Source organism: Eucyclogobius newberryi, unplaced genomic scaffold (genome assembly GCF_026437365.1).
Source record: "Eucyclogobius newberryi isolate DKJ021-1_F unplaced genomic scaffold, fEucNew1.0.hap1 SCAF_4, whole genome shotgun sequence".
NCBI lineage: Eukaryota > Metazoa > Chordata > Actinopteri > Gobiiformes > Gobiidae > Eucyclogobius > Eucyclogobius newberryi.
Genome location: NW_027316056.1, coordinates 18,653,640 through 18,724,450, shown reverse-complemented (window position 1 = coordinate 18,724,450; position 70,811 = coordinate 18,653,640). Strand labels below are relative to the sequence as shown.

The 70,811-nt window shown below is 41.2% G+C and overlaps 6 protein-coding genes across 6 annotated transcripts in view; 1 reads left to right on the top strand and 5 right to left on the bottom strand.

Annotated features, from left to right (window-relative positions):
• Positions 1-12,140: 12,140 nt before the first annotated feature.
• On the bottom strand, positions 12,141-14,145 carry LOC140377119 (keratin, type I cytoskeletal 13-like). Its single transcript, XM_072462429.1, has 7 exons — positions 13,575-14,145; positions 13,409-13,491; positions 13,185-13,341; positions 12,871-13,032; positions 12,668-12,793; positions 12,379-12,596; positions 12,141-12,296 (listed from the first exon to the last, which is right to left on the bottom strand). Exons 1-7 carry the CDS (start codon positions 14,103-14,105, stop codon positions 12,191-12,193), a joined length of 1,383 nt encoding a protein of 460 aa, XP_072318530.1. The 5' UTR covers positions 14,106-14,145; the 3' UTR covers positions 12,141-12,190.
• Positions 14,146-21,968: 7,823 nt separating this feature from the next.
• Positions 21,969-25,827, bottom strand: LOC140377126 (keratin, type I cytoskeletal 50 kDa-like). Its single transcript, XM_072462437.1, has 8 exons — positions 25,396-25,827; positions 25,109-25,191; positions 24,812-24,968; positions 24,254-24,415; positions 24,028-24,153; positions 23,452-23,672; positions 23,347-23,357; positions 21,969-22,108 (listed from the first exon to the last, which is right to left on the bottom strand). The coding sequence occupies exons 1-8, from the start codon at positions 25,756-25,758 to the stop codon at positions 22,011-22,013; spliced, it is 1,221 nt and encodes a 406-aa protein (XP_072318538.1). The 5' UTR covers positions 25,759-25,827; the 3' UTR covers positions 21,969-22,010.
• Positions 25,828-46,724: 20,897 nt separating this feature from the next.
• On the top strand, positions 46,725-49,313 carry krt94 (keratin 94). The gene is made up of 7 exons (XM_072462435.1): positions 46,725-47,230; positions 47,461-47,543; positions 47,623-47,779; positions 47,855-48,016; positions 48,123-48,248; positions 48,865-49,099; positions 49,176-49,313. Exons 1-7 carry the CDS (start codon positions 46,808-46,810, stop codon positions 49,220-49,222), a joined length of 1,233 nt encoding a protein of 410 aa, XP_072318536.1. The 5' UTR covers positions 46,725-46,807; the 3' UTR covers positions 49,223-49,313.
• An 8,272-nt stretch (positions 49,314-57,585) lies between these two features.
• Positions 57,586-64,041, bottom strand: smap1 (small ArfGAP 1). The gene is made up of 10 exons (XM_072462431.1): positions 63,762-64,041; positions 63,244-63,377; positions 62,997-63,082; positions 62,207-62,282; positions 62,066-62,125; positions 61,914-61,986; positions 61,181-61,308; positions 59,572-59,779; positions 58,583-58,920; positions 57,586-58,225 (listed from the first exon to the last, which is right to left on the bottom strand). Exons 1-10 carry the CDS (start codon positions 63,877-63,879, stop codon positions 58,091-58,093), a joined length of 1,356 nt encoding a protein of 451 aa, XP_072318532.1. The 5' UTR covers positions 63,880-64,041; the 3' UTR covers positions 57,586-58,090.
• Positions 64,042-64,432: 391 nt separating this feature from the next.
• cenpk (centromere protein K) lies at positions 64,433-66,781 on the bottom strand. The gene is made up of 10 exons (XM_072463021.1): positions 66,708-66,781; positions 66,418-66,507; positions 65,806-65,862; positions 65,636-65,699; positions 65,437-65,483; positions 65,272-65,354; positions 65,104-65,202; positions 64,892-65,015; positions 64,776-64,829; positions 64,433-64,646 (listed from the first exon to the last, which is right to left on the bottom strand). The coding sequence occupies exons 1-10, from the start codon at positions 66,708-66,710 to the stop codon at positions 64,491-64,493; spliced, it is 777 nt and encodes a 258-aa protein (XP_072319122.1). The 5' UTR covers positions 66,711-66,781; the 3' UTR covers positions 64,433-64,490.
• Positions 66,782-70,447: 3,666 nt separating this feature from the next.
• The window catches only part of LOC140378195 (transcription factor LBX1-like), a 1,994-nt gene continuing 1,630 nt past the window's right edge, over positions 70,448-70,811 (bottom strand). The window contains exon 2 of the mRNA XM_072463919.1: positions 70,448-70,811. This exon is cut by the window's right edge and continues 690 nt beyond it. The gene's annotated coding sequence lies outside the window, so the exon portion shown is untranslated.

Here is a 70,811-nt window from a genome sequence, read left to right as displayed (position 1 = left end):
TAACCACTCGACCAGTGGGCAGCACTCATATTAACAGTATTCAACTTATTAGTATTAGTATTACATTTTATTATTACATTTAGGCAAAAGAATAAAAAGTGGTTGTGAGCTCAGTCCCACACATTTGCCCTGTGGCTGTAGTCGTGGCTTCATGCATGTCTTTCTGTGAGACACGCCCTACAAAGTGCAACCTCACTCTTCCAGTAGATACATAAAATAAGGCTACAAGGCTGCAAGTAACAATTGTGATTTTTTTAAATTTTGAGATTAAAAAAAAAATCTCAACTTGGGTCAAACTGATTTATACATTTTTTTAAGCCTCAAATGCAAGAGTACACAAACATGTATAATCAATCAGAAAGCAACTTCTGTAAGCTAATGAGGGAATACAGCTTGGTTTAAAGCAATACACTTTTGCATGTCACACTGTCCCCTTTAACTAACATGAATTCGCATGTATTCATCTTCTCACTATGACTGAATAACTGATCAATCCAATTAGTTAAGGGTTAGTTTATATGAGTTACAAAAATATGAAATATCTTAATTCATTGTTTACCTGAAGTAGGCAACATGGTATTAATTGACCTTGGATTAAACATGGTAAAAAGCACCAATGTGCAGCTGAGAAGACAAACGGTATAAATAATTAAGGATTCATGTTTGTCTGTTTTCATGGATCAAATGGTAACTTTCTTTTGTTTCTTTTGTTTGTAATCTCACTTTCACTTGAAGGGAGTGGCCCAGCAGTGGAATGGGAAGTTTAACAGGAATTTACGACACTCACTCAGCCAAGCTGCTTGTCGCACCTTGGCTTCACATACCACTCTGGAGGTTTTAGGTCATAAACTCCATGCAATATACTTTGTGAATATTTAAAGGCCTCAAAATCTCAATTATTCTGTGTAATTTATTATACTTGAAATAAAATAAGACATTTCAGATCAACCTGGTAAGTAAGTCACACACACAAATATGTTTGGTATCAAGGTGTGACTGTAGTATCATTGCAGTAATATGCACCTGCAGTGGCTTGTAAAAATGTCCCTGGAACCTTTCCACATTTTGTCACGTCACACCCACAAACTTACATACATTATATTGGCTTTTTATTGGTGAAAGAGCAACACAAAGCAAAACACAATTGTGGAGTGGAAGGAAAGCTATACATGATTTCCATTAAAAACTGAAAAGTGAAGTTTGCAGAAGTATTGAGGCCTTTCTCTGCTATTACAGCTACAGGTCTTTTGGAGTGTGTCTCTCATACATACAAGAAGAGTCAGAGTCGGCTCTACCTCCTGAGGAGACTCAGGTCTGTTGGAGTGACTCTGTGGTGGCATCAGCCCTCCTGTAGGTGTGGCCTGCTGGAGCAGCAGCATCACAGAGAGGGAGAGGAGGAGGCTGGACAAAGTCATCAAGAAGTCCAGCTCCGTCCTGGGCTGTGCTCTGGACTCGGTGCAGGAGGTGGGGGACAGAAGGGTCCTGGCTAAACTCACGTCTATGCTGGACCATGAGTGTCACCCCCTGCAGGACACTCTGTCCACTCTGGAGAGCAGCTTCAGTGAGAGACTGATCCACCCTCGCTGTGTGAAGGAGAGATTTTACAGGTCTTTCCTTCCTGCTGCTGTCAGACTCTACAATAAACACTGTTAGTCCTGAACATGTGTAATTCATGTCTGTAAAATTCATGTGCAATACTGTGACATAATTTCAATCATCCCTGGTGCAATATTTTCTGTCCATATAAAGTTTTTATCTCATTGTGGGACATGCCTACAGACCTACAGACTGACATTTTGCCCATTCTTCTTTGCAAAACAGCTCAAGTTCAATCAGATTTAATGGAGAGCATTAGTGAACCGCAGTTTTCAGGTTCAGCCACGGATTCTCAATTGGATTTAGGTCTGAACTTTGACTGGGCCATTCTGACATTGTAACTAATGAAAATGTTTTGTTTTAAACCATTCAATTGTAGCTCTGGCTTTATGTCAGGGGTCATTGTCCTGCTGAAGGTGAGCTTCCGCCTCAGTCTCAGGTCTTTTTCAGACGCCAGCAGGTTTTCTTCAAAGGTTGCCCAGTATTTGGCTCCATCTTCCCATCAGCTCTGAGCAGCTTTTCTGTCCCTGCTGAAGAAAAGCAGCCCCACAGCATGAGGTTTTGCTTTTAGCCCAAAAGGTTGAATGTTAGACCAGAGCACCTTCTTCCACAGGTTTGCTGTGTCCCTCACATGGCTTCTGGCAAACTGCAAACAGGACTACTTCTTCTTGCCGCTCTTCCATAAAGGCCAGAGATTAGATTACACACAGATGAACTCTATTTAATCATTAGGTCAACATTAAATTTTTCCGCAATCATCAGAAAACTTCTGACAACAATATGCTGTACTCAGGGAAAAGAGACTGAATATGTTTGCATGCTGTACTTTTCAATTTCACTTTTTTTATTTAATCTGGAAATTATGTGTACATTTCTTTCCACTTCACAATTGTGTGCCGCTTTGTGTTGCTCTTTCATACAACAATAAACCATTTATTTAAGTTTGTGGTTGTGATGTGACAAAATGTGGAAAGGTTCCAGGGGTACAAATACTTTTTCAAGCCACTGGTGTGCACGTACAAAACACGCTTACCAGTGCACTGCAAGTTTTTATTATTTTTCAAATAACTGTTTTTATACTGCAGGCTTATATTTATTATTTTGCGTATTTTAAATAAACTATTTTGATACTATCTTGTGTGGACAGTATCCCTCACATCTGTAAACTCTATGTCAGGTGGAATATTTAGTTTAGTTTGTTTTTGACAGATCTATATTGCTGCACAACAGTATTAGATTGCTTATGAAACTAAACCTTATTATAATGCTCATGCTTTTATGTTTGGGCTTTCCTTCAGTTCTTCGCATGTTCCAGTTCATTCTTATGACTGCTAATGCTTTGCAGAAATCTGTTGTGCCACATGCAACATCTCAATTTGCTGAGCCTTTGCCAAATCACTATCTATAAATCCCCCTGACAGCTTTACAGTGTCACACACACTATCTACTTTTCATTTGCAGTAGAGCACTTTCAGGCCTAAGTACGAAGTGTCCCGAGGCTCTAAATCAGGCAGAGTGTATTGTACAGCAGGACGGTCCTGCTTGAAAAATGTCCCCTGGGTGTAGCAGCTCAGTATCTGCTCAGGTTGAGACAATGCATTCTCTTCTTGTAAAGAATTAATGAGAGAGTATCCTGGTGTGACTCACTGGTGCACAGCATTTTTGGGAAAGTGCCAACTTCTTTGTGTTCCTTAATTCAAGCCCAAACTGGTTTCTTTATGTAGCTGTTATAGCCTGCGGATACTGGCTACACCCTGTAACACAGCGCTCCGGAGAATTTTCCACTTCCCCTAAAAGAAAATGTCATTTATTTGGTTGTTTTCCTGTTAAAAGGTTGTGTTTGTTTAATAGTCCTGGATGGCAAATAACAGTATTTTCCTCAGAGATATTTGGATAATTGCTTGTCCTAAGTTGATAACAATAATTATTACTGTCAGTTGATGGTAAAGGCTATTATGATGCATATTGTAAAATGTCATTAGCTTTAGAGCAACAACAAGCAGAGCCACTTAAACATGATAATGATTTATGATCTTTACAAACAAAACGAGTTTGACACAAGAATATAGTTTCATGTTAAAGTGATCTTGCGCTCTAAGCAAAATAATACTATAAAGTGATCTTTGATGGATATGAATGAAACTCAAGCTTCATGTCAGATCATGCACAATTATTTTACATTGTAAATTGTGGTAATCTTTGATTCATAAAATACAGCTGTTACCTGGATACTATAATCCTGTGAGCTGGAATGAAAGGTGTGCCTCAAATGTTGGTTTATCTTGGGTCAAAAAGTGGTTTGACAAGTTACTGTATCCTTTTATGTATACTATTGTGAATATTTAGTTTTCAGTTCTTAAACTTTGAGGTAAAATTTGAAAAATACAAACTTCCAAATTAAATATAAACTTTCTTGCAATAAGACAAGTGGTCTGCCACGATGATGCCAGTGAAGGGAATGTGCGTCATCTCTTTTAAAAAAAGATTTAGTATATCAGAGTATTGTGTTCCTAACCCTAACCCTAACCCATGTTATAAAATGTATTATAGATCTGCAGTACATTCACAATTACTGCGTTTCAAATCTCATTTGTTTCATCTGATTCAAGTTTCTACTAAGCTTAGTCCAAGCACGGTTTATTACTTCCACTAGAAGTTCAAAGCAACAGCGACACTTAGAGGCCATCTTGTGCAACTCCAATGTGTGTCATGCAGAAAATGTACTACATCAAGAGGTGAGTAGGGTAGATAAGAATTCCACTCAGGGTTAAAGTAGAGTTAGTTTAAAATGTAGAAACAAGAAGCTATAAATATATATATGTATATATATATATATATATATATATATATATATATATATATATATATATATATATATATATATATATATATATATATATATATATATATATATATATATATATATATATATATATATATATATATATATATATCGGACTCTGAGGACCTCAGGGACCGGGCTCCTGCTGGTGCCCAGAGTCAGGACAAAACATGGGGAATCTGCGTTTCAGTTTTATGCAGCTAAAATCTGGAACAGTCTTCCTGAAGATGTGAGACAGGCTTCTACTCTGACAATGTTCAAATCTAAGCTAAAAACAGTTTTGTTTAGCTGCGCATATGACTGGAGGGATTTTATTTTATTTTTTTATTTTTTTTTGCACTCTTCTCTTTTGTTTGTGATTTTATTAGTTTAGAAAATCAGTTGGATTGATAATTTTTAATTTAGTTAATTTTATTGTATTTCTGTAATTTCTTTGTGATTTGAATGCATTTTTCCTGCTGTGAAGCACTTTGAATTGCCTTGTGTATGAAATGTGCTCTACAAATAAACTTGCCTTGCCTTGCCTTGCCTATATATATTGCATGTTCTGCATTGCATTGGTGTACAGGCCTTTCTAACCACCACCAGTCACTCACATACCACATTCACATGACAAGGAAGTGAAGTGTCTTACCAAGTACACAACAACAATTATGATTGTGATTATCATTATTGTCATAATAGAACATGCTACTACTAACTACAGTATATGATGCGTTAGTTTAGCTAAATTTGTTTTAATAATGGCAATTTAATTCCATATATACATAATTCCAGATTTTTTACACCTGTTTGGGTGTAAGAAACTGTGCTATTGTTTATCATATAATAATTATGATATAATAATTATGATAAGCCTCTTTGCCAAACTAGCTGTGCAGAATGTGTGTTATGTCTCCACCTGCAGCCATAAAGGAGTAAAAAAAAGTGTCCCTTTCACCAGCTCCTATGGCCACATGTCCTTTCTCTTTATATGACATACATCTTGTTTAGTTGTGTCCTTGCCTAAGACATTGAGTATTTGTCCAAAGTGCAAAACAGACATTGGAGATTTTGAGATTAACTGCTGTACTGTTCTTATTGTGGGCACCTTCAATTGTAGTGACACTGGCTGCAAAGGTTTCACCTTTCCAGTTTAGGATTTGTGGATGTCTTTGATTGGTTGGAGTTGGTTGGCAGCAGCAATATTTCCAAACAGTGAATCTGAGTTGATTTTGACTTGATTTTCAATCAAGTTTACAAGATCCACATAAACTGTTCTACTTCCTGTTTGTTTCAGTATATCATAGTTTCATTATGATGGCCCAGAGATTTGTCAACTCTTTCATGTAATTGATGTGATGTATCAGATTGGAGCAAACCCGGATGAACAGAGAACTTATTTTGTGCAGAAAATTAGTGCAGAAAATGTACATATTCAAGTTAATTTGATGGCTTATTATTAAGTTAATTTGAGGGTTATTAATCTTGCCCATGTAAGATGTGGAGATGACGTGTTCACTGCCAAAGTGCTCAACCAGAAGTGCATTTGCCCAAAGGGGAGATGCTGACCCAGTGTCTCTTGACTGCTCCCTGGCATCTTGTGTCTTGTAGAAGTAGGCTAGGCTACAGGCTGTCACATTACAGGCAAAACTTGTGTCCCTTTTTTTGGGCAGTTTGCTGTCTCGACATACACACTTTCACCCAAAAAACCAAAACAAAACATAACATTGTCCACTCCGCACCTAAAAAGTGTTATTATTTCATTTAATCAACTTGCATCCACAGATTTATAGACATTGTGATTTCAAGGATGATTTTACCAACATGGATTGTTCTGCCACAATAACAAAAAGACCAGCCCTTATAGTAGCACCACACACCAAAATATAGAATCTTGTCCTGAAGGTGATGAAGAAATAATAACTAATTAAAGCCGCAAGCGGCAATGATCGGCCCTCGCCACGCCGCCGCCGCCACGCCGCAAGAGGAGGGGGCGCCCCAATGGTCCTTTTATTACACCTACTGCTGAATCTGTGACGCTGTCACATCTTCTCCCCTTTGTTTTACCATCAAAAAGCAATTTTATTTAGAATTCTTGGCAAAATGTGCGGCTTTCCTGCGACGAGTTGGCCACTGTCCAGGCTGTACCCCGCCTAAGGCCCGAAGTCACTGGGATAGGCTCCAGTCACCCGCGACCCCGAAAGGGAACAAGCGGTAGAAAATGGATGGATGGATGGATGTGCGGCTTTGCCGCACAGAGACCGTGACTTTTTGAATAAAAATGTGGATAACCTTTGATGGTCCACCCCTGAAGATGAGTCTCACCAAATTTCAGGTTAATAGGGCTAAAGTCCTGGGAGGAGTTTGTGAAAGTCTAAAGTGTAAACATGTTCTGGCGATTTCCCCATTGGAATAACATGGGAAGTTTTGGTCATCGCTACGGCAAAACCATAACAATTATGACATGGGTCTCATTGACTTTTTTGATGGGGAGGCCAAAATTGAGTTGTGTGTCAAATTTCATATCATTTCGCAAAACTAAACATTTAACCTCCATATAAAATCTGTAGGGGGCGCTGTGGTGCCAAATTAATTTATTTCACTTCAAGTAGGTTTAGGGCAAAGAGTTTAACAACTGATTCTAATTTGACGCAATTCGGACTTTATCTGCGCAAACGGCAGAAATGTTAAATTTGGGAGATTTCTGAAATTCTAGCTACAGAGACCGTGACAGGTATCAATGTAATTTGAATAACTTTTGATGTCCCACTCCTCAGTAGCATTTTCACCAAATTTCAGCTTTTTAGGGCCAACGCCCTGGGAGGAGTTCATAAAAGTACGACATTTGGAAAAACTCCCGAGTCATGCTTAGCCATTTTTGAACCAATATGGCCGGCATTTGGTTGGGCGGACGGCGTTGCCGTAATAATATTTTTTACTTCTCTTGTCACCATCTACCTCTGCGCCAAATTTCATGATTCTACGATCAGATATTTTTGGGGTCATTTCCCATCTCTCAATGCATTTTTGGTACATTTGGGGGCGCTGACGCGCCAATTTTTTTTATTTTAGAAAAGGGAAATAGCCAGAATGTAGAGAGGCACGATTTTTAGAGGTGTGCTAATTTTTGTGACTTTTCGTCAATGTTCACTGGGTGAAAAATTGACTTTATTGTCCATGTGGGACAATAAAGGAATATCTTATCTTATCTTATCTTATCTTAAATAGGGGGGTTCGTCCCGAGAAGAAAGAAAGAAAGAAAGAAAGAAGAAGAAAGAATAATATTCCGATGCGAAAACAATGTTTCCCATTTTTCAAATATCATAAACTATACATTTCCTACCTCATGGTGTGGGTCCCTGGTCACTGACGGGTACTTTCGTTAATTTTGAGTGGGCTCCGCCCACTTTGTGTTTTTGGCCCTCTATACAGTAATAATGTTCAATTTTTGCATTACATGCTTATATGCACAGAACATGCAAGAGATGGGGAACGTATTCGTGAGCTACTTAGCGCAAATGAGTGCTTTATATGGGGATGACGTAAAGTCCCAATGTAAAGTGCTCGTTTAGTGCGCACTTTTGCACGGGCTTCGCCCGTTTACAACGGTAATGTTCCATTTTCCTTCTACTAATTAGAATGCACGGGGCGTGCATGAGTGGAGGAGTGCGTTAGTGAGTGTTTGGAAGTGGGCGAGCGCAAAGCGCTCGATTTCGTGCGCATTACGTGCGCACTTTCGCATCCGTGCTTTGCACGGCCTTACGAGACTAATAGGCCTCTCACCAGCTTGTGGCGCTCGGGCCTAATAAATTAGGGCACACAAAGTTGGAAAGTTTCCATGGGAATTATTGGGAATTTGTAAGAATCAACCGGAATTAATGGGAATTGATGGTAATTAAATTGACAGTTCTGTTTACTCTTTAGTCGGTGTATTGTACAAAAGAATAACACTAATATTTATATATTTTTTATTTTTATTTTTTTATTATTATTTATTTATTTTTTAATTTAATTAAATTTTTTTTTAATTTATTTATTTATTTAATTTATTTTTATTTTTTCCAGGGATCTGCTGTAGCCAGTGTAGGATATGCAGATGTCCTCCCCCTGTTGCCATGGTGACAGGAATGCGGGCTAGGTGTTATCTACTGCCCGTGTGGAGTTTTACACCCCTCAAAAGAAAGAGGACGTGATAGCGACAACAGAGACGCTCTGAACTTTGAAAATAACTTTTCATCAAATGACTCCTTTTGGATTACAGAGAGTAACAATCTCTCCAAGACAAACGCTAAAACGCTGAAAGACTATGCGGTTTTAGTGGTTTTTCATCATCAGATTGCAAAAATGTGTCCACCAGATGACTTTACAAGTACATATTGTGATATCGTGTTCTACATGTCATTTTAATTGTTTCATAACATGTTTTGTGGACAATTTTCCCTTTTGTGTAACTCTTGTGGCCTAAAGCCAGATCTCGTCTCCTTATCAGCTCTGACCCCAGCGTGCATGCTGATTGGCTGAAGCCACGGCGCCAAAACCCCCGCGGGGAAAGACAAAGGGAAAGAGCAGGGAGTTACAGACCAGTACCATCCGAGCTCCAGAGCGAGTTCCATCCGAGTTTCTTTCGAAGCTCGACCCTCCATCCAGGGTCCCACCAGCAAGGTCCATGAGGCCTTGGGAGCAGGCCTCGGGCCTAGTTAGCGTGAGCGATGCTACGCTACGGGACAAAGACTTTTCCAAGAGAAGCTAATGTTCCCTCCCGAAACTAAGAAACCTGTGCCCGTTTTTAAAAACGTGATTGATGCTGCATCACGCAAAATCAAGCAAGGACCTTTTGCAACTTTTCAAGTCCACAGCCTTTAGACCAGCCACATTTCATTCATTCATTCATGCCTTTTCATTCGGGAACGCTGCAGAGCCAAGGAGAACGCAGATCGCAGAACCGATCCAGTCCTTCTTTGGCCAGACAACGTCAGAGCCGAGCTCCAGAACAGGCCATTGGACCCCACGCAGGCCCTTGGACCCCAAGCAGGCCCTTGGACCCCACGCAGGCCCTTGGACTCCGCGCAGGCCCTTGGACCCCAAGCAGGCCCTTGGACCCCAAGCAGGCCCTTGGACCCCACGCAGGCCCTTGGACTCCGCGCAGGCCCTTGGACCCCAAGCAGGCCCTTGGACCCCACGCAGGCCCTTGGACTCCACGCAGGCCCTTGGACCCCAAGCAGGCCCTTGGACCCCACGCAGGCCCTTGGACTCCGCGCAGGCCCTTGGACCCCAAGCAGGCCCTTGGACCCCAAGCAGGCCCTTGGACTCCGCGCAGGCCCTTGGACCCCAAGCAGGCCCTTGGACCCCAAGCAGGCCCTTGGACCCCAAGCAGGCCCTTGGACCCCACGCAGGCCCGTCTCCTCAGGATCACAGCTTCTGGTTCCGTTCATATGAATGCACTTCACAGGCTGGCTGAATTTCATCTTAGACTTAACTCTAACACACACCTAGATAGATCTAGAACCATCATGTCTAGTGTATTCCATCTGTTATCGACTCATTTGCATATTCCTGATTCATATTTATCTGTTTAATTCTTTGGTCATTAAATCTTCACAACCCACATTTGGTTAAGTGTTCCTTCATTTCAGAAAAGGGGTCAATGTCACGGTTACGTTCTCATACCTTTAGATCAACGAGGAAATTAACTTCTAATTAATTAATTAATCTAGATATCTGATTATAGAGTTGTTAAATTGCCGATTATCCGGCTGGTGCCCCATTCTACTCTTAAAAATACGATTCAAACTTACCCACACTTATGCAGTGTGTCATGTTTGAATTCTTGAACAATCCTTTAATCAATATCAAACCTGAATGCCCCCCCTCCTCCACAAGTGGGTGGACATTCATAACCTTACAGTACTTGTACTAGTATGTTACCCTACACCAGTTTGGATGTCACTCCCCTGAATATTCTTCTCCAGCTCTTCTCTGAGTTCTTGGTATTTCTCCTGTTTCTGGTGTTCCTTTTTGCTGATGTTGCTATCACTTGGTATTGCCACATCAACCACAAATGCTTTCCTCTGCTGTTTATCCACCACCACATTGTCTGGTTGGTTTGCCATTACCATTCTGTCAGTCTGTATCTGAAAGTCCCACAGGATCTTGGCTCGGTCATTCTCTACCATCTTTGGAGGTGTTTCTATCTTTGACCTTGGGGTTTCCGGGTCATACTCTTCCTATACACTATGGCAAGGCAAGTTTATTTGTCGAGCACAATGCACACACAAGGCAATTTAAAGTGCTTCACACAACAGGAAAAATGCATTAAAATCACGGAGACATGACAGAAATCACAAAACAGTTTAAGACAGTTTCATAATATGAAACTGTCTGTATAGAAGAGTGCAAATAGAATCATTTTCGTCGTATGCACAGCTAAATAAAAAATGTTTTGGCTTGGATTTGAACATTGTCATAGTAGCGTATTTAATCACATGGAAACTCTACATCTATCAGTCTACAATTCTTAAATATTAAATAACAGTACAGTGTAAGAATAAGTAAAACAAAAATAAGTAGGCCTGCCTCACTGCATAGTCAAACTTTTCGTAAAAGAAAAACAGCAACAACAACAACACTGCTCTAAACGAGAACAAATGGTCTTCAATTCAATTCCATGCAGTTCCCGCAGCTTTCAGTACCAGAAGAGGTTTTCTCCCTGTCTTGTACATCCAGTAGTACTCTTCCATCATGTGTATTAGGCCACACCTCGACAACGCTCCAAACACCATCCCAGACACAACTCCACTGCATCAGTAAAATCTCAGCTACATCCGCCATCACCACCACAACTCAACATTTGCCACGGCATTCCCTGGACCAATGATCTTCATGTACCTGCTTGCTTCTCAGGAGAGCAGGAGCCTGAGGATTTTACCTATGGTGCATGTTTTTTGGGTTGATGGGAGAAACTGGAGTGCCTGGAGGAAACCCATCGAGACACAAACAGAAACATGCAAACTCCACACAAATGGGAGTTGAACCCACGACCCTCTTGCTAGCCTCGCCCTCGCCGTGCCTGCCAATCAGCGCCGTGCCTGCCAATCAGCGTTGCTTTAGAAGGATTTGTTATCAGCTCATGACTACTTTTAATTTCAATATGGCTGCAGTGCAGATACATGCTTAACACTCCTGCTGGTGCTTTTTATAACTATATTTGAGGATTGACTGATTCTATATATATATATTCTACGGAAATCATTCAAAGTTGTGCTAAAATAAATACCAAGGCTCTGGTGTACAAAGTTATATGAACATTATTGGGTCCCTTAAAATGTCAAAAAGCTCTATCTCACCCTCTATCACTCTCATACTGTCTCTCTCAAGGGAATATGAAGCATGAAGTAGCTCACTCTCTATGAGACGTCACTCACCAGTGCAACCACCAAAGCTAAACCTCCATAGTCTTTTTGAACAGACAAGGCAAAGACGTGAGCAACTGAACTAATGCGCAGCATCAGTGAAGTAGACAAGACGCTGAACACTGACATTAAATACGGTCAGCCTGAGTCAAAACTTTATCACCACTTCTGTCCATATCATCTAGTATTTTAACAATATTGTACGTTAGCAAACAAATAAATACATACATCATCATAGTTATATTTACTATGATATCATACAAACATGTAATTCATTCTGATGAGAAATAAGACACGGGACAGAGAATCCGTACAGCACTCAACTTTATTTCCTTTTTGCATGTGCTGCTAGAACTGGATTTCAGTTTGCAGTTGTGCTTGAAGACACCACTTTGCCATCCACAGTTTCTTCCGTGACCACAACGATCTTGGTCTTTGTGGAAGAAGAAGAAGAAGAAGAGCCACCGCTGCAAAAAGGAAAGGAGATATGTGTTTACCATAAATATAAAGATGCACTCAAAAATGTCCTCAAATTTAAATGAGTCTCACCCTCCCTCTCCATCCAACAGCCTTCTGTACTCTGCGATCTCCATCTCCAGCCTTGTCTTGATGTCCAGCAGCATGTTGTACTCCTGGGTCTGCCCCTCTATGCTAGCGCGCAGGTTTGTGAGCTGTTCTTCCAGGTTGGACACCTTCATCTGCATACCTTGGAGTTGCATGGCATACCGCCCCTCTGTCTCTGCTAAAGTTCCCTCAAGAGACCCTTTCTGAAGATAAAAAGAAAAAAAATCAGGGTAAAATATCAAGTTTTAGCCACTAAGGTATTTGTGATGCTTACCATGCTTAGTTGTGACTGAAGCTCAATTTGCAGGCTTTGTAGACTGTTTCGGAGATCAGTCATTTCAGTTTTGACACTTTGCATACTTGCTTCAGTGGTTGCTACTTCTTGTTTCAATGGTTCTGTCTATGGTAAAGAAATATGTTTATATATTTAATACAAAAACAGCAGTTACACAAATGTGTTTAATGTTAAAATCTTACTTTTGTGTTGAACCAAGCTTCCAGTTCTTTCTTATTTTTGGCAGCCACACCCTCGTACTGTTCACGGATTTCAGCCATAATGGCGCTGAGGTCAACCTGGGGCTTAGCATCCACCTCCACGTTAACCTGTCCACCCACTTGGGTCCTCATGGATAACATTTCCTGAAGTGAGAATAGAGAGTTGATGACAATCTTGTAAAAAAAAATGCAATACTGGCCAAACTATTTAAAGAAAAAAATAAAACATAATTAAAGCTAATAATAATAATAATAATAATAATTAAAGAAACACAAAATATGTTTTGTCCTCACACCTCCTCATGGTTCTTCTTGAGGAAGATCAGCTCCTCCTTGAGACCCTCGATCTGCATTTCCAGGTCGGATCTGGCTAAGGTCAGTTCATCCAGCATCCTCTTCAGGCCTGCGATGTCTGCCTCCACGGACTGGCGCATGGCAAGCTCGTTCTCATATCTGGGAAATTAATCCGTTACTTGTTTTATAACTATAGTTTAATGCTGAGAAAATAGTTACTGCTTACTTAGTTCTGAAGTCATCTGCAGCCAGTTTTGCATTATCAATTGCTAAGTAGATGCCACCGTTGACACTTGTAGCATCCAGGATCTGTGTAAATTATTTTAAATATATAAATGTATATTTAAAAAAAAAATCTGTATGTATTTTCCTATTTGCCTGTCATCACCTACCTTTCCTTGCAATTCAGCGATGGTCACATAGAATGCTGAGTAGTCTCGTGCAGAAGGAGAGGTTTTACCATCCAAGAACTGGCGGATCTGGAGCTCCAATTCAGCATTGGCCGTCTCTAGTTTGCGTACTTTGTCCAGATAGGTGGCCAGACGGTCGTTCAGGTTCTGCATAGTGGCTTTCTCATTGGCACTGATTTGAAGGTCGTCGCCGCCTCCAAACCCACTTCCAAATCCACCACCACCCATGACAAATCCACCACCACCAGAGCTGTATCCACCACCACCAGAGCTGTATCCACCACCACCAGAGCTGTATCCACCACCACCAGAGCTGTATCCACCACCACCAGAGCCGTATCCACCACCAGAGCCGTATCCACCACCACCAGAGCTGAAGGTGCGGGAGGCTGAGGACATTCTCAAGCCACCAGCCCCTCCACTGACACTGTGGGAATACTGGCGTCCCCCGGACCGGCTACCACCACCACCACCGCCGAAGGACTGTCTGGAGTAGGAGGAGAAGGATGACATTGTTGAAGGTTGCTCAGAGATCCGCCTGTCTTGGAGAGTTGCTGATGACTGATACAATGCTCTCACTGCTGATTTTATATCCTGCTCATCTGAAATCCCCACCCACCGTACCCATAGGGCTGTGTCCCAGCATCACCTCTCAGTCATGTGAGAACCCTCAAAATTAAAGCCAAGGAATGTGCTGAGCTTTTTATTAAAACATGCCTGCAGCAAAATCCCATCTGATTATACACCCTGTCAACACCAAGTTAAAACACACATATAGATTACCTTTTGTACGAGTCAGATCCTCTCAAAATACCTTTTGTTATCTTAATGCATGTTGAATTCAGTCAATAAGCCTGAAGTCAATATGCCCTTCACCTGACCTTTCATATAACATAGAACACTTTTGCAGAAATCAGCATGTCTATTGGTTACTCTTTCTTAGCAACACATATTATTTGAAGGTTTTGCATTTAATTTATTGCATATTTTCTTCTGGTTCATTTGAGCTTTGTCTTTAACTGTAGAGGTTGCAATGCATTACTGGAGGCACTATGAAGTCACTTGAAACTTCTCATGCACAGGATTAGTAGAATGTTTTGTTCTGTTGGCAATCTAATCTGTATCAAGCCAGAACAAGAACAACATGCATTTACTTGTGTTTTTCCAAAAGCCCTTTTTTTTTTTGCTTATTGGAAGGCTGTGTGACTTTGCCACAGATGATATGCAGTTGTTTTTAATCACTGTGAATTTATACTGTTAACTTTTAACAAAGGTTTAAAGAGAAAGGTCTGAAACTGCTTTATGGCCTAAGAGGCAATCAGTTCACCTGAATCCAGTAGAAACCCATGAAAAGTTCATAATTTGTGTTGAAGAACTGTCCAATTACCTCTCTCTGGCGCCTATTGGTCAAAGCAGTTCCCACAGCAAATCAGGCACATACCTGCGAACCCAGTGCTCTATAAATGTTTGTTTTGAGAGTTTTACCTGTGTGCACTACTTCCTGTTGGCGAGTCATGGGTAGACAGTGCTAAGGTCTAACTTAGAATGTAACCATTTCACCGGAGGATACGTCTATGTTTACTAAGGTGGATATTTGTGCCTCAATGCTAATAAAGATAAGATAACATAAGATAAGATATTCCTTTATTATCCCACATGGGGAAATTTCATTGGTGCAACGCAGGTAGATGCATTTCTGGTGACAAACAGGGTCTTGATGAAGTTAAAGAAGAGCAACCTTTGTTTTTAGAGTTTTGCCAGCACCCATGATTATTTTAGCATAGCTCCAGAGAAATCCCATGGATGAGAAAACCCCATAAAGATAGAATTAAGGCAGAAGAAGTATTGCGCACAGTTGAGCCAACTGGAAGTAGCGGCGTGGCGCTGTGCCATTGATCCATGGGCTGTGTACATGGCCATCTCATTCTCACTTCCTTTCCTCTCCCCGTCTACTTGAGAAGGAAACTAATGGAGATAAGTTTGGTATCTTTAGTTTGGGAGCAGGACCACGCCCTTTCCTGCAGCTACACTATTTAAGCATCCACATCACATACACCTGTATTCATGACGTCATGCCCCTCCCTCCCAACCTCTGTTTAATTGTGATTAGAGGCCCGGGAGCCGACAGCCCTCATCGCCAGAAGCCCCAAAACGGCATCCATTTCTGTACATTTGTGTTCATATTTCTCATATGCAATAAACGTTTTGGATCATAGCTGGGGTTGTGGTCCTTGCTAGTGAACTCAAGAGTAACAAGCGGGGATTTAGGAGGCAGACATAAGAAAAAAACACTTTATTTGTCTGACACTGATTATTTTGTATTGTTGCAACAGCATAAATACAGGAAGAGCAGCAAAGGATCAGGGATGTCAAACACAACATAATCTTTGTTAAATGATTATGTCGTAATGTAATGTTAAAACTATTAAATATATGTTAAAATATCTTTATCTGAAAATAAATATGTTGGTCTTTAATGTAAAAGTCCTAGCGTGATATTATAAGATAAGCCTGAGTCTAGTCATTTTGGTCAGAGCAGGCCAAAATGACTCTTTGACCATCAGCTCGTGTTTCCTACTGCCTTAAAGGTCCCATAACATGCAAAATCGACTTTTCAGAGCTTTTAATCTTCTTACATTGCTATTTGTGTTTATGAGTGTTTTTTTGATTGATTCCCGCAGTTTTTAGCTATATTACAGACCATCTCCTTTCCTCGAATCTCCAAACTGACGGGGGGTGTCTTCAAGACCGCGTCATAACCACAGGCACGCGTCATCATCCCCCCTCCCCCCTCTCCACCCGCCTCCCCCTCCCGCCTGCCGCCTCCCGCCCCCTTCCCCCCAGCTCCGCGCTGCTCGTGTCTCCCTACAAGCCCAGAGTTTTTCTGCTTCGATTTACGACGAAACACGGTTCAAAGAGGCCCAACACTTCATTAATGATATCGCACTCCTTACTATTATCAGAATGGTGAAGGTTTATGTGGCAGTTGATGCAGCAACCAGGACAATAAACGGAGAGAAGTTCTATCCGATACCGAAAAACCAGGAAATAAGAGCGCGATGGACACAAGACTTTTATATATATATATATATATATATATATATATATATATATATATCTATCTATCTATCTATCTATCTATCTATATATATATATATATATATATATATATATATATATATATATATATATATATATATATATATATATATATATATATATATATAGATATATCTGTTCTGCGACCAAGCCGTTTGCATTTCCGGGTTGGTGAGGGGGTCCAAGGTCTGGGTGATATTTCTTAACTATTATGTTAAGGGTGTTGCACAACCCTTATTATTATCAATTATACACTTAGGATAGACGAAACGTGAAAAACAGCATGTTATGGCACCTTTAAACCTCGGCTCCTCTCCCCTCACTGTGTCTCCTCTGTGGCTGAGACTTCCTCACCCATTTCTTCTTGAGAATTGAAACATTGAGGATGGAAGATTATGAGAAAAAAGAGATGAGACAGGCCCCATTTGTGAGACGCGGGGTCCCGCCGGCCCAGTTGGAGATTCGCGCGACTTCTTTGCATCGGAAGGTGGAGAGAATATGACGAATCATCAGTTATTGCTCATGGTGTCTGAAATAAGATGCAAGTCAAATATCCAGTTCTTTCTGAGGATTGTTGTCTGGAGTAATTAGGTTTTGGGTTCGATGCCAGTCTCCAGCATGAACCCTTTTGTGTTCTTTTTTATGGTTCTTGTGTATGTTTCTTGCTTTTGACCAGAGTGATTGAAAATCTTCATGTTATCAACGGTTAGATCAATACAACCCAATGGCATCAGAAGTATTACAAGTAGCATCCTTCAATAATAATAATAATAATAATTGCAAAAAACAACAATTTTTTTATAAATTAAAAAAGAAAGAATAGACATGGTATATTTGTAAGAGACACATTTGAATGAGTACTGGCACTGCACATACAAAAACAAACAAAATTCTGTGATAAAAAATCTTATTATTCATCATGCAAAGGCAAACATAGAAGGGGAGTTGCAATTTTGATTTTAAATCTAATAGTTTTTGAACAGAGTTTTGAATGTGAGGTTAAAGAGGGCAGATATGTACTGGTCAAGGGGAATATTAATGGAAAGGAATTCACTCTTTTGAATGCGTAAACGCCACTAGGGAGTGCTATAACTTTCTATGCCGATGTCATGGACATGATTTTTAAGGAAAAAGACTTATCTGGAGGAAAATTATATGATTTCTTTGCCCATCCTTTAGGATGCTTCCAAAGCAGTATTGAGAGGACAAATTATAGCCATGGCTTCCGAAAAAAAATAAAATTGTTGGAGGAAAGCCATGCCAGGGGTGTCCTAAAATGCTACAAGAAATTAAAAAGATAAGAGGAGAAATTAATGATCTTCACATGAAATAGTTAGGAAAATGCTCTTTACCAAACAAAGATACTATGAGAGTGGATCAAAATATTCTAAAACAATATCTTGAAAACCTAAAAAACAACAAGTTGAAATACGGAACAGGCAAAATAATGTCATCTTAATTAAACAAGACCAAATTCAATGAGCATTTGAATCCTTTTATAGAAAATGTTTAAAAAATAATTCCACCCACACCCTCTATTTAAAAGACACACTTACCCCTTTCCTTTTGGCAACTTTTCACTGGGCATCTAAGAAAACCCAGACCCCTCCTAGTTGGAAAGAGGCCATCATATCCCTGATACCAAATGAAGGAAAGGACCGATTGGATTGTCCCTCATATAGACCTATTTCTATTCTGAATGTGGACTTTTGTATATACACTTCAATTATGTCCAAACAAATGGAACAAATACTCCCAAACTTAATCTACAATGATCAGACGTGATTCATTTCCAAACGACGAAATACAAATCAACAACGAATGACATTTACACATAATGAGCCAAATACAAAAACAACAAAACAAAGCCGTAATAATTAGTTTGGATGCCGAGAAGGCTTTTGATTCTATTAGTTGGCCATATTTATTTAAAGTGCTAAACAAATTTCAAATTGACGATTTAATTATTAAATATATTGGGGCTCTTTACGATGATCCAACATCAAGAATGAAAATTAGTGGTCATCTGACAAATCCGCTGACTCTTGAAAGGGGGTGAGGCAGGGCTGTGCCTGGTCTCTTCTCCTATTTGCACTATTTTTGGAACCATTGACCCAATTTATTAGACAATCAAAAACAATTCAGGGTGTTACTATTGATAGGATGGAACACAAAATTGCCTGCTATGCAGAGGATGTTTTATTGTATTTGACCAAAGCAGAAATGTCCATACCCAATGTGATGAACTTTCTTCAAAAAGTTGGTCCAATGTTTGGATACAAATCAAATGTACATTTTTTTTTTCTCTTACTGGCAACCCCCTCTGACCTTTAAAAATATTTACCAATTGAAATGGAAAAGTGAATCCCTTTAGGTGTGGTAATACCCCTCTTTTCTCTACTATAAAAAAGATATTGAGAGATGGAACCTTATCGCCAACTTAAGTCAAAGGATTGAAACTATAAAAATGAACGTTTTACCCAGATTTCTCTCTCTGTTCCAGACTCTTCCGATTTTTATCTCTAGCCGGCTGTTTGATGAGGGGAATATAATAATCTCTAGATGTGTATGGCAAAGCAAGAAACCTCGAATCCGATTCAAAACTATACAATTATCGAAGAAAAAAGGAGGTTGGGGTTTGTTCTCTCTAATGTCTTTATTTCATCTTAAATCAGAGCATTGCTGTACTGGTGTGATCCAGAATATGAAGCTCAATGCAAAAATATTGAGATTAATGTTGTGGCGGGGGTTCCTGTACAGGCCTTACTGGCAGTTGATGATTGAGTCATTTTGGGGAGAACTCTTGGGTGAAGTCTAATCAATACAGTCAAACTTAAAAAAGATGTTACAATTTTAAATTGGTTGGCTTATGATCAGAATTTCACACCTAACAGCACAGACTAGAGATTTAAAGTCTGGACAACCAAAAGGTATAAAAATGTGTTTTGAATCAGATTCAAGAGAATCATCTGAAAAGCTTTGATGAGTTGAAAGAATCCTTTGGATTGGAGAACCAGGACTTTTATAGGTATTTACAAAGAAGGAGATCAACAAGAGTGATGATGACTATCAGAGCCCCTTGACTGAATTTTTTATTAAAGCTTATAAATCAGAACTTTCAAGAGGAATAATATCCAAGTTATATAAATGTATTAAGAAGTTGGGCTTTCATTCTACTGATTACATAAAGGAAAGATGGGAAAGAGAGGGCCACTTTGTTCTGGATGATGAAGAGTGGGAAAGTATATGTACGTCTCAGTGGAGAACCACAGGTGTAGGTGGAGGGAATTCTGTTGGAAGAATGTGTCACGTGTCTGTATAACACCATGTCAAAGTGCCCATTACTCACAGGGAAATGCAGACTGTTGGAGAAGGTGAGACTGAGGCAAATCAGAGGGTTTAGATTGAGATTAATAAAGCTTTACAGACAATTTATGACATTTCCATTCTGCTGGACTTCAAAACAATGTGTTTGGGCCTCAGCAAAAAAGGCCCTCACAAAGAAATGGATGACACAAAATGCACAGAAAAAAGTTGCAGACATTGTAATGAATATTAGAAAAATGGAAAAAAATCACGTTCGGACAAAGATTGAAAATCCGCAAATCTGACATTTTGTGGGTATAATTTGACTATTTTTTGGGCTCATGTGTGTTTTAGTTTCTATTGTTTTATTGGATGTCTTTCATTTTTTCTCTGTTGTATTCACTGTTTCACTGTTCTACTACAGATGCCTGTGGGTCATCCAGACCCAAAGATAGCTACATAATTTTTATTTCTTTGAGAATTGCAAAATGTATCCAGGAACAATTTTTCTTTCGGCCATTTTAAAATAATTACTACAATTATTACAATAAATTCAATATTGAGAGCTGTAGCTAAACAGCTGGCACAACAGAGGTAAGACAGAGACTTTTTGATGATCCCTATTCAACCCAGACCACCTGTCCTACACATATTCTAAGCTATCGATATTTTGTTAAAATACATTATAACAAATGTAGAAAATAAAGATGTAAAATAAACTCACTGTGGGGAAAATGCAGCAGAGAACAGTTAAGCTAAGGTTTTAACCCCGTATTATGCAAATTAATCCTTTGTGCCTCAGGCATAAACAGATCTTAAGTTTCTCACAAAGACATCATTCTTCCCCTTAGCAACTGTCAATTTTAGTTTAGTTGATCAGTCCAAACATGTTTAAGCTTTGATTGTGCTCAAATTTGATCATGAAGCTCAAGTTTCACACAATATTTGAAGTGAGATTGTTGCATCTGACTAAGTTTTGATTGTGCTCAAAATTTGATCAAGAAGCTCAAGTTTCACATAATATTTTGAGGTGAGATTTCGACATCCTCTTGTTTTAAATGGTTGTTTTAAACAAGTTGCAAACCCGATTTAGTCATTCCTAATTTAACTCTCATCCTTATTTTATCACTAGATACGATAGTGACCTCCTACCTGAAAAACTATCGCCTTTTAAATGGTAAATTAAGTTCAGTCTGGGACAAACCTAAGCAGTTGCTTGCTGTCCTCATGCAACATGACACCTCACCATCATTCCTGTTTGGGCAAAGTAGAGTGCTACACTTGTTGTTACTGGTTCTCCCCAATGAAAAGCACAAGAATTTCCCTTCATTTTTATGTTTCATGACTTTTGAAAGTGTCTATGTGACATTTTTGAACCCTACACATGTCTTAATTTAATATTTGTTTTAAAGAATTGCAAGTGAGTACAAAGAAGTGGAACGTTAAATAAAGAGAAAGAAAACAATATAATGCCAATGAACATGCAGTGGAAATTAACTGTGTATAAATGAAAGTATGAACAGTATTACAGGGGTGTCCAAACCTTTTTCAAAGAGGGCCGCATTTTGAAACTGATATGGAGCAGAGGGCCACAAACCACCCGAAATGACGACAAAGGGAATCGTTTTAAATTTTGCATTCGACATTGTTTCGATGAGCCGCCACACCTTTAACAAGACTTGGAACATTAGGTTGGTATAACATCAAAATGCTTGAATTTTTCCAATTTCACAGTACAAAGTACTATTTTTGCTGTTTGGAACAAGCCGGAGGGCCAACAAAAATTGGTCTGAGGGGCACATTTGGCCCCTGGGCCATAGTTAGAACATGCCTGCTGTAATACAATCAAATTAATACATTTTCTCTACTGCTGTTAGAAATCATATCTTTTTGTTGTTGTTGAAGATCTTTTTTTTTCTGCCCACTTTAGTCTTTAGACTTGTGATTTAAGAAACTCACTCAAACATAAAATTTTTCAACTGCAAGATTTTATTTATTCCTTATTTCAGCACATCACTCAATCTTATCCACATCAACGTCCACGGTCTTGGTGCTCTCCACCACTTTTCCATCCACAACAGTCTCCACGACGGTGATGACCTTGGTGACCACTGAGGGCAAAAGAAAACAGTCATGAAAATGACAGATTGAGTACTGTAAAACAGAAAAAAACAGAATCCGACCCCAGCAATAATACAGTGTCAAGCATAGAGTTGGCTAGAGAACCAAACCTATACAACCATTCCAAAAGTAATCTGGGCCCACACCAAAATCCAACATTTGTCCTTTGCCCATCACTCCTTTTTAATACATTATAACAAATTGCAGTGGCGTGCTGTGACTTTTATGGATGGACAAACCTGGGGTGGACAATATCTCTGTATCTACCTGCGTTGCAACAATGAAATTTCCCCATGTGTGGACAATAAAGGATTATCTTATCTTTCAATATTTAGTGGATAATAGAAAATTGAAGAAAACGGGAGGGTGGGCTTCAGCCCGGGTCTCCTGATGAGGGCTAACGCCTGTCATACTGAGCTAAACTCTCAGACCTTATCTTAGTACTAAATGGATTAAATAAGCGCAATTCATTACTCAAATTAGCACTCTATGTTGTTAAATGACTGCCTGTATTTCTAACTAACATCTAGTCATTGGAAACATGAACAAGAGTCTTAGCTATTAACAGATACTCGTCTATAAAAGATAGTTTTTAAGTCAGTTGGTTGAAACTTGGCGCTGCTTTTGCTTCGCTTCTCCTCGCACATGCGCAGTTAGGGCAAAACCTGCAAACATCCTTGATTACCACTTAGGTTTATTCAGCGTGGTTTGAGCATAGATCCATGGATTTGAGGCCATGTGGTCCTCAGGGTGCATGCACAGACCTCTAAAAGAAGCTGCTTTCTGCTCTGGTTCTAAAAGCTCATGTTAGATAGTGGAGCATGAACGGACCCCTGAACACGGCCACATATGTGGTAAAAGCAGAACCACGCTTCCTGTACAGTAATGCCCAGCGGCCTGTAGCGGCCTGTAGCGGCCTGTAGCGGCCTGTAACTGCCTGTAACGGAGTGTAAAAGACACCGTGAGTTCAGCCAAGCTTCAGCACCAGAAGTGAGGGGAAAACAGGCTCATTTGGATATAATTGAGAAAAATTCATACATAGTTGTGCCACACGGTAAATTTAGATTGTACTGGCCAATCACTGATTGTCTTGATTGCTCTAACCGCACGCCACTGACAAATTGTTATAATGAAATATATACATTTGTATTGATTTATTTATGCTCAACTAGCATTTTCATGCTAAACCCCTTTGCATAGCCCTGATGTATATGTAAACAGTGCATACCTTGTCTGGAGCTGGTGATGTAACAGGAAGACAAAGCAGGGAAAGTTTAGTCACTACATGTGCATCTTTAAATGTAAGTGTATATTTTCACAAAGTGCTTCTTACCTCTCATCCTCTCCGTCGAGCAGCCTCCTGTACTCCGCGATCTCCAGCTCCAGCCTGGTCTTGAGGTCCAGAAGCATGTCATACTCCTGTTTGTTGGAGGCGATGTTGGCGTGGATCTGGGCCAGCTGAGCCTCCAGGCTTGTCACTGTGTTCTGGAGGGCAGCCAACTGAGCAGCGTAACGGGCCTGTGTCTCTGCAAGGTTGCTCTCCAAAGATGTTTTCTGTGTGGACAAGAACGGGAAATGGTTTTGTATAAAGCACATTCTGGTGTATTGAGTGGTAAAGACCGTTGATCCCTATAACAATTTGAAATAAAGGTAAAATATATATATATATATATATATATATATATATATATATATATGAGATAAAGATACATATAGATTTGTTTGATAGATTGGAAAAAGCTGCTTTCAGTAGATTCAGTAGTAGCACTCCATAGTCATACGAACTAAATACTAAATGTTATGATGTATAATAAGCACACTGAATTGAACATTGAAGATTTTGGACTTTTCCAAAAATTATTGCATTAGGAGGCTTTTAAGAAGTACACTTTCTTCCTGTTAGTCTTACCATGCTCAAATGGGACTGCAGTTCAATCTGGAGCCTCTGGAGGGTGGCCTTCAGGTCTTTGATTTCTGTGCGGGATACAGTCAGCGTCTCTGTTTGAATGATCACGTCCTGCTCCACTGCAGAAAGCTAAAGAACCCGAAATAATGGATGAGATCAAATAAAATATTGGATGAGATCAAATCAAAACATGATTTTTATCTTGCTGCTCATGCGTTGTAAGACCCACCTTGCCCTGGTACCATGACTCGAGTTCTTTACGGTTCTTTGCGATGACACTCTCATAGTGTTCCCGGATATCAGCCATAGCACCGTTCAGGTCCGTGGAGGGAGAGGCATCCACTGTGACATGGACATCTGAGCCGGCATTGGCCCTCAGCATAACGAGCTCCTGCATAAGTCACAAACATTAACATTCTAACATCAACTGATTTCCCACTCTTGTGTCTCTGTCAGTTTTATGAATTATAATAACCCAAATCAAAACTGTACAGGGGTCTGAGTTCAGTATTTTTACTGACAAGGCTGCTTGTGATTTTAACAATAAATAACATATATTTTCTCTACTATTATTTTAGGTCAATCTGAGTTAATGTTTGAAATAGGCTGACAAGTGAACTCAGCTCATTTGCCAACAATGAATGGTGCTTTCTTAGTAGATGTAGGGCTCTTTCATTCATGGTTGTTGGAGCTTGCAGTATGTTTGTATACTTAAGGTGTAGGCCTGTGTGCAGCTTGTCAATTCTAGTGACAAATGTAAACTTGTTAGTTGAGGTGGAGCCCTCACTTCCTCATGGTTCCTCTTGAGCATGATCAGCTCATCCTTCAGTCCCTCGTACTGACTTTCCAGATCCATCCTGGCCAGGTTCATCTCATCAATGACCCTCTTCAGCCCAGCGATGTCTGCCTCCACTGCCATCCGCATGGCCAACTCGTTCTCATACCTGTAAGATGTAGGACAGTTCAAAGATCAGCAGAGTTTCACCAGGCCATTAAGACTAGTAGTTGTCAGATAGGCATGAGTGCATGTTTGAGGGCCCTTGTGAAGTTTCACCTATGTGAGCTTTGGAACCAAAAGACTCACTTCATTTTGAAATCATCAGCTGCCAGTTTTGCATTGTCAATGTCTAGGACAATCTTGGCATTAACTCTGGAGGCGATGCGGATCTAGACCAAAAAAACAAGTGAACAAATTATATGCAATTTTCACAAATGTAATTACACACAATAAATCATCAGTAAATGTGTTATTGCATGTGGGTTCATTCAGATATTTCTAATATTTTTTTATCTGAAAAGATTGAACAGTTGCAATACAGAACTTTCAGACCTATTTTACACAACAATTACAAACTTCCCTCCTGGTCCTACCTTGTCCTTCAGGTCTTCAATGACGGCAAAGTAGCGGGTGTAGTCGTGAGTGATGACGGTCTTGCTCTGGTACCACTCCCTGATCAGCTTCTCCAGGCGCTCATTTTCCTTCTCCAGAGACTTCACCTTCTCCAGGTAGGAAGCCAGACGGTCGTTCAGGTTCTGCATGGTGGCCTTCTCATTGGCCCCAACATGGAGGTCCAGGCCATCAGCCAGACTGAAGCCTCCGAAAGAATAGCCACCACCACCACCAGAGTAGCCCCCAGAGGAGTAGTTCATCTGGGCTGAGGAGATGCGGACGCCCCTGCCTCCTGCTCCACCATAGACACTGGAAGTCTTGTAAGATCTTGTGCTCAGAGACATGATTGAAGCTGTTTGCTGTGGGCAAGGTAGGATCGCTGGACAGGATCTGCAGTTGAAAGCATCCCTCCGTCTCCTTGGTTATATAGCAGACTCCCACAGTGGAAGTGGGAGTGGCAAGCATGTTGAAAGACAAAAATGCTACTGTACTGGATACCCACCTACCCCCTTTGCAATCAGTCCATCAGTAAGGGCGGGAATGCCTTTTCAACAACTCAAACCCATGATTAGATTTGCTAATGACAAACTATGCTACAGACCCAGTCACTTCTATCAATGTCACTTCCTTTCAAACAGATAATCGTTTTTTCTCCCTGTTATTACTCTGCAAAGATATTTGATAAAATCCTGACTAATTTTACTTTGCAATTTGTTTGCAAAGTGACAGAATTGGCACAAAGCAGTGACAATTCCAGTCGGGCGAAACTTCAGGTCATAGGTGGGCCCAGGCATTCGCTCCACTAACCAGGCTATTTTCATCACAGTCCTGCAAATAACTTATAACTTTGTGGTGAAATTGTTTTGATCCAAGTATGAAAATATTAATATATACAGCATACCAACAAAATCCATCCAGGTATATACAAATTCATACAAGATAACATTTGCTTTAGGGATAACATTTAAGCCTGTAAGTGTGATGCCTCTAAGCAGACAGTATAGGAAGCATGTTCTCAGAAAAGGTCATGGAAGATTTGAAAGTTTGAAGAGATGTTTTTCATTCTTCAGCTTGTTGGAATTGCTCATGTTAAACGTACCGTCTTAAAAAGTACACTGCCTTTGTTTAGGTAACAATAGACAGATGGAAGATTCCAAGAGCAGATGTGAAGGACAATATTATAAGACGGTGTCAATTTATTGAACTTTGCACTTACAATTGCAGTGGAGAAAAGTCATAAACATGCTTCACTTTCAGACTCACTGTGCTGGTGGGAGTGAATGACAACTAACAAGGAAATCCATGGACATAGGGACCCATTTTTGGAAAATATCCATGGGTTTCAAAAGAGGAAAAATTTGCATTGTCATAGTAAGAATCAATTTAAAACGGAATACATTTTTCATTGATCAAGAGAATTCAAAATGCCACCTTGAAACAAGAATCTGAAACCCATAAACACTATATTTTAGAAGAGCCTTAATATAATTTCTGACAATAACATCTCACTGAAATCATGGTGCAACTTCTAAAACCTTTACAGTTCTGTGTCTTGTCTTTATGTATGATGCTCTCCTTGATATTCTGGTATCTAAACATCAGCTGGACTAGATGCCATAGTTTTGTCTGGAAAATGATAAACACAGCTCCTATTTTTATAGACCAATAAACTTATAAGAGTCAATCCACTGAATCAGTGTGGTATGTTTAAGACAAACATGTCTGAGCTGCTTTTGTCACCTCACTGTCTTTTGTTGTGTGAAGACGCAGGGCCTGGCCAGCAGATCTTTGATCATATCTACGCCATTGTCAATCAAACTCTCAAAATGCGTAAGCAGCAATATACGAAATATGCACATTATTTTCTGTACCAGGCAGTTGTGTATTAATGCTGTGTGTTAAAAAATATTTAGTAAGGAGCTCTGATTTCAATTAAATTAAATTACATTTATTTTTGTAACGCCCAAAATCACAACAGTCTCGGGTGGCGACAGTGAAAAACAGATTAAACAATGTTCATAAGGACCCAGCATCCCATATGCCTTAGACAAATGTCCAAGCTCCCCTGCCCTCAGACCCTTCTTCTCGGCCAGGAAAAACTACCAAACATTTTGGGGGAAAAGTAGAAACATGGAGGAGTTCCACAGAGAAGGAGAGATCCGACAAAATGAAATGCCTTTTTCCTTTTGTAATTTTTTCCTCAAATACTAAAAAGCAATTATTAAGATATTTTAGGGAATCTTTGTTTGTTTGTTAGTACACTTTTGAGGTTGTTGGAGTTGTAGGGGCAACAGTAACAGCAAAGAAGAAGCAAATTCCAGCAAATGGTATTTGCATTATTACCAAAAAAAATTACTGTCACAAATGTTTTGCTCTTCTACAGTCAACTGTGTATATATTTTCTATTTTATTTGAGTACATGGTTTCAATACTAGTTTCAGAACTGCTCACAGTGATCTGTCTACTACAAAATCACCTTCCAAAAATATTGCAAAAATCTTTACAAATGCCATCAGTCATTTAGCTTGTTTGGTTGAACATCTCTTCCTTCCTCCAAAACGCCACAGGTCAAACCGGCCAGGATCAGGGCAACATGACAGATGTGATTAGTTTCTAAACCACCTTTTTCAGTTTCTTTTAGTCTCATTCAAGTTGTACCTGACTCCAAAGATCTGAGTTTGTTCTATACCAAGGCAAAAAATGCTGCTCGACCTGCTCACGTCATCATTCGCTTAACAACCTCCAGTTCACACTATGAGGTATGTCCTCATAAGGGCCATTCAGAGCTTTCACAAACCTTTATTTACTCTGCATTGGCCAAGCTGTCATGCCCCAATGACTTATTATATTAGTGCATTGTGCTGGTCATACATTAACGATACTTGTAGCAACAGGCCAATCTGCTCAATGATCTTTATATGTACAAACCACAGACACAGTTTACTTTAATACTCTTATGAACAGCACACCTTTCAATTCCTTTGTCATAAAAAAGCGTTTCTATTTATTTATACATTTTCTATCTGGAGCGACCCAAAACTCGTACTTGTAGATGTTTTTATTGGTCTTGATTGATGATTTGTACTGTTCTAAAGACCACATGTAATATTAAATTATATTTTTTGATTGTCGAAAGTGCAGTTTCGTTGAGATTGAAATGATTGTGACAACACTACATTGTGGTGATAATCTTAGTCTCTTGTTACATTATGAGGGAGTTACCTGCTATACTGGTCATGCCTGCTTGTTCAGGCCTAATCTCATCAGCTCTCGGGACTTAGGCGGGGCAGGGTCTGGTCAGTGGGACGCCGGTGGAAATCCAGGTGCCACAGGGGGGCGCTAGAGGAATATCATTGTGTTCTACTGCAAGACACTGGTGCAGAAGTAGGTGGCGGTAATGAGGGGGGTTAGGGTTGGAGTCAGGGAGGTGACTAAAGAATGAAGTCTAAAGAATAAAGTCTAAAGAATAAAGTCTAAAGTCTGGCGGTAATGTAACGCTTGGATACCAGCCGCCATAAAACACCATAGAAGAAGAAGACACTTCACCCACTTTGTCTAGTAAAGCGCTTTGAGTGCCTTGAACATGGAAAAATGCTATATAAATACATTACACATGGACATTTTACACAACTCAAACTATTTTAATGGTGAGATTTTTCTCTAACTCTCGACTGAAATGAATGTGATCAAATGGAAGAGAAGGTTTAGTGTCCGACTAATAATTTAGTCTATTATAGACTAAACTTCAACACTAGCAGTACGCTCTCGCCTCTCCCTCATCGGAGCTCTAAGTCGCGCTCCGAAGTGAGCTGCCGCTTTGCTGCCGCTCCGCTTTGCCGCTGCCGTTTGGCCGCTGCCGCTGTGCTCGAAGTAACCCGCTTTGCGCAGACTAACATCCTCCTGGTCGGACTGACGGTGCAGGCCGGCGCTTGATTGTGCCCCCACGCTGCCCGATTGTGCTCTCCCGTGGTCTGTACCAGCTCTGCGCTGGGTGTGTCGCGCTAACGCGCATGGGCGCGATATAGACATTTTTCTGCTGCTCTACCTGCATATCCCTTTGCCGTGCCTACACTGGACTCAAATTATGTACCGCTTTTAATACATTTTTCTGTGTTATAGGGGCTGATGGTCTGACACCGTGGTGGATTCCCCTGGTGGTGGTTCTCCTGTGATTGTTGTGGCAAGCAGCAAAATTAACTTGTGTGTTTTTTAAAGGGCAAAGCGGCAGTCTCTCTTTTGAGCAACAGACTTGCAGCCATGGAGGAAGAGCTGCAGGAATTAAGGAACCAAATTACTCAACTAAAAGAAGATAATGTACAGCTGCGCCAGGGACGTGCTGCAGCTGGTTCTGGTGCTGGTGGCTCTGCAGTGCCTGTGCCCCCCGCCACCCCTGCCATAGACCGGTTGGTATTTATTCCGAGGGACCGAAAATGTCCCATGTTTAGGGGCAGTACAGGGATTAGTGTGGGTGAGTGGGCCGAGGAAGCACAGGCCTGTATGAGGGCGCGGCACCTGTCACTGGCGGACCAGGCATACTTCCTTCTTGATCACCTGGAGGGGGAGGCGAAGGAAGAACTAAAATATCGATCTGCCGCAGAGCGCCAGGACCCGACTAGGATAGTCTCTATTCTTAAGGAATTATACGGGTGCACAGAGTCCTATGTTGCTCTGCAGGAGGCCCTCTTCTCCAGGAGACAGCAGGAAGGTGAGACATTGCAGGAGTTCTCCCTGGCCCTGCTGAACTTGATGGAAAGGGTTAAAATGCAAGCCCCGGGAGACATACCAAATCCTGAGGATTTAATGCGCGACCAGTTTATTGAGCACGTGAGTGATGGTTCCTTGCATCGTGAGTTGAAACAGTATGTGCGCCGGTACCCTAGGGCGACTCTGCTTGAGGTCAGGGGAGAGGCAATCAGGTGGGAGCTTGAAGGTCTGCCGGCCGGCATGAGAGGTCGAAGCAATTCGGTGCCCTTGGCCTTTGGTGTACAATATGCCATGCGTGGAAACCCGGGGCCTGAGGCCACCCCTACACGGACTGAGGTTAGCGAAATGAAGGAGATGTTGAAAAAGCAACAGGAACAACTTGAGCTGTTGACGCAAAGTATTGCAGTATTGCAGAACACGCAAACTGCACACCAGCGTAGTCGCTCCCCTCGTTATGGCCCGATTGTGTGTAATCGTTGCCAGCAACCTGGCCATATTGCCAGAGACTGTGATGGCCCTCGCGTTCCCAGTCGCCACGAACCCTCTCTGCCGACCCGCCGTCGCTTTAATCAAACGTCGGAAAACTAGCGCCCACCGTGTCGCGGAGCCAACGCACGGGTGGGGCATCCACTAGCTCAACCACTAACGGAGGGAGGAACGCTCCAAAGTTGATTGCATCCTGTCCACATCTTGATGTAGACATGGATGGCGTAATTGTGCCATGTCTTGTGGACACTGGGTCGATGGTGTCGACAATTACAGAAAGCTTTTTCCGCAGGTATTTTGAGCCATGGGGGGAAGAACGCTTGCAGGCTTGCCATTGGCTACAGCTTAAAGCTGCCAATGGTTTGTCCATCCCTTACATTGGATATTTAGAATTACCTATTGAGCTCTGTGGTAAAGTGATGCCCCACTGTGGAGTGTTAGTAGTGAGGGACCCGTCTGGTCAATGCTCTCCCCAAGTCCCTGGAGTTTTGGGAATGAATGTGCTCCGCAGATGTTATAAGGAACTGTTTGGACAGTATGGGCCTGCACTTTTTGATACAGCCCCTGTGGTCACATGCCCAACTCCATTGGTGGAAGCGTTTCAGAGGTGCCACGCTGCAGACCTGCGGCCCACCCCCAAACAACCAGGTATGGTCAAGTTGCAGGGAAAACGAGCTGTTCGCATCCCGGGGGGTGTTACGAAAATCGTCCCTGCTACCTGTTCGACACATTATTCGTGTGCCACGGTCTTGTTTGAGCCTTTGGAGCGGGGATTGCCTGCAGGCCTGCTGGCATCCCCTGCTCTGGTCCAGGTAGTCCGTGGCACGGCGTACATTCCTATTGTCAATGTCGGTGACAACGATGTGCTGCTTTACCCGCGTACCCTAGTAGGGACTCTGGACAATGTCAATGTGGTGAATCTTCCTGCAGGAGTGACGGAATTTCCCGCAGTGGCTGCGAGTGTCTCCTCTCAAGGTGTCGCTTCCTCCGCCACGGACCCCATCGCAGCCATTGACCTATCCCCCCTGCCCCCTGAGGAGCAGGTGGAGGTGCGGGCATTACTTTGGAAATATTCCCCTGTGTTTGCTGCGAATGATCAGGATCTGGGTTGTACCAACCTGATCACCCATGACATTCCACTACTGGATGATGTCCCAGTCCGTCAGCGCTACCGCCGTATCCCACCATCTGAGTATGAGCTGGTCAAAGAGCATATCCATCAGCTCTTGAAAGCGCAGATAATCAGAGAGAGCTCCAGCCCCTATGCATCACCCATTGTCTTGGTCCGGAAGAAGGACGGCAGCCTTCGTCTATGTGTTGACTATCGCCAACTGAACATAAAGACCCGAAAGGATGCCTTTCCACTCCCACGTATCGAAGAGTCGCTCGACGCTTTGACGGGGGCCCGCTGGTTTTCCACTTTGGATCTGGCCAGCGGGTACAATCAGGTCCCTGTCGCAGAGGGCGATCGGCACAAGACGGCGTTCTGTACACCTTTTGGTCTGTTTGAGTGGAATCGCATGCCTTTTGGGCTCTGCAATGCTCCCAGCACCTTCCAACGACTTATGCAACGCATTTTTGGTGACCAGCAGTGCCAGTCTCTCCTCCTCTACCTGGATGATATTGTGGTTGTTTCATCTACGGTAAGGCAACACCTGGAGAGGCTGGAGGTGGTGCTTGGGAGGTTGCAGAAGGAAGGGCTCAAGGCAAAGCAGAGCAAGTGCCTGTTCTTCCAGCGGGAGGTGCACTATTTGGGGCACGTGATTTCTGACCAGGGAGTGGCCACTGATCCCGGCAAAATTGACGTAGTAGCAAACTGGCCTGTCCCATCTACGGTTTCTGACCTGCGCTCCTTCTTGGGGTTTGCAAGCTACTACCGACGTTTTGTCGACGGCTTTGCTAAACTGGCCGCTCCCTTACATCGCAGAGTGGCCGAGCTGACCGGGAGTCGGTTGGGGAAGAGAACCTCTCGGCGTGCTGCAGTCCCTTGGACTGAGGAGTGCCAGCAGAGCTTCGAGACCTTGAAGGCCAAACTCACGTCTGCCCCAGTGCTGGCATATGCAGATTTTTCTCTTCCCTTTATCCTGGAAGTAGACGCCAGCCATGTGGGCTTAGGCGCAGTTCTCTCCCAGGAGCAGGAAGGGAAAGTCAGACCCATCGCATATGCTAGCCGAGGACTCCGACTTACAGAGCGGAATATGTCCAATTATAGCTCCATGAAACTGGAGCTATTGGCTCTTAAATGGGCATTGACGGAGAAGTTCAGAGAGTATCTGTTGGGCCACAAGTGCGTGGTCTATACAGACAATAACCCCCTGAGCTATCTCGCGTCTGCTAAACTGGGTGCTGTTGAGCAGCGTTGGGCAGCCCAGTTGGCATTGTTTGATTTTGAACTGAAGTATCGATCGGGTAAGTCGAACCGGAATGCTGATGCCTTGTCCCGTCAGCCATGGCCCTCACCTAGGGACGAGTCCGGGGTAGCAGCAAGTACCTCTCTACCGCAGCCATTACAGCAAGCCTTGCAGGGGGTACAGACGGTGGCAACTCAGTCTGTAGTAACAGTCTTCCCCCACCATTCCCCTGCTGCTCTTTATACACTCCAGCAGGTTGACCCAGTCATTCAGGAGATCCTGACTTTCTGGGTAGAACAGCGCCGGCCCACTCGTGAAGAGCGGCGTGTCCTCTCGCAGCCGGCCTTGGTTCTGGTGAGTCAGTGGGACCATCTGGTGGAGCTGGGCGGTTTGTTGTACAGGCAGGTGTTCCGCTCCGACGGTGGTGGGGCAGTTTGCCAACTCGTCCTGCCTAGGGCCTGCCTCTGCTTCGCCCCCGCTGTTATTGGCCAGGTATGTCCCAGGAGGTCACCCAGTGGTGCCAGGCTTGTGAGAGGTGTCAGTTCGCAAAGAACAATGATCATGCGGCACATGCCTTCATGGGCCACCTACTCTCTTCAAGACCAAATGAAATTGTGGCTATTGATTTTACGCTGTTGGAGCTAACCGCAGCTGGCCTAGAAAATATTCTTGTGATGACTGATGTCTTCAGCAAGTACACAATGGCGGTGCCAACCCGCGACCAACGTGCCAGTACGGTTGCACAGGTTCTGGTAACGGAGTGGTTTGGCAAGTTTGGGGTTCCGGCCCGCATCCACTCTGACCAGGGCCGTAATTTTGAGAGCCAACTGATCCAGCAGTTGTGCAGTCTGTATGGGATTGTGAAGTCGCGCACTACTCCTTACCACCCTGCTGGTAATGGGCAGTGTGAGCGCTTCAATCGGACGCTGCACAACTTGCTACGTGCTCTGCCTGTGTCCCGTAAGAGGGACTGGAGCGCTTGCTTGCCACAGGTGCTCTTTGCCTATAACACCACCCCACATTAGTCGACTGGGGAGTCTCCATTCTTTTTGATGTTTGGGCAGGAACCGCGGCTCCCTATCGACTTCTTGCTGGGACAGGTACAGGACCCACTTGGCGGGACTGTACACGAGTGGGTTAAGGAGCACCAGGCCCGTCTGCAAATGGCTTTCGATGGGGCAAGAGAGAAACTGCGTTTAGCTGCTGCCCGTAGAAAGGCAACCCACGACCGACATGTCCAGGAGTTACCCCTTAATGAGGGCCAGCTCGTGTTGCTCCGGGACTACGGTGTGAGAGGCCGCCAGAAAATTCAAGACCAGTGGTGCCCCACTAAACATGTGGTTGTGCAAGTTCCACATGAGGGTGGAACTGTGTACACAGTTGCCCCAGTTGGACAACCGACTAAAATCAAGAGGGTGCACCGCTCCCTGTTGAAGTGCCTGATCCAGAGTGAGGTTCCAGATCTCGCTCCAGCATCAGTCCCTCCAGTGGAGCCCACGGTGCGAAACCCTGAAGAGGGGTCGTCCCACGAGGGCGATTTGTTTCTGCTTCCGCAGGCTTTACCACCCGTTACAGAGGTAACACCATCTCGGCTGGCTGCAGCACTTGAACCACCCTCTGGGGCAATATGGTGCTCTTCCCCAGATGCTGCTGGACCCATTTTGGTTCCACCTGATTCCTTTGCCGACCAGCCCCAGTTTGTGACAGTCACTACCACCATGACTGGTCCAACTGAGCGGTCCGTGCGTAGGTCCACAAGGCCAACAGCTGGCAAACATCAGAACCTCCATCATCTCCCAAGACCGGTGAGTCAGCAGCCTCAAGGGGAGTCAGAGTCCCCGGCTCCTTCCACAAGGGCCAGCTTTTAGGCTGTTTTAGGCCATCGGCGGGGCGCCGATGCAGATTGGGGGAGTGGATGTGGCCATATCGCATTTTGGGCCGCCCTTAGATCTGAGCCCGTGTTCTCAATGGCCATTCATGCCGGTCGCCATTCATAAAAATGCCCCCCTGATTGTTATGCTCCCTCTGGCCTCTCGCATTGTGCCCGCCCACCGGCGTCACACTTCCGCGTTCCTCCAGTGCCTCACGGCAGCACGGACAGTCACCTGTAACCACAGATGCTGGTCACTCACTACCGCAAGCTTAGGCTTTGACGCAGCTGTTCGCTCTCGCCTCTCCCTCATCGGAGCTCTAAGTCGCGCTCCGAAGTGAGCTGCCGCTTTGCTGCCGCTCCGCTTTGCCGCTGCCGTTTGGCCGCTGCCGCTGTGCTCGGAGTAAGGCAAGGCAAGGCAAGGCAAGTTTATTTGTAGAGCACATTTCATACACAAGGCAATTCAAAGTGCTTCACAGCAGGAAAAATGCATTCAAATCACAAAGAAATTACAGAAACAGAAATACGATAAAATTAACTAAATTAAAAATTATCAATCCAACTGATTTTCTAAACTAATAAAATCACAAACAAAAGAGAAGAGTGCAAAGAAAAAATCCTTTCAGTCATATGCGCAGCTAAACAAAACTGTTTTTAGCTTAGATTTGAACATTGTCAGAGTTGAAGCCTGTCTCACATCTTCAGGAAGACTGTTCCAGATTTTAGCTGCATAAAACTGAAACGCTTTGCGCAGACTAACATCCTCCTGGTCGGACTGACGGCGCAGGCCGGCGCTTGATTGTGCCCCCACGCTGCCCGATTGTGCTCTCCCGTGGTCTGTACCAGCTCTGCGCTGGGTGTGTCGCGCTAACGCGCATGGGCGCGATATAGACATTTTTCTGCTGCTCTACCTGCATATCCCTTTGCCGTGCCTACACTGGACTCAAATTATGTACCACTTTTAATACATGTTTCTGTGTTATAGGGGCTGATGGTCTGACACCGTGGTGGATTCCCCTGGTGGTGGTTCCCGCGTTTTGGTTTGTGGTGCACTGTTTTGTTGTTTTGCCGTTTTCTTATTAGGTTACTGCCCCATTTGTTTTACCTCTACGGCTAAACTTCAGCCCCCCTCCAACGGTCTTATTGAGTTTATTCATGTGTATGTGTGTGTGCGTGTGAGTGGGTGTGCGTGGTGTTGAGTGGTAGCATTTTAGCTTTTAGATTAGATTGTTTAAAAAATATTATTGTCTTGCTTAAAATGTGTTTTAGATTGTTAGCATTATCTATTTAAATAATAAACATGTTGTAATTTATGGAACTGTCTCTGTCTCATCAGTAATCCTTATCTGCGTGCCTTACTAATTTTCCCCAGTTTAAATTGGGGTGGCGTTGTTGGACAACTTACCATTCGAACAATATCAAAACACTCGTACTGCCACACCTGTTTACAATACAGGCTGGAATATAAAATTATTTCAAATAAAATCTGGAAACATTTTCTACCTCAAAAGAAAATGAATAGTGACTATATAGTGCAAAATATGCCTCAACATTTTACTGTACGCCAATCACAACCTTTTTTATTATATTGGTGCTTGTACTTTGTAACAACCCTTTTATGCTTTCAGTTTTTTAGTAGTTTTAACCTGTGCTGAATAACTTTCATAGGTTTAGCTGAACACGCCCCCTGTGCTCACAAACACATGTGGTATGTATTTGCTCCACATTGTGTAACACAAAGCAGAAGGCCTGAACTAACCAATCACAGACGAGCATTTGAACTCACCCATTCTGGCCCATTCTTCTCAATTCACTTTCACTAAAAGGTCACCGTACACAAGCTTTAACAGTATTCACTCCTCATCAGTTTACTCAAAGTAGTATTCTAATTGATTCATGCATGTTTGAGTAATCCTGCATCGTCCAGCATTTGAAGTTTGAGTGCTCAGAGAATTCTCGTTTTCCCCTATCCCTGCACACATCCCTGTACTCCCAGTGATACATGTAGGGTTCTAAAAGGTCATATTGAAAATTGAAAAACAAGTAGATTAAAATCGGCTGCTTGTTACAGTGAAACGTCTCGGTGAAGAGGCGGTGCTTATAGTTCAGTGTTGAACAGGAATTCAATGGACCTGTTTCTATCATTAAGCAGTTTTGATCAATAGTGTGATTTACAATGATCAACGATTATCTACTAATGTTCCAGTTCAATACTAAGTACCTGAATAAAACATTCTCCTTCAAAGGGGCACTATTCAACTTGTCTGCTTGTTTCCACAGATCTGTGATAGGGCTCGGCCAATGCCATACCATGGAACACTCTAGGCTAAGCACTTATAGGTAAAAGCAAGTGGTGAACCCTTCTCCAGATTTAGTTACATTTAGTTCACTGAAACCTTCAATTTTAAGTTCAAATTTGTAGGTGTGCCGCCTAAAAGTGTTTCTACATGCTTTCACTAGATGGAGCACTTGCACATGTTTCCCTCGTAGTGTAGTATTAGACGGAAAGGTGTGGCATGTGAGGAACTATGGTCAGAGTGTGCAGCAGGGAAGCATTTTCAAAAGAGTACAAGAGAGAATCATGTTGAGCTTGTTTCCACACTAGAACTTATACAGCACAAGCTAAAGTCTACAAAAGGGCAACAAAAGACACATAACGAATGGACTTTAATAGAAGAATGCATTGGATAACATTTCTGCCTGATCTGAGAAGTTTGATTAAGAGTGATTTCTGTGCGTGTTTTACCCTTTTTGTAGCATGACGAGATATGAGCTGTAGAGGCTTGAATGAGTAACTTCTATATATACACTAAATAAGAACTATAGCCTTTGATTCAACAGTTTATTTATCTCAGCTCAAATCTTCTACAAATATTATACAGTTAGAAAAGGGTTCGGCTTTTGGGTTCTTGTGCCAGTGACATAAAGCAGCTTAAATATAATTGTTTATTGTGATCTGTAACAATGTATCACACTTTTACTTGTGCTATTGATGGCATTCACTTATACCAATATTGATTCTTTTACATGCCTATTTTGAGGCGGGGCTATTGACATAAGATAAGATAAGATAAGATATTCCTTTATTGTCCCACATAACCTGCTGATGTTGACTTTCTCTGCAGGAGATCTAAGAAACCAGATGGCCATGTTAAAGGACATTATACATGTAAAGGTGATATTTATTTTGTACACAGGAGCTCTATATACGGAGATATGTGCAGGGTGCAGTGGGGATAGTTGGAGATGGGACAGGGTGTTGTGGAGGGGTGTGGCCTGTTTGAAAGAGGCCCTGAGCCACAGCACTGAGTCACAGCACTGAGTCACACTTAGCAACCGAACACACAGGCAGAGCACACCCTGCAATCAGTTTATTATGATGTACTTTATTGTGGTGGACTTATCTTGGCACAGCGTTTAGCTAGAAAGATTCCTGAGATAAAATATGGTTATATTATTAATTTACAGGAAGAGATTGTAAAGGGTTATTTTACAGTGCACAGTTCTCATGTTTTTCTAATTACTACTTTGACTGGCGGGATAGTTCCTGTGGTATATATTTAACATAGTTTTTCATCAGTCATGTTGCAGCTTGTCAAGAAAATAGAAAAATAATGTAAAATGAAAATCACAGGAAATAGTGCTATAAAATCTCATCAATCAAGTTTACATCAAGCGATGTTCCATCAAAAATGCAGGGACAATTTACACAACTGACACAGTTTAAACAAACATTTAACAAAATAAAGATGTTACTAGCTCAAAACTCGGGTGTGGAATCTCGCTCGCCCAGAAAAGACAATGGTGAGAATCTTTGCCGTTACTATGCAAACAAATACCGGTAGTAGATTGTGATGGCTCTATTATGAGTTCAACTTCCTCAAACAACTTCATTAAATCTAGAGTTACATAGATGTATTTACTTTAGTGACAACTGTTGAGCTCACTCTGTCAATCATTTTTACGGGCTTTGCTTACAGCTGTTCGGCCTGATGCTCCAGAATTATGAAGACTGGTTTAATGGAATTAATTTTATAAAGTCTGCGCGATGATCAAAGTTTGTTATTTTGTTTCAAAATGTTGACTGTTGAGTGGGATTTGATTAAAGGTAACAAAGAAATGCCCTTATCTTTCTTTTTCAGCTAGTGTTTCATGTGAAGGGAGTGGGAGAGTTTTTATGTTTGAGTCATGCAGATTATAACTGCCTGCAGAATCACAACGGAAGTTAAACAGTCCAAATAGCAGAGAATTATGAGAGAGAGAGAAGGAGCTTATGTGGTCGGGCGTTTTCATTTTGTAGGTTTAAGGTTTATCTGGAGGTGGAGGCAGAAGGGACAGCATTGTTCTCTATCATCTTACAAGGAGGACAGAATGCAGCAGCTTGTATTTTAACTGGTAAAAAGCACCACATCAAACCTGTCCTTAAATCCTTGCACTGACTCCCCGTATATTTAGGCCCGAGCGCCACAAGGTGGCGAGAGGCCTATTAATCTCGTAAGACCGTGCAAAGCACGGCTGCGAAAGTGCTCACGTAGTGCGCACGAAATCGAGCGCGAAGTGCTCGCCCACTTCCAAACACTCACTAACGCACTCCTTCACACATGCACGCCCCGTGCATACTAATTAGTAGTAGGAAAATGGAACATTACCGTTGTAAACGGGCGAAGCCCGTGCAAAAGTGCGCACTAAACGAGCACTTTACATTGAGATGACGACCGCGAAGCGGTCGTCATCCCCATATAAAGCACTCATTTGCGCTAAGTACCTCACGAATACGTTCCCCATCTCTTGCATGTTCCGTGCATATAAACATGTAATGCAAAAATTGAACATTATTACTGTATAGAGGGCCAAAAACACAAAACACACTCAAAATTAACGAAAGTACCCGTCAGTGACCAGGGACCCACACCATGAGGTAGGAAAGCGCGAGCGCTTTCCGAAAATGTATAGTTCATGATATTTGAAAAATGGGAAACATTGTTTTCGCATCGGAATATTATTCTTTCTTTCTTTCTTTCTTCTTCTTCTTCTCGGGACCAACCCCCCTATTTTTCACCCAGTGAACATTGACGAAAAGTCACAAAAATTAGCACACCTCTAAAAATCGTGCCTCTCTACATTCTGGCTATTTCCTTTTTCTAAAATTAAAAAAATTGGCGCGTCAGCGCCCCCAGATGTACCAAAAATGCATTGAGAGATGGGAAATGACCCAAAAAAAATCTGATCGTAGAATCATGAAATTTGGCGCAGAGGTAGATGGTGACAAGAGAAGTAAAAAATATTATTACGGCAACGCCGTCCGCCCAACCAAATGTCGGCCATATTGCTTAAAAAATGGCTAAACATGACTTCAGAGTTTTTCCAAATGTCGTACTTTTACGAACTCCTCCCAGGGCGTTGGCCCTAAAAAGCTGAAATTTGGTGAAAATGCTACTGAGGAGTGCGACATCAAAAGTTATCCAAATTACATTGATACCTGTCACGGTCTCTGTGCGCCGAAGCCGCAAACTGTAGCAAGAATTTCAGAAATCTCCCAAATTTAACATTTCTGCCGTTTGCGCAGATAAAGTCCGAATTGCGTCAAATTAGAATCAGTTGTTAAACTCTTTGCCCTAAACCTACTTGAAGTGAAATAAATTAATTTGGAGCCACAGCGCCCCCTACAGATTTTATATGAAGGTTAAATGTTTAGTTTTGCGAAATTAAATGAAATTTGACACACAACTCAATTTTGGCCCCATCAAAAAAGTCAATGAGACCCATGTCATAATTGTTATGGCTTTGCCGTAACGATGACCGAAACCTTCCATGTTATTCCAATGGGGAAATCGCCAGAACATGTTTACACTTTAGACTTTCACGAACTCCTCTTAGGGCGTTAGACATATTAACCTGAAATTTGGTGAGACTGATCTTCAGGGGTGGACCATCAAAAGTTATCCACATTTTTATTCTAAGAGTCACGGTGTCTGTGCACATATTTTGCCAATAATTCAAAATAAAATTGCTTTTTGATGGTAAAACAAAGGGGAGAAGATGTGACAGCGTCACAGATTCAGCAGTAGATGTAATAAAAGGACAATTGGGGCGCGTTAGCGCCCCCTCCTCTTGCGGCGTGCCGGCGGCGTGGCGAGGGCCGATCATTCCCGCAACAGTCATTGTTTTAAAATCAATCATATATTTTATGATTGTTTTTAAAAGTCTCAATGGCATGGCACCTTCATATTCATTTGATTTCCTCTAGCTGCACCTACCAAGCAGCTTCTAGTTGTCCCTTTAGGACCAGGTTCAGGACTAGAGAAGACAGGGCTTTTTCTGTTGTAGGACATAAGCTGTAGAACACTTTTCCTTTGCACATTAGAGCTGGACGTGCACTTGAGCACTTTAAGTCCCTGCTCAAGACACACCTTTCACATGCAATAATGTCACATTCATGTCCATATAACTGATGAAAATAGAGTGTTTATTTTACCATTATTATTATTAGTAGTTACGCTAGCTGTTTTTATTTTATTATTTTATCTTTATTCTTCCCCTCCATTCCTTATTAGGAAATGAGAGGTTTTGTCTAAAGGAGTTTTTGTTTATAAGAGTTCTTCTATCAAGAGTGTTTTTTAAACTTCCTATAATTGATCTGTCCTTTTCCTCTGTATCTACCTGCGTTGCAACAATGAAAGACTCCTGAAGACCTTCTACGACTCTGTGGTGGCATCAGCCCTCCTGTAGGTGTGGCCTGCTGGAGCAGCAGCATCACAGAGAGGGAGAGGAGGAAGCTGGACAAAGTCATCAAGAAGTCCAGCTCCGTCCTGGGCTGTGCTCTGGACTCGGTGCAGGAGGTGGGGGACAGGAGGGTCCTGGCTAGATTCACATCTATGCTGGACCATGAGTGTCACCCCCTGCAGGACACTCTGTCCACTCTGGAGAGCAGCTTCAGTGACTGATCCACCCTCGCTGTGTGAAGGAAAGGTTTCACAGGTCTTTCCTTCCTGCTGCTGTCAGACTTTATAACAAACACTGTTAGTCCTGAACATGTGCAATACTGATGTAACCATGTGCAATACCATCATATTCATGTGCAATACTGAATCAACCATGTGCAATACCTGTAAATAAGAGTGTTCTATTTTGTTTTTATTCGGTTTACTTACCTGCTAATAGTATTACCTAGTCTTGTGCTAGCTATTTTATTTTATTGTATTCTATTATCATTATTTTATTATTATTATCTTATTTTTATTTTTATCTTAACTTTTTATTTTTATTCATCTATTTTATTTTATTTCCCCCCCTCCATTCCCTATTAAGATAGGAGAGGAGTTTTGTTAATAAGAGTTTTTTGTTTTGTTCATAAGAGTTCTTCTATTAAGAGTGCTTTTTTGAAACTTCCTATAATCTGTCCTTTCCTCCTGTTTCTACTGCGTTGTAACAACGAAATTTCCCCTTGTGTGGACATTAAAGAATTATCTTATCTTATCTTATCACATTTAAAAACAACCAGTACTTTGGTGAGCACTGGCTGGTTTTAAATGTGCTTTATAAATATACATATTTGTATATATATGTATTTGGGGTTACTTTCATGCATGCATGAATGTAGACGTTAACCATGGAGTAAGGTCATTGTAACTTGTTAGACAGAATGGATCACGTGTGTGTTTATCTTGACGACCAGTTTGCATTAGTCACAAGGCTGGGTCGAGCTGCAGCTCTCAGACGTGAACTCACCGTCTTTGCAGGGACTTGTTGATAATTTGTCACCTATTGTTAATGCACTAGGGCCAGGAAAGCTGTCTCAGTGTTTACTCAAACAAAAAGAATTCACTGGGCCTTGCGCTTTTTTAGTACAGGTGCCATAAAACATCATCGGGTTGCAGTGTACAGAAATAAAACCAAGGTATAACATTATCTAAACCCCAAATTAGACTATTTGCTGTTTTTCAAAATTGAATCCTACTAGAGGTAAAATGTATTTTAGATTGTGAGGGCTAGAGGAAATGTTGTTGTGTCCTTATGCAAGTCACTTCACCTACTTCACATTGCCTAGTGAAGCGCTTGGAGTGCCTTGAAGGTGGAAAAGTGCGCAAGAAATACACTTTAATAATAAAAGAAATGCTGGAGTCAACATTCAGGAAGAAAGAATAATAAAATTGTATACATTGTATGAAAGGTTTTAGTGATATAGCTGTATTTACCTGGTTATTTTTAGTGTCACATATTTTGCTTGTGTTTTAATTTGCAAATTTATTTTCGTTTTACTATTTATGTTTTACACATAAAACAAAGAAACCCATGCAAAGGATGAAAGAAAACAGAGCTGGGCAGGACCAGAGAGAACTCAAGATAAGTAAAGAATAAAATTAGAAAGTGATGAGGTGGTATCATAGGAAACTTTAAAAAAAATCATGTTATGTTTTTGAAAGTAAATGATATAAGTTGAGCTCACAGGGAAATGTGTCCTCTGCATTTGACCCATCCTTCAAAGCCTAACAGGAGAAGCGGTTATGTGCAGCACGACATTGGGGGATTGGGGACTCTAGTGACTGAAGTTATTTACTTTCACCATGTTTTCCAATTTAATTTTGTTTAATATTAAACAGCATTTTACGGAATACTGTAAGTTATAGTATATTTACATTATATATTAAAGTACAAGAAGTCTTCTGGTACATAAGAGGCAGGAATGCCAGTGATTCTTCTAAGCTTCCCTCAGAATAAACCGAAGTCTGTACAATAACACTTCTGTGTGTCTGTTCTGTGTGTGTTTTTGTGTCTGTTGTGTCTGTACTTGTACTCTGTAAAATCCTTGCTTGTTTTAGGCTGACTGTAAGAGCTGTCATGGGACCACAGATGGAAAATAGCCTTTTGGTTATTTCTGGCATATCTACAGAAATGTTTATTAATATGCACTGTTCCTGAAATAAAGAAATAAAGACAAATTTGATGATTTCATAATTTTACACATGAATGTATAGTAACAATGGCGCAGAGCAGAAGGACATGAACATACTCCACATCCAGCAAACATCTGACTGTCACTACTGTGTCTCGGCACATTCAGCAACTCTGACTGGACTATTAGTACCTACCTATGTGCAAAGGAAGCTGACATTTACAGAGCACATATTAACTCTAGCTTGATTATTCATACATTTGACAACACTGCTTGTGCATATCAGCTCAAATGTGAGGTCACTGCAAATTGAATGCCCAAGGTACAAGTTTAAGGCTAAAGAGAACTAGTATAGCAGAAAGAAACCGATTAGATTAGGGCCTACAGATTATAACAAAAGGCAGAAAAGTAAAGTTGTTTTGAGAGTGACATAGGCCTATGTTGTTATGTTGTATTATATCTGTATTCACTGTGTGAATCTGTATATTCGCAAACAAGTCATCGCAGGCTGTCTGTCTCTCACTCCCCTTCTGCTGCTTGTCCCAGAGCTCAGTGTACTTTTCCTCTCCACTTTCTATTGTTCTAGTCCTCAGAGTTTGAAGAACCATGTCTTTTCCTTGTTATTACAATGTGGGTGTTGACTAGTAACCACTAAGACCTGCGCAAATAAACTTGCCTTGGCATGACCTACGCAGTGACTGCTTTTTGGGAGCAACATGTCTAACAATAAAACAAATCTACCAATACTTAAGGCCTTTACCACATTTGTCTTTTTATACCAAAAATGTTCATTGCCTTTCTGTGAACCTAAAAGTGTCTTGGTTGTTGGGGTTTCCCCCAAGTTTTCCCAATTTAAAACATAAATAGTAGATGACACTCTAAAATCCTTGCTCAAGTTGCTTCGGTGGCCCACTTCTCCCAGTTCATCAGTGGCACTGGTTGAAAGATGGGTCAAAATGTTTGGGTAGATAGAAAGCCTTTTATATTTATCCTATAGCAGATTTAAATTGCTTTTCTTTTTAACTTATAAGTTGTTGTTTTTTATCATTGTTCATTGTTTCATGTTGCACCAAATCACCAAAGCAAGTTCCTTGCCTGACCAGCCAGTCCCTCCTACATCCTGTTCAAATGCAGAAGGGTCTGGATTCGGACCATTGGGGGGGCGTCAAAAAACTCTCCATTATTCACCGGTCCAACCTCCGCCACTAATTTGTGTCACGTGTCTCTCAAATATGGAAGACATCGCTCAAATATTTTCGGAACATTCAGAACAAAATATATGACTTAATTTACCTCAGATTTACAGAGTTTAGTGCGTCACTTGTTGACTCAGCAGAAGTCGGCAAAGTTTCTCAGTCTGTGTTATTTTATCGTAAACCTCCATGTTTGTTTAGACACAAACAGACAATGCGTTTGTCTGATTGGTTAATCCGCCTGACAATCCCTCCCTTTGGAAATTGGAGCGACTGGGTTGGATTCCAGATAAAAACTCTTTGTAAATTATTTTCAAAGCGTGTGGTCTTGGCTGGTCAGGAAGGCAAGTTCCTATGTCTGTTCATTGACAATGGCAATAAACCTTTTCCAATTCTTATTCTGAAATGTGGGAAATTTCTCTTTGGCACTAGTCTACAAATTCAGTTACTCAGGATGAGCTATGGGATCAGTAATGTATAGGTTACAAAAAGTATACTCACATTGCAAAATAATTACCAGCACATTTAGTGTTCAGTTACTTCCAGAATTTCCAAATAAGCACTATGTGGATGGACTGGTTAGCACCCTCAGCAGTGAACAGTGAATGAACCAAATGTGTGTCTTGCATTGCTTGACAGTGAAACATATCTTAAATCTTGCTTAAAGGTGTTCTGTAGCATTTTAAGACAGAAATACTGACACAACACTCATGTTAAAGGTACACTATGTAACGTTTTTGGTGGAAATGAGACATGTGCATACTTTTCAACTCCCTTCTACAACAGTACGCTCACAGGGGCTCACTGTAACACACTGGACTGTGCAATGTAAAGTAACTGTAGGAATCTGCTGCTTCTATGGTTTGTGTAATACACTGAAAAAATGGCCAAGCCCTTTTCATACACTTCAGAAGGATGATTCACTTCTCCCGCTGCATGAGATTTGACCCCCATGTCCCCCTCTTTCCACCCCCCTCTAAGCCCACTCCAGATGTTATTCAGCAAAGACCAGAGCAGAACGGCACAAACCAGCGCACAAGGTAACCACACACACACTCCCTGAAGGCATTTTCCTCATCTCTCATACACTGCAGACAGGATATAAGGGACCAAGGGGATGTTGTGTGTGATATGGTGAACAATGGGCCTGACACAATGTTTAAAATGACTTTGGCTGAAAACATGGAACATTCTGAGCTAATGTTCAAGGCTTCGAGAACCTTTTCACCACCCTAACCAGTTATCTGATAACGTTCAGGTTTGCAGAGAAATTATAATATTAAATTTGTACTTTCAGTGTTTACTTATGGAGGGACACAAATGTCCACGCCTTTTCTGTTTGCTCTTATGTTTAAAACTTGAAAGTGAATTTATGAGAACTGCTTAAACTGAACAAGATTTAACAATAATGAAGATAACAAAATAAAAATGTATTAATTGTAACTTTTTACATAGAGCTACCCGTATATTAAGGTTTGTATATTATATTTTATATAAATTATTATATAGATTTATATTTAGGTTCACAGAAAATTCCCCTCAATAATCAACACTTGCACCGTGAAGTATTTTGGAAAAGTTAAAAGTATTTTACAGGCTGGTAACACACAATAGCCCCACACAATAGACGACACACACAGATTCCTAACAGAGTAGAAAGAAATAGACCCTAATCCTAAAAAAACATAGTGAGATTCGGCCAAGCCTGCGGCAAAGAAAACCTCCCTCTTTTCCTTCCTCTGTCCAACCTCCTCCTCCCAGTCTGCCCAGGCCCTGCCCAGGGACCAGGACTATATGAGCAGCCTGCCTGCCTCTATCCAGCTCCACAGTCCTGCCACAGACTGCCGCTGGTCCTCTTCTTCTTTGTCTCTTCTGTGATCCAAAAGCCAACCAAGGATGTATAGCCAGAGCATCAGCCCCATGATGCGGTCCAGCCGCATGTCCTACACCTCCTCTGCCCCCAAGGCCCACAGTATCTCTGGATACAGAGCAGCCCCTCGCATCTCATCCAGCCAGGTGTACTCTGTGTCTTCTGGTTATGGCGGAGGCATGAGTGGTGGTTATGGCGGAGGCATGGCTGGTGGTTCTGGTTTCGACCTGTCCAACGCCGTGGATCAGAGCAGCATCCACCTGAATGAGAAGGCCACAATGCAGAACCTGAACGACCGTCTGGCCAACTATCTGGACAAGGTCAGGTCTCTGGAAGCGGCCAACTCCAAGCTGGAGATACAGATCAGAGAGTACTATGAGAAGAAGGGACCAGCCGCAGAGAGGGACTACAGCAACTACTGGGCCATCATCAACGACCTCAAAGACAAGGTAAACTGTATGCACAGTCTTCATCTCAATAATGTTTACCAAACTGTTAATCATTCACGGAGTGAGTGCAGCCACATTCGAGGCATTCAGTTCATAGTTTGAGGACAACGTTATGTAATGATTAATGTGCTTGGTTTGTAGTAAAGATAATATCCTGCTTTCAAAAGAACTGCGAAACGGTTTGCAAAAGTGTAATTATGAGAGTAACTCAATAGGACTTGTGATCTCAGATTGCTGCTGCAACCATCGGAAATGCCAACATCCTCCTCCAGATTGACAACTCCAAACTTGCTGCAGATGACTTCAGGACCAAGTATGGATCAACCAACCACACAGCCCAATAGAACTCTTATAACTCAATACTTTCAATTGACCAAAACGCTTGTCAACAGATACGAGCATGAGTTGATGATGCGGCAGTCAGTTGAGGCCGACATCGCCAACCTGCGCCGTCTCTTGGACCAGACCACTCTCACAAAGGCAGATCTGGAGATGCAGATTGAGGGCTTGCAGGACGAGTTGGCATACCTCAAGAAGAACCATGCAGAGGTAATGCTGTAGTGTCTATTAAAGGCTTTCTGATCATACTTTTCTCATGGCTAATTAGTTGTTTTGGTTTTGTAGGAACTGGCAGCCCTTCGTTCTCAGCTCACCGGCAATGTCAATGTGGAGGTGGATGCCATGCCCCAGCAAGACCTCAACAAAATCCTGGAGGAGGTCCGCTCCCAATATGAAGGCATCACAGACAAACACCGCCGCGACCAAGAGGCCTGGTTTAATGAAAAGGTGAAGCTAACAGTTGGTTTGATAAATGCATCCTGCTCCATTCTAGACATGTCATTAAATGTAATCCCGTTATAATGGTTTGCCACTGTGCCTTTGTTCTCTACAGTCTGCAACGCTCTCAAAGGAAGTAGCCATAAGCACAGAAACAATCCAGACGACAAAGACAGAGGTCAATGACCTGCGGCGCACACTGCAAGGTCTGGAGATCGAGCTACAGTCTCAGCTGAGCATGGTGAGACCTCAAACCTACCAGCCCCCTGCATGCTCACTGATGTTACCTTATATGAGCAAAACTCTGAGTCTATTTGTCATGTCATGAGAAACACAGAAGTAGTCCAGGGTTAGAAGCAAAGGGGAACAGGGAGGTTTGGTAAGTGAGGTGGTAAGATTGAAAGAAAAAGATTGACGGCATTTAAATTGAGGCGGAAATAAAAGAGCAGGAGTAAAAGAATGCTGGACTGCACAGTTTAAACAAAACTCTGCCAGATGGAGATGCCTGCCAAAAACAGCTACTTTCCTTTCTGGGCTTTCTCAACATGTCACTTTAAAAAAAACAATTGAGGGATTTTTTTGCTGAAATCTACCAACCTACTTTATATTCCCGTAGCCATGCCTTATTTCACTTAAATTATGAATCAGCAGGCCTGAGCAAACTCTGAATATGGCATGTTGTAGAATGTTAAACTAACTTCTGACAAATTTAAGACACTGAAAGCTTTGACAAAATACATTCTTCTCACATAGACAGAATCCAGGGTGTGGTAAACGTACATCATGCACAATAGACAAAAAGATGATTAACTCATCTGCATCTGTGAACAATATGTCTTGTATATTTGTGGTGACAGAAAGGAGCGTTGGAGAACACGTTAGCGGAGACAGAGGCCCGGTATAGCGCCATGCTATCTGGTTATCAGAATACCATCAACATGCTGGAGCAGGAGCTCTGTAACGTCCGTGGTAGCATCGAGCAGCAAGGACAGGACTACAAGATGCTGCTGGACATCAAGTCAAGGTTGGAAATGGAGATCGCCACGTACAGGAGCCTGCTGGAGACAGAGGAGTCCAGACCTACCACAACAGGTATTAAACATTAAAACAATGAGGAAATAATGGCAATGGCAATATATATAAGATACTTTTTATTCTTGTTTGACAGGTGGCAAAACCACAGTTACCACTACAACTGTGCGCTCTTCCAGTTAAGTCTTCCAGCTGGCAGGACAGGCTGTTCACACACACACTCTCCCAATATAAAAGCTGTTACATGGGATGACAAAACTGTTCTCCAAATACCTGCAAACAATTTTAACGTTTGTCAAACAAAAGTGCAGTGCTGTGAGTCAGGAAATAAAAACTGCTTGTGAACCATAATGGTGTCCTGGGATTTGTTGGTGTGAAAAAAGAAAAAGTGCAGCTTTTTTCCAACACATTCCAATGTTTGTGCAGTTGTCATGGCAACAGCATTAAACTTGGAATGCCTGGAAACGTGTTACATAAGACCGATGATGTCATCACAACCTGGACAATAGTTAACGACTCAAGAGGGAGAAGATAAACAATTATTATGTACTTACAATTAAAAGCATGCAAATAATACCAACTGAATATATGAACATATATTGATTTAAGTAAAGATGTTTCTCTGACTGATCTTTGCCCTAAAGCTTTCGGAAGTGTGTCACTTCAGGAACATGGACAGAGCCAGTGGAGAAATGCAAACACTGAGTAACTGAACAAAGAGAGTCATTGTGGCACCAAACGCTATCTGCAGCACACTTAATCTCTTTCAATAGATCCAAGAGCAGGCCCATGTACCAATGAACTGCTCCGGTTCTGCAGAAGGGCGCGGTTTGGGCTCAGCTGGTGGTGCCAAGTGCAAATGGAGGTAGAGGAAGTAATAGAAATATGTACGCAAGTAAATACTATTTGTTAAAAACTATATAAAAGCATAATTTTTCATCAGAAACACTCACAAAATGATAGAAGAAATGCCCATACGTCCAAAGACTGCAACTAATTAATGCTTTGTTACATTTTTACCAAGAGCCTACTATTTATATTAAAACCCCCCCTGTCATCTGCAGTGTAATGCATCAGCCACTGTGTTTTAGACCTGCTATATGTACTGAGCCACAACTTCAAGGCCTAGAACTTACACTTTTACTATTTCTACTCTGAGATGACCCATGTACAATAAACCAGGAAACTTGCTTTGACCATGAAGGTTAGACAAGTCTGTGGGATTGGTGGTGAATGATTGAGTTTTTCACCCGAGTGTTCCCGACACAGATAAGGCAGACAGAACTAGTGAGATGCAGGGGAGAGTTCCTAATTCTCCAGTGATGGCGTAATGTTGCTTTTGGAGACGGGTGAAAGGATCACATTGTAACTTGAAGCAGGTCGCTGTGAAGACATACACTCAGCCATATTAGGAGTAGTTCTGGGACACGAGCATTACCTCAGCTTTTGTTACATGGAGCTAGTAAAACAAAACAACTAAGGGGCCAACACTGGAGAGTAGACAGTATTTTTTTAAGCTTTGGTGCACACTGTAATGTCATGTTGCATTTAACAGATTTTGACACACATACTGTATGCCTCTATCTTTGGACAATTAGTTTCTGTATAATTAAAATCACTGGACACATACTGAAGGCCCATGTTTGGTCCTGGTTTGAGCCCAGTTTGAGTCCAATTGTATACGTTCAACACATCTAAATTGGGCCTGAACACAAAACTAAGCCTGAACTACATAAGGACAAAACAAGGACTAGACAAGGACAAAACCAAGTCCATATCAGGAATGGCCTCAATTTAACACCAAATAAGAGCAAGTGTGATTCCCAATCTAGTTAGGCCCGAGCCCCAGCAGGGGGAGGGCCTATTGCTCCCGCAACGCTGCCGAAGGCAGCGTTGCAACTGTCTGACCAAACATGCGGGCGCAGCCCGCATGTTTGGTACCCCGTCGCCCCTGGCAAGTACAGTGAACTAGCCCATGCCGAAGGCATGGATCATGCATACTTACTCCTGCTATGACAGAAATAGTCAACAATTAGTGAATGGGCGTAGCCCATTCACTAATTGTTGACAACAGCAGCGCGAAGCGCTGCATTCCTCCAAAAACCCTCCTGGCATCGTCCCGTATGCGAGAATCCATGCCGCAGGCATGGGCCATGCTTGTATCTGCTCAAATCAATGGAAGTCTATGGGGAGTGGGCGGGGCATCCCGACGGAATAGGGAGTGACGAGCGCGTAAGCGCTCGTAATGATAATTCCACCCCATGGCGGCATCGGGAAGGCTTAGAGCTTTCAAACGATGTATCATTTGTTGTTATAGTAAAAACGGCTATATTGTTTTTGCTAAAAATATTATTAGGCCCGAGCGCCACAAGCTGGCGAGAGGCCTATTAATCTCGTAAGGCCGTGCGAAGCACGGCTGCGAAAGTGCGCACGTAGTGCGCACGAAATCGAGCGCGAAGCGCTCGCCCACTTCCAAACACTCACTAACGCACTCCTCCACTCATGCACGCCCCGTGCATACTAATTAGTTGTAGGAAAATGGAACATTACCGTTGTAAACGGGCGAAGCCCGTGCAAAAGTTCGCACTAAACGAGCACTTTACATTGGGACCGCTTCGCGGTCGTCATCCCCATATAAAGCACTCATTTGCGCTAAGTAGCTCACGAATACGTTCCCCATCTCTTGCATGTTCCGTGCATATAAGCATGTAATGCAAAAATTGAACATTATTACTGTATAGAGGGCCAAAAACACAAAGTGGGCGGAGCCCACTCAAAATTATCGAAAGTACCCGTCAGTGACCAGGGACCCACACCATGAGGTAGGAAAGCGCGAGCGCTTTCCGAAAATGTATAGTTTATGATATTTGAAAAATGGGAAACATTGTTTTCGCATCGGAATATTATTCTTTCTTTCTTTCTTTCTTCTTCTTCTTCTTCTCGGGACCAACCCCCCTATTTTTCACCCAGTGAACATTGACGAAAAGTCACAAAAATTTGCACACCTCTAAAAATCGTGCCTCTCTACATTCTGGCTATTTCCCTTTTCTAAAATAAAAAAAATTGGCGCGTCAGCGCCACCAAATGTACCAAAAATGCATTGAGAGATGGGAAATGACCCAAAAAAAATCTGATCGTAGAATCATGAAATTTGGCGCAGAGGTAGATGGTGACAAGAGAAGTAAAAAATATTATTACGGCAACGCCGTCCCCCGAACCAAATGTCGGCCATATTGCTTCAAAAATGGCTAAACATGACTTCGGAGTTTTTCCAAACGTCGTACTTTTACGAACTCCTCCCAGGGCGTTGGCCCTAAAAAGCTGAAATTTGGTGAAAATGCTACTGAGGAGTGGGACATCAAAAGTTATCCAAATTACATTGATACCTCTCACGGTCTCTGTGCGGCGAAGCCGCAAACTGTAACTAAAATTTCAGAAATCTCCCATATTTAAAATTTCTGCCGTTTGCGCAGATAAAGTCCGAATTGCGTCAAATTAGAATCAGTTGTTAAACTCTTTGCCCTAAACCTACTTGAAGTGAAATAAATTCATTTGGCGCCACAGCGCCCCCTACAGATTTTATATGGAGGTTAAATGTTTAGTTTTGCGAAATTATATGAAATTTGACACACAACTCAATTTTAGCATCCCCATCAAAAAAGTCAATGAGACCCATGTCATAATTGTTATGGCGTTGCCGTAACGATGACCGAAACCTCCCATGTTATTCCAATGGGGCCAGAACATGTTTACACTTTAGACTTTCACAAACTCCTCCCAGGGCGTCAGCCCTATTAACCTGAAATTTGGTGAGACTCATCTTCAGGACCATCAAAAGTTATCCACATTTTCATTCAAAGAGTCACGGTGTCTGTGCGGCAAAGCCGCACATTTTGCCAAGAATTCAAAATAAAATTGCTTTTTGATGGTAAAACAAAGGGGAGAACATGTGACAGCGTCACAGATTCAGCAGTAGGCGTGATAAAAGGACAATTGGGGCGCGTTAGCGCCCCCTCCTCTTGCGGCGTGGTGGCGGTGTGGCGGCGGCGTGGCGAGGGCCGATCATTGCCGCTTGCGGCTATATTTATTATTATTTTTCTTGTTCTTCTTCAGCGCTTTGATCTCTAATTTGACCCCCTGAACATGCTCAAAAACTCACCAAACTTTGCCCAAAATTCAGAATCGGTGAAAAATTTTATTTTTTCTGGGCCATTTTTTTTTTCGTTAAAAAATGGCGCGACAGCGCCACCGACAAAAGTCAAAATACATTGCGCCTATGGGAGACGCCCCGAGGTCAACTTTGGCGTAAAGCTACGAAATTCGGGACACGCATTCCTCTCGTGAGGATAAACAAAAAAAAACATTGTGGCCACGCCCCCAAACTTACCCTATGGCCGCCATCTTCCTTTGAAAATGAAAACAAGCTGAGTTAGCCATTTTGTTTACGTCAAACTTTGACGAACTCCTCCTAGGGCGTTTTGCCCACCGACTTCAAAATCGGCGTACGTCCTCTGGACAAGTGGGGCATCTAAAGTTATTCAATTTTTTGAGATACCTTTTACGGTCTGTGTGCGGCGCAGCCGCAAAGTTGGACAACTTATTTTGGAATATTGCAGGTCTAAAAATTGCTCCCATTTGATCAAAACCAGTCCGATTAGGACCAAATTTGAATCAGTTGTTAAACTTTCTAGTTTGGACCAGTTTAGGCTGACAAAATTGAAATGGCAGTGATAGCGCCCCCTACAGAGTGACCTTTAAATTAACATTGAAGGTCAAAAATTAGTTTTACCAAAATTGTCTAAACTTTACCCAAAATTCTATTTTGCCGTCCCGATCACAAAAGCCAATCACAAAAATGCCTAAATTTTTACGCCGTAGTCGTAGCGATGACAGAAACCTCCCATGTTATCCCTATGGGAAAACCACAAAATCTCTCAAATTACCACATTTTTATGTTTTACACTTTAACGAAGTCCTCCTAGTGCGTTTTGCCCACCAACCTCAAAATCGGTGTACGTCCTCTAGACAAGTGGTGTATCTAAAGTTATCCAAATTTTAAGGATAACTTTTACGGTCTTTGTGCGACGGAGCCGCAAACGTTTCCCAGAATTCTGACTATTTGGCCTTCAGAGTGGCCTATAAACAATAGAGTTTTTCCAAATGACATGATATTTTGAACAAAATTCTAATTTGCCATCCTGATCATAAAAGTATGAGAGCCAAAGTCATATTTTGTACGGCGTAACCGTAGCGTTGACAGAAACATCCCATGTTATCCTTATGGGAAAATCGTAGAATCGCTCAAATCACCACATTTTTACGCTTCACACTTTAATGAACTCCTCCTAGGGCGATTGTCCGATCAAGTTCATATTTGGAGAATATCATCTACACAAGCGGGGCATCAAAACTTACCCATATTTTGATTCTAAGTGCTACGGTCTCTGTGTGGCGGACCCGCAAATATATGTCAGAAATGGGAAAACAGCGAAATCTCTAAAATCACCACATTTTTACGCTTCACACTTTAACGAACTCCTCCTAGGGCGATTGCCCGATCAAGCTCATATTTGGGGAAAATCATCTACACAAACGGGGCATCAAAAGTTATCCATATTTTGATTTTAAGTGGTACGGTCTCTGTGCCGTGGAGCTGCAAATATACTGTCACAAATGGGAAAAACGCCAAATCCTTGAAATGTTCACATTTACGCTTCACACTTTAACAAACTCCTCCGTGGGCAATAGCTCGATCAAGCTTTACTTTGGGAAAAATCATCTACACAAGCGGGGCATCAAAAGGTATCCATATTTTTATTCCAAGTGCTACGGTCTCTGTGCGGCGGCGCAGCAAATTTGACTGACACTTGTGTTCATTTGCACTGGATTGGCCATGTCCAATGTGTCGCCGTCTGTCAAGTTCTTTTTTTATTCAAGACACAATAAGGGCGCCATCTTTATCAAGTCAAAAGCGCAGAGTCGGAAGGCCGGCGGCCCGCGAGGGCCGTTGGATGCCGCTTGCGGCTTTAATTCAGGTTTACTTCTGCTTTAGTGTCAGTTTAGAACCAATTTTGATGTGGTCATTGTGTGAATGCATTATTTAAAGGGGTGTTTTTTCAGACCAGATTGTTGTTTGTTTACCCGACAGTTTCAGCTGCTCACATGCAATTTCTTCAGAGTGTCGCTTACGTGATCAGAAGATCAAATGAACCTGATTGGACTAACTGTGAACGCACCTTAAGATCTGATGCAGAACTAGACTTCATCAAATCAATATTTAAAAATGGAAAAGGAGAACGTGAGCCAGTTATAGTACGAATTAAACAGTAACTGATATTTTAAGAGTGATTAGTATTCTTTGGCTCGTGTGTTAGTAATTTCCCTTAAGGATCAATACTGTCTAAGACTGTGTGAATTTTATTAATGCTTCAAAGATGACAAGGACTGCCAATAACTTCAAAAGCCATAAATTCTCAGTTGAAGTTGTTGAGCAATGCTGTGTGCACATGGCCACACACAGAACCATGATTGATAGATCTTGTAATTATGCCAAGTCTAATCTCTGTATGAGGCAATGTGTAATTCAAATCTGCACATAGAGTTCATTTCATGGGAGAGGAAGGGAGCTTCTATTGCAGTAAGACAATACTGCCGTTTATGCTTTGCCTGAAATGTTCCGCAGTACGGCATGCAATGTATCTGTTGTTTATTAATGCTTCAACAAAGGAAAAGGAAAGAGAAAATCTGAATTCTTACTGTGAGGGGGTCTCCTCTCTTAGCGGACCCTCCACAAAAAGTGACATAGCGAGTAAATGTGGCATTGTGACCACATGATTTTAGTGATGGGCCAAAGACAAATAAAAAAAACATGTCACAAAAGTTGATAAAAGTGGATTAAAACTGATCTTGACATGAATTCGTCAATTTAATTCGAGTAAGGAGATGTAGATTGTAAGACAGCACCATGACTACAAAGACAGAAAGAAACACACACAATGGCTGGGTTTATGTAAATTATAACTTTTCAAGTAAAATCATGCAATCATTGTTTGAAGAGAACTTGGAGACAAAATAAATTCAGAAAGCCCTGCTACTGTCAATGTCACTCTTTCAGCGATATCAACTTGGAATTAACATTTTCCTACTGTACTACTGTTACTGGGTAAATATGTTTTATACAATGACTCTTGTTGTCCAACACTTTCTTGTGAGAAGCCAATTAAAAGTGTCACTGCTTGAGGTCGTTCAAAAGGCAGAGTTATGTGGACACGCTCGTTGTCTGTATCAGCTGGAATGTGGTGTCACAGGGTCTCAAAGAGCTGTCGAGAAAGATAGAAGAGGCATTCTTCACTTTGTTCTTGGGCCATGTCAGGTTTTCACAAACACGGCGAGAGGAATGCTGAGTCTCTCTGCTAAAACTCTGTGGCATCAGACCTCACTGTGAAAGTTTATAGAGCAGGACCAGCGCATAGGAACAAATGAGAGGCAGAGTGGAGCACAACCAAGTACACGGTACACTTAAAGGGCTTTTCAGCTTCTGCCAGGCATGGAAGAAATGAGTGGTCCTTTCTCTGTGCAAGAAAGTTGTGCCCACTTCTTACCATGTAATATGTCGATGGCTGGAGAAAATAAGTTCCAACTGTTTGAGAAACTACTCACAAGTGCACAATAACTGAAAGTATAGTTGGACTGAGCTGAACTCGACTGTCTATAAATCTAGATTAAGGGGCTTACGCTTGACAACCATGAACAAAAACACAAAATAACCTGCTAAGAATTCAACCAAGTGACTAGATAAGCACAATGCTATGATTGCAGACCAGGTCTCAACATTCTACATAACTGCATTTTGCACAACTTTCTTTTCTTATACAGCTCTAGTTTCAGCATATATGAGGTGTTGTGTAACTGCTTTAATATGTGGCACTGGCAGGGCGTTGCAGGCTGGGAATGTAACAGGTAGGAGTGGTTAGGCGCCACACCCTCCTGTGCACAGCTTATACAGATTATATTCACTCCAGACTGAATACAAACTATCAAGAGTAATACAATGACGACCAGGAGACAGGGCTGATCTTGTAGCATTTTTTTGTGGTGACGATGATTTTTAGAATTTAGTTTTTAAATTCTCATGGGCTGGGTGGTATAAAGAGAGTTGTATGCAATTTTTAAAACGTACACAACAAAAATCACTCACAAAACTATTACTGACTTGTACGTAGTTTATTGAAAAACAGAAAACAAAACGCTGAATAAAAAATGTGGTCCTCAGGGAACCGCCAAGTGAAAGCAGTTGTGACTCTCGGTTGAATGTTTAGGTAGTAAACTTTAGTGGAAGCAGATGTAATCAGTAGCAGCAGTGTATTCAAGTAGAACCAGCCAGGCTAGAATAAAGGTGGTGCAATCTTTCGGGTAACAAAACATTGCCACCTAGCGATAATGTGGTGCTCATGCACAACATGATGTAATGCAATACTACAATCCAGTGCCACACCCAACTCCAGAAGCAGCAGATGCAATCTAATCATATAGAGAAGACACAGAGCAAACTGTTTATTATGACTTTAATTTTTAAAGAGAAGAACAAGTACTTTAAAAGAAGATTATACAGCGCTGTACATTTGGGAGCTGCACTGACAGACTCAAAGTCTTTATTCTCCCATTAAATACTATTCATTTAAATGTTCTATAATATTGTAATGATACAGTGATAAAATAAAAGCTTGTGTAACTGGTCCTGCAGCTTTTCTGATATGTCATAATCCTGTTTGTTGGGACTGTTTCCTAGTATTTTTTTTTCCAAAAAAAGGAAAATAAAAGCTATGATCAAAAAACCATATGACAGGCAGAAACTGCCAGGCTATACTCCTGTATTACTCCCAATTCACTCACACAATAGAGAGAAAGAGAGACAGAGAGAGGGAAAGAAAGATACAATTGTCTTGTTTAAAAGGCAGGTCCTTATTGTAAACAGGCCACAGTTCAAAGTGAGGTGAAGAGAAACTCTCCCATGTCTGCAGCCTCTACCTGTACTGCCCTGGACCCACAGGCTCATTTCCACAGCTGTGTGCTCAGAGTCTGGCCTGATCCAGCAGCGGCCCAGCCTCCCATGGCCGTCTGAGGCTGACCAAAGGCCACCTGAGCACCCGCCCCATTCATGGACAATCCTGACATCTGCTGGTTCATCTGGGAAATGCAGACCCATTGTTAATGTCACAAACTTGATTCAGTTTACACATCACACTTAATCAATGTTACCTTTATGAATACATGTTTTATATGAAATATTACTAAATGCATCGACTGAAAACCTCACTAATCTTGCTTTTGTTAAATGGGCAAGTCAATATAAAGATAAAAAGAAGATTGCCTCATTAAATTTACCACATAAAATATTTCTAAAGAAAGCTTTGTGCATTATTGTTTGTTGAACTTAATGATAATATGATCAAATATATGATCAAAAATATGATCAAACAGCATTGACTCATAGGGTTAATTAACTCATAGGGTGATTAACAGAGTGCAGTAATAGTGTCTTACCTGTCCCATGTTCCACTGGGCCTGCTGTCCCGGCTGCAGGGCGTACATGCCCTGAGCTGGCACCATGCCTGCAGGCATAGCTCCCCCCTGAGGTCCCATCATTCTGGGGGCCATGCCCATAACTCCTGCAGCAGGAGCATTTCCCATAAAGCCATTGGGCATCGTCATGCCAACCATCATGCCAGGATTGGATCCCATCATGGCTGCCCCACTCTGAGCCATCATGGCTCCCATGACTGTGGTGGGAGGCATGGCCCCTGCCATTCCAGGGAAGGCCTGGTAACCGGCTGCAGCCTGGACTGGAAACTGCATCTGGGATGGGCCCATGAACATTCCAGCTACAGAAAGAACAACTTGGATATCAGAGGTGGACAGTTAAGTCTTTTTAAATCTGCTTCTGATGTATGTGTTGCATAAGTTGTATAATGGAATTGAATTTGTTTTATCAATCCATGTAAATTCAAAAGTGCCTTTCCCCCAAAAAACAAAACTACATATGGGTGACTAGGAGCATGACCGTGTCTTATAATTTTAGGGTTCTTTTAACAAGACAAAACAACCAAACTACAGATGGTCAGTCATCACTCGATCGCATAAGGTAACACAGCCAAGTTTCACATAATTCATGCAGTTCAGTGAACACTAAAATCATACAGTGTTATACATACGGAAAATAGTGAGGTGCGGGAAAACGGCACACAAAAATGTTCTTTCCTTCTATTGCCGTCATCATCATTTAATATAAAGAGATTACACATGTGCTCTGGTTCTAACCTTTTAGTCACCTTCCACATCATTATAAGACTTTTTAAATCAATAACGTTGTTAAATTTCAAGATGCTTGACTTCATTAAAAGATCATTTGTGTGTGACATTTTCCCTTTATATTGTGTGATAACAGCAGATCTAACCACCTTTCTTGTCTGGAGAATATGTGAACTTTACAAAGTTAGCGTGGGGTCACATGAAGAAAACAACAATGCGAATACCTGCAGGAGCCTGTTGGGGAATGCTGTTGGTGCCATACAGAGACAAGATCGAGTCCTTTGACAAGGGTTTTTTGGTCGCATCATCTAATTTAGCAGCACTGCTGCTGTCACTGAACAAGTCGAGGTCACTCTGGGCAGAAGATGCTGAACCTCCTCCTGCTACAGCTGGATGTTGTGTTGGGGTACTGGCAACATTACTGGAGCTCACCTAAGAAAATCACACAGACCTTAGAAACTCTACCATATACATACACATGAGTGAAGCCAAATTATTATTTATAGTATTAAATTACATCTCTTTTACAAGGTTGTATATGCATGTAACACACACACACACACACACACACACACACACACACACACACACACACACACACACACACACACACACACACACACACACACACACACACACACACACACACACACACACACACACACACACACACACACACACACACACACACACACACACACACACACACACACACACACACACACACACACACACACACACACACACACACACTATATGTTTTGATTAGCTCAGGTCATAAGCAAAAACGTCATCATTGCTGATGGATTTTGTATGGCGTCTTGTGTGAGAAACACCTTCTTGCCTTAGTACTGGAGGTCTCCTTTAACTTTTGCAGCCTTGATGAGGCTCATTAAGTGCTAAAACAATGCATTATCAGGCCTCGTGGCTTATCATCTTTTCTGGCCCAGGTGGTGTGCTCTCGAGTCTGAAATTGTTATTGTGGGATCTGAATCTTGCTCTTCATACCCTTGTTTACTGCCCGCAGTTTCAGCTGCCGCACATCATCCGTATTGTCCGAAACATGTTGTTCCGCCTCAGCGGCCGTCAACTTCCGCTTTCAGGCCCAGCTGAGCTTTTCTCAAAGAGGATACTGCTCACTGCCGGTACCTATGCTCTCAATGACGCGATATCACCTAACATGAGGGCCAGCTGTTGTAAAGTTATGTCCTCTCCTCCATTCGCCCTGTGCGTGCCCGGCAATTACGCACGGAGGACAGGGCTTGTCTGTGGGGTCGGTCCCTCAGTTACCCATGCAAGCATCGTTCGCCTGTTTTCCGCCATGGTTAGAGTAAATCAGCTTTGATTGTTTAGCATTAGCTATCACGTTTTACAGGGTTTACCCATCTCTCACAGCATCTTGCCCCTTGTTCCGTGCATACCCGGAAGTCCAGACTTAAAAATAAATAAAAAATAAACATAAACCACAGTACCTACGGTGAACTGCCACTTTGAAGAGACGGGGCAGGTAGCAGCTGTTTTGAATCAGTACCATATCGACGGCCTCATAGCATAACTGCCAATGTAATTATTTGGCCAATATTATTTTTTGTCTCATCCAACTCTCCAGACCCTATTTCATCTATAGGTGTCACTGGCTTCATTCTCTTTCAATCAGAAAGATTTTTTACAGCCAAAAACACTTTTTTTTCCATTTTCCTGAAAACCTTGAAAAATGACCTAAGCCATTGTGCCAAGAGGCTAACGTTGCGCTATCGTTCATAACCAGAATATACAAGAACAAAAGCACATTGTTTCTGCTTTAAATGTAAAAATGAAGTGGCTTAGTTGTACCTGAGGAAACTGGGGTGCCGATGTGGATGAAGGAAGAGGGTTGGAGACCATTGGGCCAAAAATATCCAGGTCATTGTTCTGGGTTGTGCTCGAGCTACCATTACTTGATACTAAAGGTGCTGGTGCGTCTGGGAAAGCATAAGTAGATAAACTGTTTTTTACTGGGGTCAAATAACAAACACTGAAAACACAAAACAAATACACATAACAAAAACAGCCTTAACCCTGTTTAACCAGTTTCACAAAAGATTTATTCCTTTATTCCTTGACTTAACATATTCCTATATTTATTTCCAAATACCACGTAAACACAACATTAAGCACATTACACCAGATGAACATTCAGCCTCACTAAACACTAAACTCTTCTCATGAAATACTTGGGCAAGTTAGTTCCAAATCTGGGGATTGTACATTGGAATAACTTGCCAGCAGACCACTGTAGCCATTACAATAAATAAAACCCTTATTGTAGTACCATAAACAATACAAATACTTCTTTGGGCCTTTAAGTCAAGCTAGAGGTGGAGTAAAGATTGAAGTGCAATACTATGAGAAGAGTCAATGAAAAGAGGAAGTGGAATCAGTGACTTCCCTTATAAACCCCAGTGCAAAGAGACCTAAATGTGTAAAAAAAAAAAAACATTGGCCAAATCTGTTGTATATGTAAGCAGATACTAATAATTAACTATCCTTCTTGGAAAAAACTCCAGTGTACAACAAAGACACTTACCAAGGCCGAGTAGGTTCACAGAAGGCTCTGCAGGCTTCACAGGGCTGACTGAAACTGGGTTAGGTTCTTCGCTCTAGAAATAAAGCAAATTCTGAAAGTGTTAGTAAATTATATCAAAGAAACAAACCATAATTACTCAAGCGTTTTAGTACCTTAATGCTAGATGATACTTTTCCTCGGTCTGTCTCCTTTTCCCTCTTAATGTCCTTAGGCTGAATAAAACGCCAGAACATCAGAATATAAAAGGATAATTTGAGTGATAAATCACGTTTCATTTGTAGTTAAAAACTTACACTGCTCCCATTGGTCACATTCTTGCCGTAGTATTTTTTTTTTTCATATTTATCCCTGATAAAATATTCCACCGTTCTGAAGTTACAGTTAAGTAAATACAAGTACACAAACAAGTAAATACAAGTACACAAAAGACTGGATTAATGAACAAATACATTTTTTATATTCTGTTGGTCATTTCAAGGCGTGTGACTGAGCTTTTCACCCCATCTCTTAGGGAGCGCCCAGGAACCCTGCTGAGGAAGCGCATGTCGACCGATTGTATCCGCGACTGTAGATTGGTAAATAAAGGCCTTTTGATTCAGCTTCTTCTCCGCTGCACCGATCTGACAGTCAAACTAATTTAAGTATAGTTTTAAAATGCCAGAGTATCAATATCACAGGGATTAGTGTTGTTGGTACTGTTATTTTACTGAGTCTGTGGAGAAAACAGCACTCCACACAGCCTTGGGTTCATGATTACGGTATTTTAGAAATCATGTAAAGATCTATTACATCACAAACAATGTAAATAACTAAGAAAGAATAAAATTAAGTCTATTTCAGTTCAAATATGCCTGTTCTTGTGCAAACTGGATCACTATATCTAAGCCGTTTTGCTCTGACAATGGCTTTGTACAGCAAAGAAGGGAATAACCAAGCAGCCATACAACACAAACATTATAAAATACACAACGTCACTGTATTCTTGGTCACACTGGAGCGTTAACATGGAAATGTCATACTGTCCCATCCATCACTACTCAGCAAGGCTGACATTTCTGTAGATGTACCATTTGAGAAGGATACTGGTCTGTCTGAGGTCTTCTGAAGTTTTCTGGAAGGTTGGCCTCATAAACCCGTCTGGCCCTGGTGTTACCCATATCCTGTATACTCTAAAATATAAACACATATTGAACAGCATTAAGCATACCAAATAGACAATTACTTACAATTAATGAACAGGTTAAGTAATCCAATTAACACACTTCAATGTAAACCCCACAACACAAATTCCAACCGATAGCAATAATCTGAATATAAAGCGCAGACTTACCTGGATTTGTTCTGATGTCCATTGGTCCAAATTGACAGATTTAACTCTGGATATGTGCACTCCCAGGTTCCTGTGGATTCCAGCACATCTTATGCAGATGAACACACCCAAGTTCCACGAAGCCCATCTTGGACCTGGAAGAATAACGAGTGTGTAATGTACACATAAAGACTGTTAAGGCTTCATTAAAGCACAGTAAGTTCTTCATTTTGTAGCCCATGGTGTTCTTATCTCTATGAACATGGACTATGCTGATATACAACGTCTGTTCAATAATCAGTCGAGAGCTAACGCAGTTGGCGGAAGCATTTTCACGCACATTTGCGTATGTGCATTTAAGAAAGTTAGCTCTCTAGTTAGCCTCTTGAGTTTAGCCTGAAGGATAGAAGTGTCAGCTGACTCAGACTCTGTTAGCTTAGCGCCGCGAACACTCCAGAATACTACATAGCAGTTAGTTTAGACCCAAACTTTAGATTACATCTGGGTGTTTGCATGAAGCCTGCTTGTAAATAGCGTACCTTTAGCCTCGCAGTCGGCGCAGTACTTGTTGTCTTCCTCTCTCAGCATTTTGGACAGGATGGCCTGGTGTTGCTCGTTAAGTTTCTGAGCCTTCTCTCTTTCTGAGCGGGTAGTCATGTTTGCGCTTTAAGCGAGGCTTCTTTAGTGAAAATATATCTATAACAATCTGTGGTGTATCAAGGCCAACGTTAAATAAAATAACATAATCAAGAGAATTGACGTCTCCGAGAGCGGTGAGAAAACCCGGAACCGGAATCCCTCATCCGCCTACGGGAATGCTGACGTAACTGCCGCTCATGATTGGAGGACGCTCATGACGTCAGTAAATGCAATCCTCAGTATTTTTTGATCATTTTATGTATTAGTTAACACCATGGATGTATTATATTATCGGTTAACACCTACCAAAGCCTAAAACTTTAAGTCAGACGGGGAGACAAATAAAGTCTGGCAGTTATGTAACACTTGGCTACCAACCGCCATAAAACACCAAAGAAGAAGAACCTACAAAAACATGATTTATTTGAACTTCAGTCGGATGTAGACACATACAAGATTCAATAGTTATTTAAGATCTGCCATAACCAAAATCCGGAAAAAAATCCAACAAAACAATACTTTCATCTGTGTGCCTTTTAAAGGGTGGAGGGTAAAAATATTTTAAAAAAAAACATATCTACATCTTATTGTATCGTTACAGTATTTACAAGGTTTGCCAAAAAAGGTCCTCAGCAGAAGGGTTCTAGTCGAATCTTGAAATTATTTTCTTGATGCCTTATAGCAATGCCGTACCGAAGGAGCATCTCAACGTATGGTGGCCAGAATGTTGCATCTATGTCCACATATGGGTCATGAGGTGTTGTCAGAACTTTGTTCATGAGAAGCTATAGGTATATAAACAGAACAAACACAGTGTTTAATAGCATTGATATAGTATATAGACAGAATACAACAAGTGATAAATAAAAATGACCACAAACAAATTAAATTTGACTTTGTGTCTGGGATATTACCTCAAGAATTTCGTTGAGTGAAATTAACTCCACTTCAACATCCTGTGCAGGTTTCTGAAAGGAGGAACATGGGCTTTTAATGTTATCAAAGAGTCAAAGATATACTGTGAACCAACCTTTTTCTTGTTTTCAATCTGAGGAGGAGGAACATGTTTCTCAAGAATTTCCCCCATTGACTCCATTAATCTTTCCTGATACAACTTCATCTTTTGAATTTTATCTTTAGTGTCTTTAAATATACTAAATAAAACAAAATACACATGTGTCAGACGTGTCACAGAAATAACGTTAGCACAAACATAGGCTCTTGTCATATTAATGTGCTTACCTGTGCTCAGATAATTGTTTTTTCTCGAATTGAAGCCGCTCAACATGGTCACTAGCAGCATCCAACAATTGCTTCTTCTCCTCAAGCCACTTCTGTTCTCTGTAAACGCAAAAATACATCAAGTAATTCTCTGCAATATCAACTTCCATAACAATTTGTCTAACATACAGCTCTTTTGTTTCTTTTAATTTGTCTCTCTTTGCTTCATAACAAACAACGATCATCTCAAGTTGTGAACATAGCTTGAATATCTGAAGAGTAAAAATAAATGCAGAATAAAATAAGAGACGTTACATTTTACCAATGCATTTTAATTTTCTTTTCTTTTCCTACCTCTTCTTTCCCAGCCTGGAGAAGAATCTCAGAATTTTCAGAGAGAACTGTATAGGAATAAAATACAAAATTTGCAATAAATAATGCAACAAAAACAGAAAATTCAGTAATAGTTTTAGTTTTAATTCTTGCATTTTTGTAATTGTTATGATTAGAATTGTTGATGGAAATGCTTTGTGTCGTGTAAAGAAAGACTTACGATTTGGCTCCATTGTGGCCCACTGCTTGAGTTCCGCTTCTGTTGCCATCAGTCTATTTACAGACTAATGAAACAAGATAATCCATGTCCACACATTACATTCTCCAAATACAAGCTAAAAGCGTTTAAAAAATAACAAATGTTATCAGAAATCACAAAGCCTCACACACCTGATCTTGTGGGTTCTCGCGGCAATCTGGTTCACTCAATATAATCTCATTTTGAACCTGCAACAGACACAAATTATTCTTGTGGAGCCCATTTTAAAACATTTACCTTTAAGACTCCAATATGCTTTATATTATTGTATAATTTCAATCAGTGACCACAGATCGTACAGCTTTTCATGAACAAATGTAAATTGGATGATAAATGCCTTGTCATCCATGTCATGATGTTATAATCCAAACATTATAATGCAACACAAAACAAACAAACAAAAACACAGAAAGCGGTCACCTAGATCGAGGCTTTTCTGGTCGAACGTTTTGACACAAGAGTACATTTGATAACTTTCTGAACCTTTTGCTAGTATGTCTTAAAATAATACTACGACTTGACAAACGTACATGTTTTTTGAATGCGTTGTGACGTTTCTGGTAACACTCCCAAAATAGTATACTCAATATTCAAGATAAAATGGACATATGCAATGAACTGGATGTCTAGGATCGAAAAGTGCACATAAAAAAGGGCACGAGTCTTCTGTTCTACATGCTATATCTTTATCTACAGCCTTTGTCTAAGCATGTTCAAGTGTAATCTTTAGCCTTAGCTTTTACCTTTTCCAGCTGAGCAAACTGTTGTTCACATTGGTTCAACAGCTCGCCATGAGCAGTTTCCGACATCGCAGAGACACACATCATCTCCGCCTAAACGCATAAAGAGAGTTAAGACTTTTAGAGGCATTTTCGGGATCTCGCCACATCCTTTTAGTAGAGCTAATGCAAACTTAGCATTAGCTGCATGTTTCATATTTCATACCATAATCTTAGCGGTGCAGCAGACCGTCACAGGATATGTATAGTTGTGCACTAGAAGCCTTTATTAGTACAAAGAGTTGTACGCTTACCATGGTTTGGTCGTGTTTGTGAGCGCGAGGAAAACAGGCGCCTTCTTTTCAAAACACCGCCAACATTGATGACGTCACACAAGCGACGTCTTGTAGTTTACGCCATAATAGATCCATGGTTTACTCAGGTTGATAAAAATATATAAAACTGTCTAGTTCAACATAATTTCATGGGTACACAATGCATCATTAACTTTAAAAACATTTATTACGGAAAAAATATGAAAAAAAGTACTGTGATGTGTACATGTGGCTATAATTTAAAGTCATGAAAGTTGTCCATGAATGGGGACAACAACATACATTATTATGCAGTTCAATATTTTTCCATTACACAATTGGGTGTCTTTCTAAAATAATTTTCATCCAAATATATAAATTGCAAAGCTGGATTTAGTCATAGTAACCTTAAAATACCAGCAGGTGTCTCTGTTGTGCTGGTTTACAAAAATAAGAAACAAAACAATAATGATGATGATTATTGTTATTATCTCCCTTTTGATTTAATAACTCTATCAATAAATTATCTATTTATTTCCAAATGTATTTGTTTATTTATTTGAAATTAGGCTACTTTAATTAATCTCCGAGAGAAAATGATTTCCGTTATGCCAACCACTACTGATCAATGAAAAGGCTTCTTATAAATTAAGCAAAACGTAATGCAACAGGCGATAGGTCTAATTAATTTAACTTATCAAACAATACCTCTATGGTACCTCAATGGTATCGTTTTGTTCTGTCATACAAAAAATAATTAAACTACTAATAATATTAATTTAAAAATGAGTGGCCCATAAAGGCTACATATTACGTATACGGTAATAGGTATACAGCCAGTTCTACTGTATAAGACCTATTTTGACTATTTATTTAGGCCTATATGAAATAAAATTGTGTGGTATATTTTCCAAGAATTTATTTAGGTTCATAGAAAAACATGTATTTAGGAAGAGGTAGAAAAGGTTTATCTTCAGAATCAGAATCAGAAAGGAGTTTATTGCCATTGTCAGTGAACAGAATTCACAAACTGGAACTTTGGCATTAAGGTCCAACATACGACAATAAATAATAATAGTAGCAAAATATTTCAATAAGGGAAGGCATATGATACCTTTGAAACCTTATCTATACCATGGACCACTCTTGGACAACCAAGGGATTACACAGATTAATGAAGAAATCCAGAAAGGCATGTATAATAAACCTACTTAATCTTTGATTTTGACTGAAAAAATCCAAAAGTCTTCTAGCCTATAATAATTGGCTTAACAGATTTTGAAAATATTATGATAAGACAAGCAGCGGCTCTGATCATATTGCGCGTTCATTCTCCAGTGTCATGTGCAGTTCCTCAAATCATCACAGAGCCTATAGATTATTTGAATGATCAACTTGAATTGAATTAATATGCAAATTCACGAACAAACTGTGCCATTCGAGCCTTCAGCGTAGCCTAATTAATCAACAGTTAAAGGAAATTAATACATACATCAATTCTGTCAGGAACATGCTTAGTTCAATCGCCCGTAAAATTGAAGTTTGAAGTATTAACTGGCTCCACAGGAAGGCTATGATTAAAACTCCACAATTCCCTCTATTTAGCTCTAGTACAGTTTGCCCCCAAGCAATTTCAAACAATTTACAGACAAATGCATAGGCTATTATTATTATTATTATTATTATTATTATTATTATTAGTAGTAGTAGTAGTAGTAGTATTGCTGTTTATTATTTTATTGTTGTAAATTATTTCTACTTTTATTTAAATTATATATTTTGAATGCACTTTTTTAACACAAAAAGATGCACGTGGGAGGGGTGCATGCCACGAAGAGAGGTAAAAAGGTAAAAGGGGAGGGGCCATTTGCGCAAGCTGCACCAATTGTTTCAGTAGGGACTCATGCATCAAACTTCAATTTTCCGGACGATTGGGGTAGTGATTTTTTCCATCTTGGAGTGAAATAGTGAAATACACTTAAGACCTTCAGATTAATTACCACCAAGTGATCGCTCAGACTGCGAGATTATAAGAGCGCAGTGGGCACCCCGACAAGGCCTCATAAAGAAGGCACTGGATCCATAAAGCTCGCTGCATCATGAACCTGCGACAAAGATCCAGGGCCAGAGTCACACGGCACGAGAGTCAAATAATCTGCATTGTGGTGTAGCAGACACAAAGCGTAACTGTTAGACCTTTTAATCAGTCCAGAAGAAGTTTTTCTCCAATTGGCTCAAGAGCACCACTCGTAAAGTAGACTTTACGTCTCCAAGGCGTAAATGGAGTAGTCCAGGTTGAAGAGACAAAATGTAAAATATATATATATATATATATATATATATATATATATATATATATATATATATATATATATATATATATATATATATATATATATATATATATATATTTCTTAGTCCAACTATTTAGGTCTATTTTGTTTGAATATGCCTTGCCTATGTGAATTTGGCTCAAAGCCCAAAGAACCAATTTTTTTTTGTAAAACTGAAAAGCACACACGCTATAAAACAAGTCAGAAGCAGACAGGCCACTTATCATTTCTTGGAACAAAGAGCGTTAAACGCCTTTGAGCTCCTTGGCCATGTTTTCAGCTTCATTAAACTCCTCAAAGACAAAAGATATAAGGACGCAGAGGAGAAGAAAACAAACAAAGGGGCTTCTAACCAGGCTTTGGCAAAATGTCACCGTCCAAACTCTTTATGGCTCCCTACTTAACATTAAAAACGCTCACAACAAAATCCATTTCTTGTTTGGAAGCCCTTCTTGGATAGAAGTCAAACATATTATTCTAGAACTAAAAAGCTGTGCACAAAAAGGGGGCAGTTTCATTGTAATTCATTGACTTGTTCAAAACGCCAGGCAAAGAAAGGGCTAGACATTAATAGCCGCAGATGCCCTCATGAGGGGAGAGTCTATGTAGGCATTATGGCCTTTGTTCACACTCAGTTAAACTGTTTAAAAGGAGGGTTAACTCAATCCATCAAATTGTCTGAAATTGTGAGGAAATTTCAAAAACCATATGGCCTCCAAACGTTTGCGTCCTTTTTGTGCGGTGGGACACACTTGTCTCAGTATTGCTGCCTGCGGGGGAGCGGCCCTGCTCCTTTGTGGTGCGTCCCATCAGGGAACGCTGCTCATTTGTCCCCACTTTTCATGCTTTACGCTCAAAATTACGGCCCAGTCCCACAGAACAAAAAAGCTCTATAAAGGAAGGGAGAAACTGGCCCAAAACTTTGTGTTTTTGTGCCATCCTCCTCTTTTTCCCCGGGACCAGATTTGTGTTTCTCACATAAATTTTTACCACGAATGGGAAACACGTCTAAGGGTCAATAAGGCACGATACGCATATTGGGCGTGAAAGGCCGTGTGAGATTCCAGGCAACTAAATGTTTGGAGCGTCCCTGTATAAAGAGGACACAAAGGCATAGCGCACTAACGGGACGCTTTTATCTGCCAACTCCAACGTTTGGCACAGAGCGTAGACTTTGACAAATAAATAATTAATTCAAGAAAGCATCATAAAATAAATATTGAGAAAATTCATTTTATTCCCATAGTAGCCTATATACATTACAGTCTGTGCATTGGTTTTTCAAATAATGTCCTGATTTTAGAAAGGCACTTACAGGTGTACAAAAACAAATTTAATTTAGAACGGGAATCTAGTGACTGATAAAAACAAAAAACGAACAAAACAAAAACAAAGAAATAAAATAAAAAATAAAAAAAAACATTTGTATCCAGCGATTTCTCTCGTTTTGAGCATTCAAGAAATAATAAAGAACACTCTTGATAAAATAAAGCCAATGATGAATGTATGGCAAATTTCCTTGCGCTCTTACAAAATGTTTTCGCGGGGCTATTTGTGACAGAAGGAATGGGAAGACACAAACTAAGCTTAAATTATTGAAATAAATATATAAGGAGCACAAAGCAAATCACGCATTCTCATGCTAACAAAACAAACGGAGCACTAAAGGCGGCGTGAAGAGAGGCCCGTTAGACGCGGACAGGTGTGTGAGCTGCGTGTGAGGGCTACATAATGTATAAAAATAAAAATAAGTTACTCGGATCATATTGCT

Excerpts from the sequence above, each read along its gene's own strand:
- LOC140377119 (XM_072462429.1), bottom strand. The coding sequence starts at position 14,105 with ATGTCATCCTTCTCCTCCTACTCCAGACAGTCCTTCGGCGGTGGTGGT. Across the intron at positions 13,342-13,408 it reads GCAGATGACTTCAGAACTAA|ATATGAGAACGAGCTTGCCA; the intron begins GTAAGCAGTAAC and ends TTAATTTCCCAG. Across the intron at positions 12,794-12,870 it reads AAGCTTGGTTCAACACAAAA|ACAGAACCATTGAAACAAGA; the intron begins GTAAGATTTTAA and ends TCTTTACCATAG.
- LOC140377126 (XM_072462437.1), bottom strand. The coding sequence starts at position 25,758 with ATGTCTCTGAGCACAAGATCTTACAAGACTTCCAGTGTCTATGGTGGA. Across the intron at positions 24,969-25,108 it reads GCTGATGATTTCAAAATGAA|GTATGAGAACGAGTTGGCCA; the intron begins GTGAGTCTTTTG and ends TACATCTTACAG. Across the intron at positions 24,416-24,811 it reads TCAAGAGGAACCATGAGGAA|GAGCTCGTTATGCTGAGGGC; the intron begins GTGAGGGCTCCA and ends TGACTTATGCAG.
- cenpk (XM_072463021.1), bottom strand. Across the intron at positions 65,355-65,436 it reads TCCAGGCTGGGAAAGAAGAG|ATATTCAAGCTATGTTCACA; the intron begins GTAGGAAAAGAA and ends TTTACTCTTCAG. Across the intron at positions 65,203-65,271 it reads TTAAAAGAAACAAAAGAGCT|AGAACAGAAGTGGCTTGAGG; the intron begins GTATGTTAGACA and ends TTGCGTTTACAG.
- krt94 (XM_072462435.1), top strand. The coding sequence starts at position 46,808 with ATGTATAGCCAGAGCATCAGCCCCATGATGCGGTCCAGCCGCATGTCC. Across the intron at positions 47,544-47,622 it reads GCAGATGACTTCAGGACCAA|ATACGAGCATGAGTTGATGA; the intron begins GTATGGATCAAC and ends GCTTGTCAACAG. Across the intron at positions 49,100-49,175 it reads GTCCAGACCTACCACAACAG|GTGGCAAAACCACAGTTACC; the intron begins GTATTAAACATT and ends CTTGTTTGACAG.
- smap1 (XM_072462431.1), bottom strand. The coding sequence starts at position 63,879 with ATGACTACCCGCTCAGAAAGAGAGAAGGCTCAGAAACTTAACGAGCAA. Across the intron at positions 62,126-62,206 it reads ATGTGACCAATGGGAGCAGT|CCTAAGGACATTAAGAGGGA; the intron begins GTAAGTTTTTAA and ends CGTTTTATTCAG. Across the intron at positions 58,921-59,571 it reads TCCCCAACAGGCTCCTGCAG|CTGGAATGTTCATGGGCCCA; the intron begins GTATTCGCATTG and ends TTCTTTCTGTAG.